The sequence below is a fragment of the Anthonomus grandis genome, chromosome 5, assembly GCF_022605725.1.
Source record: "Anthonomus grandis grandis chromosome 5, icAntGran1.3, whole genome shotgun sequence".
NCBI classification, from domain to species: domain Eukaryota; kingdom Metazoa; phylum Arthropoda; class Insecta; order Coleoptera; family Curculionidae; genus Anthonomus; species Anthonomus grandis.
The window spans coordinates 36,907,602-36,979,690 of NC_065550.1; the positions used below are offsets into that span (position 1 = coordinate 36,907,602).

Sequence of the window (72,089 nt, forward strand, 5' to 3'; positions counted from 1 at the left end):
GGCACGCCTTGAATCATCTTGAAATTTCACTTTTCTTAAGTAGTTGAACCCGCTAGAGACGTGAAGCATCATTTTATAGTGATTGTAAAAGTTTCATGGGTCTCAGATGGGTTTGAAGGTCAGAAAGTGGGTAAAAAGTGCATTATTTGGTTTCTACCGCATTTCATGGTCCAGGCACGCCTTGAATCATCTTGAAATTTCACTTTTCTTAAGTAGTTGAACTCACTAGAGACGTGAAGTACCATTTCATAGTGATTGTAAAAGTTTCATGGGTCTCAGATGGGTTTAAAGGTCAGAAAGTGGGTAAAAAGTGCATTATTTGGTTTCTACCGCATTTCATGGTCCAGGCACGCCTGGAATCATCTTGAAATTTCACTTTTCTTAAGTAGTTGGACCCACTAGAGACGTGAAGCATCATTTTATAGTGATCGTAAAAGTTTCATGGGTCTCAGATGGGTTTAAAGGTCAGAAAGTGGGTAAAAAGTGCACTATTTGGTTTCTACCGCATTTCATGGTCCAGGTACGCCTGGAATCATCTTGAAATTTCACTTTTCTTAAGTAGTTGGACCCACTAGAGACGTGAAGCATCATTTTATAGTGATCGTAAAAGTTTCATCGGTCTCAGATGGGTTTAAAGGTCAGAAAGTGGGTAAAAAGTGCATTATTTGGTTTCTACCGCATTTCATGGTCCAGGTACGCCTGGAATCATCTTGAAATTTCACTTTTCTTAAGTAGTTGGACCCACTAGAGACGTGAAGCATCATTTTATAGTGATCGTAAAAGTTTTATGGGTCTCAGATGGGTTTAAAGGTCAGAAAGTGGGTAAAAAGTGCATTATTTGGTTTCTACCGCATTTCATGGTCCAGGTACGCCTGGAATCATCTTAAAATTTCACTTTTCTTAAGTAGTTAAACTCACTAGAGACGTGAAGCACCATTTCATAGTGATCGTAAAAGTTTCATTGGTCTCAGATGGGTTCAAAGGTCAGAAAGTGGGTAAAAAGTGCATTATTTGGTTTCTACCGCATTTCATGGTCCAGGCACGCCTTGAATCATCTTAAAATTTCACTTTTCTTAAGTAGTTAAACTCACTAGAGACGTGAAGCACCATTTCATAGTGATCGTAAAAGTTTCATTGGTCTCAGATGGGTTCAAAGGTCAGAAAGTGGGTAAAAAGTGCATTATTTGGTTTCTACCGCATTTCATGGTCTAGACACGCCTGGAATCATCTTAAAATTTCACTTTTCTTAAGTAGTTAAACTTACTAGAGACGTAAAGCACCATTTCATAGTGATCGTAAAAGTTTCATGGGTCTCAGACGGGTTTAAAGAATAGAAAGTGGGTAAAAAGTGCATTATTTGGTTTCTACCGCATTTCACGGTCCAGGCATGCCTGGAATCATCTTGAAATTTCACTTTTCTTAAGTAGTTGGACCCACTAGAGACGTGAAGCATCATTTTATAGTGATCGTAAAAGTTTCATGGGTCTCAGATGGGTTCAAAGGTCAGAAAGTGGGTAAAAAGTGCATTATTTGGTTTCTACCGCATTTCATGGTCTAGACACGCCTGGAATCATCTTAAAATTTCACTTTTCTTAAGTAGTTAAACTTACTAGAGACGTAAAGCACCATTTCATAGTGATCGTAAAAGTTTCATGGGTCTCAGACGGGTTTAAAGAATAGAAAGTGGGTAAAAAGTGCATTATTTGGTTTCTACCGCATTTCACGGTCCAGGCATGCCTGGAATCATCTTGAAATTTCACTTTTCTTAAGTAGTTGGACCCACTAGAGACGTGAAGCATCATTTTATAGTGATCGTAAAAGTTTCATGGGTCTCAGATGGGTTCAAAGGTCAGAAAGTGGGTAAAAAGTGCATTATTTGGTTTCTACCGCATTTCATGGTCCAGGTACGCCTGGAATCATCTTGAAATTTCACTTTTCTTAAGTAGTTGGACCCACTAGAGACGTGAAGCATCATTTTATAGTGATCGTAAAAGTTTCATGGGTCTCAGATGGGTTTAAAGGTCAGAAAGTGGGTAAAAAGTGCATTATTTGGTTTCTACCGCATTTCATGGTCCAGGTACGCCTGGAATCATCTTAAAATTTCACTTTTCTTAAGTAGTTAAACTCACTAGAGACGTGAAGCACCATTTCATAGTGATCGTAAAAGTTTCATTGGTCTCAGATGGGTTCAAAGGTCAGAAAGTGGGTAAAAAGTGCATTATTTGGTTTCTACCGCATTTCATGGTCCAGGCACGCCTTGAATCATCTTAAAATTTCACTTTTCTTAAGTAGTTAAACTCACTAGAGACGTGAAGCACCATTTCATAGTGATCGTAAAAGTTTCATTGGTCTCAGATGGGTTCAAAGGTCAGAAAGTGGGTAAAAAGTGCATTATTTGGTTTCTACCGCATTTCATGGTCCAGGCACGCCTTGAATCATCTTAAAATTTCACTTTTCTTAAGTAGTTAAACTCACTAGAGACGTGAAGCACCATTTCATAGTGATCGTAAAAGTTTCATTGGTCTCAGATGGGTTCAAAGGTCAGAAAGTGGGTAAAAAGTGCATTATTTGGTTTCTACCGCATTTCATGGTCTAGACACGCCTGGAATCATCTTAAAATTTCACTTTTCTTAAGTAGTTAAACTTACTAGAGACGTAAAGCACCATTTCATAGTGATCGTAAAAGTTTCATGGGTCTCAGACGGGTTTAAAGAATAGAAAGTGGGTAAAAAGTGCATTATTTGGTTTCTACCGCATTTCACGGTCCAGGCATGCCTGGAATCATCTTGAAATTTCACTTTTCTTAAGTAGTTGGACCCACTAGAGACGTGAAGCATCATTTTATAGTGATCGTAAAAGTTTCATGGGTCTCAGATGGGTTTAAAGGTCAGAAAGTGGGTAAAAAGTGCATTATTTGGTTTCTACCGCATTTCATGGTCCAGGCACGCCTGGAATCATCTTGAAATTTCACTTTTCTTAAGTAGTTGGACCCACTAGAGACGTGAAGCATCATTTTATAGTGATCGTAAAAGTTTCATGGGTCTCAGATGGGTTTAAAGGTCAGAAAGTGGGTAAAAAGTGCATTATTTGGTTTCTACCGCATTTCATGGTCTAGACACGCCTGGAATCATCTTAAAATTTCACTTTTCTTAAGTAGTTAAACTTACTAGAGACGTAAAGCACCATTTCATAGTGATCGTAAAAGTTTCATGGGTCTCAGACGGGTTTAAAGAATAGAAAGTGGGTAAAAAGTGCATTATTTGGTTTCTACCGCATTTCACGGTCCAGGCATGCCTGGAATCATCTTGAAATTTCACTTTTCTTAAGTAGTTGGACCCACTAGAGACGTGAAGCATCATTTTATAGTGATCGTAAAAGTTTCATGGGTCTTAGATGGGTTTAAAGGTCAGAAAGTGGGTAAAAAGTGCATTATTTGGTTTCTACCGCATTTCACGGTCCAGGCACGCCTGGAATCATCTTGAAATTTCACTTTTCTTAAGTAGTTGGACCCACTAGAGACGTGAAGCATCATTTTATAGTGATCGTAAAAGTTTCATGGGTCTTAGATGGGTTTAAAGGTCAGAAAGTGGGTAAAAAGTGCATTATTTGGTTTCTACCGCATTTCATGGTCCAGGCACGCCTTAAATCATTTTGAAATGGCTTACGCTCTTCACGCTCCCGGGCGTATGTTCAAATCCTTGCCATAACAAAACTTTTTCCTTTCTTTTCTCAAGAAACATCATTTTAAGCCCAAATGAGTATATTTTAACTGATGCACTTACATACGAACATTTTCCACTGGATAATAATAATAATAATTAAATATTATTGTATGTACGTCACTGTCTACCATGAACACACACACACACACAGACATTCCTCCGGGAAGAGCCGAGACGTCCGACATTACCGCGTATCACTCCTATCGCCATCTCACTCGCGCAGCATCGCGGAATCGCCGTCGCCCTCTCGCTCGCACTCGTTTACTACGCATCGCATCCATCCCGAGGATCGTGACACTCAAAAACCTCACGATTTCGCTGTGGATCGCATCCATCCTCTCCAGTCGAGTTCGATAGACGCGACGCGACGTTACTGTGGAATTTTTTTCTTCTGTCCTTTTTTATCTCATAATTTTTTTTTTTTTAATTTATTTATCTCAATTTGAACGCGTTACCCACCATGTGGAGATGTGTCGGGTCAGGTACGTCATCGTTGCCAGACGGTTTAATTAGAATGTACAGTTTTATGGTTGTGGATCCAGATTTTATTATGGAGGTGCCTGGATGGGGTGATTATGGTGAGTGTAGGCATGTTCTTAATCTGTTCTTCAGGTTTCTGGATTAGTAATTCCTAAGATTATTTAGTTAAGATAGTCTAGGAATATCGAATATATAGGTTATGTTTTTTAATGACCGAATATTGGACCTCCAATAATATTTAATTAAAAAAAAGTGGTGCTTCATAACGCCTTTATTTTATTAACTATTTGCAATATGGCGGCGCTTTCCTTTATACTGGAAGTAGATGCTAACTTTGTTATTTTAAATAAGACACCCTATATATTATTGCATTTTTGGATTCTAGGTGAAATTCTAAGAAATTTGATGGGTGACATGATATACTTAAGTCAAATAGTTTCTGAGATATAAGCCATTGAAAAACGTGGTTTTGGATTTGTAGGTTATGGTGCAAAGGCTATTTAATATATTGGGAAATGGTTTTCACTTATTCGTATTATTTTTTTTAAATTTCTTTACTGAGGAAATTTTAATTTAGTTTTTATGAATTTTGTAATTTTTTTGACAGGTGAGCATTTTGATAATTCTAGTGAAAACTATAAAATTGATGTTAATAGACAGATATTGTCAAATTAAACAACTGTGTAAAAACCGTTTCTCTTTAAATCCAATGGTTTTCATTTTATAACCTCTCAAAGTCTTAAGCTGTCAATTTTTCATTTCTTGTATGTCAAAAACTGTTTCTCTGAACTATGACATGTGACCCATCAAATTTCTTAGAATTTCACGTAGAATCTAAAAATGCAATAATATATAAAGTTTTTTTGCAAAACTACACCTACTTCCAGGAGTGTAGCCATCTTAAAGTTGACAGGTGAGAATTTCAAAACTTTTAACAAAAATAAAAAAACCGATGTCAATAGATAAATATTGACAAAATTAACAAAACTGTGAAAACCATTTGCCTCTGAGTCTAATAGTATTAATTTTATAGCCTCTCAAAGTCTTTAATGGACAATATTTAACTTCTTATATCTCAAAAACCATTGAACAAAAGTATGGCATGTGACCCATCATATTTCTTGGATTTTTACGTAGAACCTAAAAATGAAATAATATATGGAGCGTTGCATTATAAATAACGAAGTTAGCACCTATTTCCGGTATAACTGGAAGTGCAATAATTTTAAAAATGTTTTAAAAGGCAAGGGCAACCTTGAAAATGCTTTTCAGTTACATTTGAAAATTGACGAGTGTTTTAAAAAATTTGAAATTTTTGACATTTTTTTGACAGGTGAGAATTTTCACACTTTTAGTAAAAGTAATGAAGCTAATGCTAGTTGATAGGTATTGACCAAACTAATGAAACCGAGAAAACCATTTTCCTGTAAGTGAAATAGTATTAGTTTTATAGCCTCTCAACGTCAAAAAAGTGTCAATGTTTAACCTTTTATAACTCAAAAACTGTTGGCATGTGATCCATCAACATTTTTAGAATTTTACGCAGAATCTGGAAACCAAAAAAAAAAAAATAAAAACGATTTTTTTAACCCGTTGTCGGACCTAAAAACTCTTGTTAGACCATAATCAGTGATAATAAAAAATAACACATATCAAAGGCATTAAGCACAAATCAAAATAAATTAAAGAAAAAATAGTTTCAAAACCATATACCGAAAGACTCCAGCTTACATATAACATAAACATAATCCTAAGTAAACATTTAATGATTTATGATGCTCGTTATACCCCCCCAAATGAATATTATATGGGGTGTAGTCGGGGCTATTCAATAGGGTTGGCAGAAAATCTGTTTTTAGCGGATAAAAGGATGATAAAGCCCCGGCTTTGTTCTCTCTCTCTCACGGGTTATATACGTTATTATAAAACTTTTTTTTTATATTGTTGATAAGATTTGAAATATGCAACAGTATGGAATAAAAACGAAAAATTAGGTTATCAAATTTAACCGTTATCTTTTGTAAACTGTTATGAGATACGCGTTTATGAGTGGCGGCGTGGTTCAAGAGTACGACGATGATTCACATGCGGCCATGTGTGGGCTTTTTGTCGAGGTTTCTGATAATACCATTTCGTATATTTAACGATGAAATCGAGCTAAGTTAACAGATGGAATTTTATTTATAATTTATGTGTGTGAAAGGCTTGAGTTTGATAAATTTTTTTATTTAGAAGGTGTTTCTAGGTTTATTTTAAAGGAGATGCTCTATATATTGTTTCATTTTTGGAATCTACGTGAAATTTTGAGCAATTTGATAGGCCACATGATATACTTTGGTTAAATGGTTTTTGAGATATAGGAAGTTAAAAATTGTCAGTTTTTTTGACTTCGAGAGGCTATAAAATTTACACTATTCGAGGCACATGGTTTTTAAAGTTTTGTTAATGAATAAACAATTAAAAAATTATGAAATTTTTTGTTTTTAGGGGTTATGAAAAAGGTGATTTTTTTCTTAAAAAATCTTGCAAATATGCCTATTTCTCAAAACCCAAAAAAAAACATACTTTTGAAAATTTGTAGAATTATTGCTCTTTAAATGACTAAATAGTACAAAGAGTGGAAAAAAAAATTTTTATAAACAAAACCCCAGAATATGGACATAACTCTACAAAATATCGATATTAAATCGCGATGATTATTTTTGATTCATTTCGCATGGAATTCGGGACATCCTGTACAGTCTCAACGTTCCTATTTTCCCAGTACGAGATAGTCTAGCGTGTAAACAAAACGAGCGCTTATTAAAATTTATGATAAATACTAATAAAATCAATTTAATTCTGTGGCTGGAGATAGATTAGGCGTACAACGAGCCACATCCGCTCCGACGAGGGGGAACCGAGATAAACGTCGATAAACCGAGAAAAAAAAATAAAATAACGGCGACGACCACGAGAAAAGTTTACGATAAAATTTTCAGTAAAAAAAAAATTGAAAAAATGTTTTTTTCAATTTTACTCATATTGAGATCACCGCGTTGACTCAATTAACCAAAACGAAGGTCCGTCGCTTTTTCCGGCGTCATTATTATTGCGGAAACCATCCACGGAAGTGGATGATAATCACAAATTAAATGCCATTAAGGAAAGTTGGCCAGAACAAGAGTTAGATTAGGCACGAATTCATTTACTCTTCGGGATAATGTGCCCGATGGCGTGCGTTTATACGACGGTTACGTCATTGTATCCATGTTAGTAAAAGCAGGGACGCATCCAGATCTTTATTTTATCATCAAAGGGGAAGAAAATAAAGTCAAAGTCTCAGAAATCAAGCGTCTATTCAGTGGCGCACCGAGGGGGGGGTTTTAGGGGTTAAAACCCCCCCCAGGACTGCAGGACCTCTAAAAGAAAAAAAAATTACAAATAATATTAATAGAAAATACCTATTTAAAAATATAATTTAAGAATTTTATTAGTTTTATTAGGATTAGATTTTGCATCAGAAAATGTCCGCAGTAATCCATTTTCTATAATAATTATTATAATAGTGAAGGGATAAATCAATTTTTAAATGCTCCCCGTAGCAAAGCAGCAAGTAAATCAAATTTAAGTTCTCCGGTACCCGTTTAGCTGGAGGCGGCGGCGCGCGCCGTAGCCTATCGAGACCGAGATTTTGCTTTCGGGGAATCACAGAATTCGTATTTACGTTTTTATAAAATTTTGTTGCGTCATTAGTGGAGTGGCAAGTGGCAATACTGGCATACTGGCAATGCTTTGTGTTTTGTGTTTGTTCATTAATTATTTATCATGGATAAATTTGTAATTAAAAGGCCAAGATTGGACCCAAAAGAAGCAAATAAGGTTTGTTTGCATAATATAATTATTTTATAATATAAGTAATTAAGTATGACTAGTATGACATACAGGATACAGGGTGATGGGTGATGTGATTGGTATTTCGATCTATCCCCTCAAAGTGGAAAGAGATTATTTGTGATAAATAAATCCCCATAAACTGGGAGTCACAAGTGAGGGGTTTGAAAAATATTAATTTGCACTTTAAGAATTATTGAAAAGTTGGTGCATACTAACGGACCAACCAAAAAAAACTAAAAGAAAAAGGATACCTACTATTTATCTTTTAGAACTTACTTGGCTTTTCTGAAAGCTGTCGAACTAAATTACTAAATAAGTAAATATTTTGGATAAAAATGTGATAGGAAATTTTTTAATCTAATAGAAATAAAATGCTGTTAGATGTAGATTTGGAGTATTAAAGAATTTTTAATTGCCGATATCTCAAAAATCGCTCATTTCCGATCCCGAGTTTATATGCATATTAATTTATAAGAACCATTATTTACCATTTTCAGCGAATAGGTCGAATTGCCATTACCAATAACCTAGTATAATTTGCCTAGAGTATTTGATTTGATTATTAGATAAAGTTTTTGCCACAGACCAAGGAACCTTATTGCGTTTTTCCGGTATTTTTTATAGGGCCGAAACCTCATACTGAGGATAACGAAATAGCTTCCACTTCATCTTGTGAAACAGTGCAAAGTCAAAGTCAGCAGTCGGTAGAATTTGATTTTGGTTTTTATTTTTCTAAAACGGTTAGTAAATACAGCCAAGTGAATATTTGTTGTTCAGTTGTTCGCCAAGATGGTTATTATTTCTCGGTGTGAGAAATAATAATTTTTAAATATTGGTAAATGCGGATTTCTTTCAGGTGGATGATGCTACTAAGAAAAGGCTTCTAGAAAAGCCTTGGACTCCCGATTCTTATAAATTCAAGTTTCCATCTTCTGGTCCGAGGAATTTGAAATTTCAAATTGGTTGGATGACTGACTGGAATTGGCTGGTATATTCTCCATCATTGGATGCAGCCTTTTGCAAGTTTTGTGTCTTATTTTCCACAGTTGTTGGGCAACAGGGGTCTAGTGCAGGAAAATTAGTTAAGACACCATTTCGAAATTGGAAAAATGCGAGGGAAGATTTTAAGAAACATTCAGAAAATCTGTATCATAAAAGTTGTTTAGAGAAAGCAGCTAACTTTTTAGCAACGTATACCGGCAAACAGGAAAATATTCAGTTAATGCTTGATAAAGGAAGAAAATTGCAAATACAAAAAAATAGAGAGTCTCTTAAACCTATTATTAAGACAGCTATTTTTCTTGCTAAAATGGGACTGTCTTTTAGAGGCCATCGCAATTTTGGATCCTTGGATTTCAATTCACCACCACATAAAGAAGAAGGAAATTTTCGGTCTCTTTTAAAATTCAGGGTTGAGGCAGGAGATCATATTTTGACCAATCACTTAAAATCTACCGGACAAAATGCTACTTACATCAGTTGGCGAATTCAAAATGAAATTATTTCTACATTCAATACCATTATTTTAGAAAAAATGGTAAAAAGAGTTAATGATGCCAAGTTTTTTAGTATTCTGTGTGATGAAACGACTGATATTAGCGGTACAATTCAATTATCATTTTGCACTAGATTCGTAGAAAATAATAAAGTTCATGAAAAATTTTTACAATTTATTCCTGTAACTGAAACCACTGGTGCTGCATTAGCTCATACTATTTGTTCCTTTATACGAGAGATAGGATTAAATGGGAAAAATATAGTAGGACAAGGATATGATGGAGCAAGTTCAATGAGTGGCTACATAAAGGGTGTTCAAACCATTATTCGGAAAGAATATCCCCGGGCTATGTATGTGCATTGTTGCTCCCATAGTTTTAATCTTGCGATATCTCAAGGATGTGCATTACCAGATATTCGAAATTGTATGGGAACCATAGAGTCTACCTACAATTTTTTTAATTTTCCCAAACGACAACACGTTTTAGCAAATGAAATAGAACAATTAGATGAGAAGCCAAGTGTCGAAAAATTAAAAAGACTGTGTGCTACAAGGTGGGTTGAAAGACATGATTCAGTTCGTGCATTTATTTCTTTACTTCCTGCCATAATTAAGGCATTGGAAATTATTACAAATTGGACAGACAAGAAAACTGCGACTGATGCTCAGTTGCTGTCATCCGCTATTTGCAAATCTAATTTTTTATTGAGTGTTTATGTTGTCAACTCGTTATTTGAATTCACGTTACCGCTTAGCAAATACCTTCAAACCGTAAATCTAGACCTACGTTTAGCTGTTGACTCTGCAGAAAAGACAAAAAAATCGCTACAATAGTTAAGACAACACGCAGATGATATTTTTGCTAATATTTTTCGACAAGTATCAGATTTTTGTAACGAATTTGATATAATTATATCTGTCCCAAGAACAGTAAGTTCTCAAACGAAAAGAAATAATGTGCCTGCATCATCTCCAGAAGAATACTACAAAAGGTCAGTTTTTATTCCTTTTTTTGACGAAACTATACAGTCTTTAAATGATAGATTTGTGACCCACAAAAATGTTTTAAATCCATTTCAGGACTTACTAAACTTAAAATCTGACGAGGAGGTAATTAAATCAATAAAAACTTTGGTAGATTTTTATGAACTTAATGACAGCAATAGTGACTCAAATATAAGAGGAGAAATTACACTTTGGAAACAGTTTTTATTAGGTACTGAACCAAAGCCACAAAATGCAATTGAAACTTTAGATATATGCAATAAGAATTTATTTCCAATTATTCATGATTTACTTTCGATTATGGCTACCTTACCTGTAACAACATGTACGTGTGAAAGGTCCTTTTCTTCATTAAAGTTGCTTAAAACGTATTTAAGAAATTCCACTCGTGAAGAAAGGCTTAATGGTTTAGCTTTGATGTTTGTTCACCCCGACACTCAAATAGAAGAAGAAGACATATTAAACCAATTGGCTCTAAAACAACGTCGTTTGGATATTTTACTTTAAATGCATATTTTGTAATTTGTATCTACATTTCCTTTTAAAAATAAAATATGTTTTATATTCAAAAAAATTCGTTAGGCTTTCCTTTCGCGGCCGGAGTTTTCTATATAGAGAAATATCTCCTATTAAGCTTAATGGCCGTCGTGCGTTGAAATTTTTTCCTGACGTTTCGCTAGCGCACGTGGCTAGCTTCCTCAGAGATGCTTCCATTGCCGTCGCCGATGTTGTCAGTCAGTCCGCTTCCAACATTCCAACATCGGCAATAGAAGCACCTCTGAGGAAGCCTTTCGAGGAAGCTAGCCAGTAACCACGCGCGCTAACGAAACGTCAGAAAGAAATTCCAATGCACGACGGCCATTGAGCCCGATAGAAGGTATGTTTTATATTAATTACGATCTTTTTATTTTAAATATACTGTTAATATTCGTATTTATAGGTACAGCTGGGCCCAAGAAATTTAGTTACGACTTAAGGCAGTTTTTACCTAAATTTGATTTGTATATTGTATTTCGTTTTTCTCTGAGGCAACTTCACAATGTCACTCAATTCTTAAATGTCTTGTCTAAATAAATTTAAAGAAAAATATAGCAACTAAATGGATTAAGTTGCTCAAAATAATCCAAAAACTTTCTGGAGTCGTAACTAAATTTATTGGGACTAGCTGTACCTCTAGCTTATAGGTACATATTAACTTTTGGCATTTTTAAACTTTAATTATTTTTACTTAAACTAAAAGTGAATGTCCGAAATGTGTTTGTTTTGGGCGTAGCACCCAAAAAAATTTCGTCTCCGTGGAGGTCTTGTTTCTTTTTCCCAAAACCCCTCCCAAGCACATTTTCTCGGTGCGCCACTGCGTCTATTAAAAGGTTACGCGTTTCGGCGCATTAGGAAGGCATCATCAGACCCATCTAAATACAAAAACTACACACTGACTTACACTAACATAAATAAAAATTTTATTTTTGGAAAAAAGTTCTTTTTTAATCTTAAAATGCGCATATCTTAAAAACCAATAAAGTTAGAATTTTGAAAATGTGTAAGCCAATTGCTCAATTAAAATGATTGGACACCTGTTTCAGCGTCTTTAAAAAAATGTACAGGAACTTGAACAAAATTTTTTTTTTTTTGAAAAAAAGTGTTTTTTTTTAGGAAAGCTCAGTTTGAATTGCTAATATCTCAAAAACCAATAAACTTAGAACTTTGAAAATTTCTAGGCAAATTGCTCAATTTAAATGATTGGACTTCTATTTTAGTATTTTTTGAAAAATGTACATACAGAAAGTTGTAAAAATTTTTTTTGTTTTTGGGAAAAAGTACTTTTTTTTAGGGAAATTCATCTTAAAACGCACATATCTTTACAACCAATGAACTTAGAATTTAGAAAATTTGTAAGCAAATTGCTCAATAAAAATGATTGGACACCTGTTTCAGCGTTTTTAAGAAAATGCACAGGAATTTGAATAAAAAATTTTTTTTTGGAAAAAAGTGTTTTTTTTAGGAAAGCTCAGTTCGAAATGCTAATATCTCAAAAACCAATAAACTTAGAATTTAGAAAATTTGTAAGCAAATTTCTCAAAAAAAATTATTGGACACCTGTTTCAGCGTTTTTAAGAAAATGCACAGGAATTTGAATAAAATTTTTTTTTTAGAAAAAAAGTGTTTTCTTTTTAGCGAAATTTATTTAAAAACGCCTATAACTCAAAAACCAATAAATTTCGGATTTTAAAAATTTGTAGACAAATTGCTCAATTAAAATTATTGTAATATAATAATAATATAATAATAATCTTTATTTAGCAAATTGCTACATATAAAATACAAAGAGGTTAAAACGACAAAAATTAAATATAAAAAACAAAACATGGGCCTAATAATACAATTTTAAAATATGTACTCTTAATAATCGTTTAAAACTATTTATATTATTACAGATTTTTAAGTCATTAGGCAATTTATTAAATTCGAGCAAACCTTTATAGAGCACGGAATTAAGCCTTTGAACGGTGTTACACTTATGAGCTAAAATAAAATCAGTACAATTCCTAGTATTATAATTATGGACATAACGAAATAGCACTAACTTATCACATTTATAATTAGGTAAAAGTTTAAATTTCTTTCTTCAGTTTAAATATAAATACATTAACATTAAACATAATTCGTTGATGGACGGTCAACATATTTAAGACATTTAACATTATTTTAATAGAAGTATAGCGGTTACATCTCAATATTGTTCTCATTGTCCTATTTTGAATTTTTTCCAATTGAGAGATTTTATATTGCGGTAAATTATATAAAAGAGTTGAACAAAATTGTAAATGCGGAAGAGCTATAGCATTAAATAACGTTATTTTTGTATTCATTGATAAGTTTTGTCCCACCCTATTAATGAACCCTACCTTTTTAGCAAACTTTCTCATGATATAATCCGCATGAGCCTGAAAAGTTAAGTTCGAGTCTAAAATTACTCCGAGATATTTAATTTGATCCTCGTAAACTAATTTCTGTCCATCCACACAAACACTTACACTTTCAATGTCAATAGAAGATGTCTTCGATCGTCTACCAAATATACAAAATTTTGATTTTGTGGTATTTAAGCTTAACTTCTTGTTACAAAGCCAGTCAAACAAATTGCCAAGTTCTATGTTCATGTCGCAAACCATTTGCTGTAGATTTTGACCAACTATATAGAGCATAGTATCATCAGCAAATAAAATAATATTTGATTTTTGAGCCACCCTAACCATATCATTAATGTAAAATAAAAGCAATAATGGACCCAGAACGGTACCTTGGGGCACACCAATATCGACATTTACAGTTTCAAACATAGCATTATAATTACAATTTCAGACATTACTCAAATAAGACTTTAACCACTTTAAGACACAGCCAACACATAATTACCTGAGTCAATTGCCTTTAAAAAATTATTACAGATATTCAGAAGTTCATATTCACATGAACGACGTTCACGAAAGACAGATTAGTTAGAAACTATAATTTGGTTGTTATCACAGAACTGCAGTAATTGCTCTTTTACACATACTTCTAAGACCTTTTCATATATAGGAACAGTATTGATAGAACGAAACTCATTAGACAACTTGGTATTCGGCACCTTTGGAACAGGAATAACTGTTGATATCTTCCAGGACTCCGGGAAGACGCCATTTGAAAGTGAGGTGTTTACGACGTCCAACAGCCTATTTCCAGTAACATGAAAGACATCACAAAGAATCTGTTTGGAGTTGCCATCTTTACCCCCGCCTACATTTTTTAGATTATTAACGACTTGTCTCAGTTTAGCCATTGATATTGGTTCAAAATTCTGGAGAATATTAGTTGCGAGGTTGGACTTCTTGGGGCATTGCTAACTATATTTTGTTGCGGTATATTTTGAATAATCACACTGATACTATCTATAAAAAAAATGATTTAATTGATGTGCTATTGCTGCCACGTCAGTCTCAATCTTTGTTCAAAAGAGAATTTCGCTCTGTATTGCTTCAGTTTTACCCGGCAGAAGGGTCTTCAGATTTTTCCACAGCTCCCTTGGATTTTTTCGATTTTCATCTATGGTTGCAGCAAAATAATTGTCTTTCTCATTCCTAATTTTACTCATGATAGCATTTCGTCTTGATTTATACTCTGCCCATATGTCTTCATTTTTATGTAAAATGGCTCTTTTATACAGACTATCCCTCTCACGCATTAGATTTTTAATTTCCGAGTTAATCCACTTCTTATCTTGATGTTTTTGTTCTGTGACAGCTGGTGGATGATCATATGACACATTTCGTTGAGGCTTGATGTAGTAGAGAAGATGAAGGCTTCTGCTTGTAAATTAACATCTGAAATGCTAGTGTTCCAAGTTGTACTAATAATATCATGTTGCAATTGATCTGAGTTATAATGTTTTGTAGATCTTTTCAAAGGAGTTATATTCGGAGTCACTATCTTTTGATGATCAACATTAATTAAGATAATGGAATAGTCACTGATTTTCGGTGTTAAATGAACTTCAAGAGGTAAATTTTTATCGTTAGTTACTACATAATCAATAAGCGTCTGGCTCGTAGGTACTATTCTTGTAGGCGATTTTACAATTTGTGTAAATCCACTGGAAAATATTACATCCTTTATTTTGTCAGCATAAAATGAGTTTTTAAGTAAATTCAGATTAAAATCTCCCAAAATAATAATAGTGCTATTAAAATCGCTTACCTCGTCTAGGTACTTTTCAAAAAACTCAATAAAGGCAGCATCCTGTCTTTGTGGAGTATGGTACAATACAGAACACAAATACTTTACACCAGATAAGGACAGTTCCAAGGACAACAACTGTATATCTAGGTATTTCAGCGTTTATTAGGAAAACGTACAAAAAATTATTTTTTTTTGGAAAAAATTGTTTTTTTATCAGGGAAATTCATCTAAAAATGCGTATATTTCAAAAACCAACCAAATTAGAATTTGGAAAATTTGTAGGAAAATTACTCAGTTAAAATAATTAGACACCTATTTCAGCGTTTCTTTGGAAAACGTACAGGAAGTTGTAAAAATAGTGTAGTGTTTTTTTAAGGGAAATTAGGTTCAAAATGCTCATATCTCAAAAACCAATAAATTTAGAATTTAGGAAATTTCTAGGCAAATCAGTCAATTAAATTGATTGCATACCTAATTTGGCATTTAAAAAAAATACAAGGACTTGTAAAAAAAAAATTCTCTAGAAACAAGTTATTTTTTTAGGAAAATTTATTTCAAAATGCTTATAACTCAGAAACCAATAAACTTAGCATTTTGAAAATTTCTAGGCAAATTGCTCAATTTAAATGATTGGATGCCTATTTTACTTTTTTTTGAAAAATGTACAGAAAAGGACATCTATTTCCAATCACTTGATTTGCGAGACTTTAAGTTTACTTTCTCCCCCTTTGGTCATATATTTATTTCTCTTTGAGAATAATGTATGATTATTTTGAATTTATTTTATCATATTGTTTTTTTTCTGTTATGTACGTATCCTTGGTATGTTTAATATGTGTGCCAATTTTTAACTCTGTATCCCGTCTGGTTCTTGAAATATGGATGTTTGGCCTCAGAGAATCTACTTATTTCTTCCAGGCTTTCAAGGTTAAATTCTACATTCTACAAGTACAAATTGATAATAAGTAAAGTCTGAATGCATAGGAATTGAAGATAGATTGTCTTGATTTCAGCAATTTTCCCTTAAAAAAAAATATCCCAAATTCGAGGGTGACCATTGACATCTCTCCGTAAGAGTTACGTGGAAACCGTAAGAGTTACGGGGTTCGTTAAATGGAGGCAAAGTTGAGCAATTTGGAGCTTAATGAAATGACGTTTAAAAAATGTTAAAATTCCGGATACTTTCGGAGATATCCAGAAAAAAACCGAAATTTGTCAAAATCGTTTTTTTACCTTCTACCGACTTAATTTAAAGAGATATCGGAAAACTAAAAACGGTTTTACATTGCCACTTTTTATGCTTTATAACTTGACGCAAAAAAAAAAATTTGTTTCATTTTTTTTTTTGATCATCATCAACTTTTTTTTTTCTTATGGGCGCCATACTGAATTTTCTAATTTCTAAAAAGCGTTTTTATTTGCTTTTAAAATGAGGTATCGTACTTGCATAAGCGATTACTCTTTCTAGTACTTCTCTTTGCGCTCTGGGTAACTTAGATGCACACGAAACCATACGACGTTGCCGCATCTTCAACTCGTTTAATACGAAATTGTTAAAACGCACCGTTAACACCGTGGAAAATAATTGGATTACTGACGAATGCGGTTCGATTGGCAACGTTGTCGACACTTTCACGTTTTACAGCAAAATAATTCTCGGCGATTCCTTAAACGGGGGTCCGAGCCAATTTGAAATATCTGAAATATGACTGTGAATTATTTCAAGTCGCGTCGCGATGCGTATTTGTTGTGTTGAAATATGTGCCTTCGCCAATCTATCAGCATTATTATTTCAAATTGCCCCGTACATAATATATTACAGGTTTCTTAGATTTTGTTGAACTGATCTCACCTGGAATGTATGTATATGCGATGTGATTTTAGTAGATAATCAGTTTGTGTTACATATTCGAGCGTTAAATGCGTATTTGGAAAGCGCTTTTGGCTGTCTTATCGGGGTGGATTGTAGATTTTTTAAGATGAACACTGTGTGGGTGTCTTTGTGCTCTATCTTCATTAATTGGTGTAAGTTAGGTTTAATTACAATTTACCTTAATTTGTAAATAGACTACCTATTTGTTATTTAAATGTAAATATTTCGAAAACAGTTGAGTTTTGAGATAAGGTGTGTTATACGAAACATGTCCGAGCGTTTTCTCAAAAAATCATGTCTCTAACTTTTATCGAATTTATGCGGAACTTTAGGCGGTCACTGTATATTATAAGTATGTAATATCTTAAATTAAAAATTTGTGAAGGTGCAGTAAACTATAGGGATTAACATTTACAAAAACCCATTTCAATTTTTGGCAACATTTGGCATTCTTTTTCTGTTTACATTAATGGTTTTATAGATTTTTTACAAACAAAACATGAAACGAAAAAAAAAGATTTTGTTCCGTTCTTTCTTATTTTTTTGTAATTTCTTTCATTTTTTGTATCTTTCTGGAAAAATTATCTTAATTCCCTATAGATAAATATGGATTTTTAGGAACCTAAAAAAATTGAAAATTAATTTTTATCTTCCAAGAACTTGACGTGCCCAGACAGCACCCAATGCCCGGAATAGGTATTCCACAAGCAATATTCCTGGCAGATATGCAGAGAATATTTAATTTTTTATATCTGTGAGTATATATTTAATTATTATAAGTTTGTTTTCAAAAGGGTAATGTCTGCATTTAATCGAGGGTGTCTTTAACACAAGCGAACCCTCAAATATAAACTGCTTTTATAATATAGATAAATTTAAAAAAAATACTCTCACAATATACATGGCTTAAGAACTTCGAATCCTTTGATATCATCAAAGTCTATATATTTCAACAAAAATTGAAATATAAACAAAACTAATATATATAAACGAAAGTTGAAATATATAGACTTTGATATTAAACTAGCCTGGAATCCGCATATCGAATACGCGATAAACAAAAGCAGAATGGCGCTGAGGGCCACCAAACGAGCAGTAGGAAAGACTTGGAGATTTTCATCTCAAGCAACACAATACTACTGTGGTAAAATCCAAATTAACCTAAGGCGCAACAATTTAGTGCCCAAAAGTTGAAGAAACTAGAGCAAGAACAGAACTATTCAAATTCCAAGACTTACCTGCCTATGTCACCACAAGAGCACGTCAACTGCTATCATGGAAACCCTGCTAAATCTCTAGAGACTACAATGGGGCATACAGACTTAAGTGTAATGGCACTTGTATAAAAAGTACTACAAATCGTACAAGAATAACAAACAAACTCAGTATATAATACAGTCCATATAACAATACAGTCCAGCCTAAAACAGTTTCAGTAATTTTTCGAGAAAAAATTGTACAATATAGAAATTGACCCTAAAAGCCTAAAAGAGAAAAATAAATTCTCTCGACATCCAGGAGAGATACAGGGTTGAAACTTCAAATATGGATTGTGCTAATAAAATAGTTGGATACATATTTTGAGCAATTGTTTCAAAAAAATTGTACAATGAAGGAATCAAACTTGAAAGCCTGCTAGAAAAATGTTAATTCTCTGAGACTAAACATCCATATCTCAGGAAACAGAGGGGATAAAGCTTGAACACAAATTGTCTTAATATAATTATCAGGCGACTATTTTAGCAATTTTTCGAAAAAAAAAATTGTACAATGGTTCAAACGGTTCTGAAATATTGGAAGAATTAATTCTCTGATATCAAACATTCATAACTCAAGAACTATATAGAAGGTTAAAACTTGAAGCATACATTCTCCTATTAATATGATTGGATACATATTTAATTTTTCCAAAAAAAAATTGTACACTATAGAAATTAACCCTGAATTTTTACAATAAATAAATCAACCCTAAAAACTTGGAAAAAAAATCAATTTTGTGAGGCCAAACATCCATAACTCAAGAACTGGCAAGAATACAGGGTCATAAATTGGAACGCGAATTGTCCTAATAAAATTATTAAATACATATTTCAGCATTTTTTTCAACTAAAATTGTACACTGAAGAAATTAACCCTGAAATCTTGCAAGAAAAATTTTAATTCCCTGAGTTTAAACATCCATATCTCAAGAATCAAAAGAGATACAGGGTTAAAACTTCGAACAGAGATTGTCCGTTAAATATTAATAAATATGTACTTCAGTATTTTTTTCCAAAAAAATTGTACAATATAGAAGTGAACCCTGAAATCCTGGAAGAAAAAAAATTAAATTTTCTGAAGCCAAACATCCATAACTCGAGAATAACAAGAGATACAAGGTTCATACTTGGAACATAGATTCTTCTAATAAAATAAGTCAACATCTAGTTTAGTATTTTTTTTCCAAAAAAAAATTATACATTTTAGAAACTAACCCTAGAAGCCTGGGAAAAAAATTGAGTTCTCTATGACCACATATCCATAACTCGAGGACCAGGAGGGATACAGATCTGAAAACTGGGACATAGATTGTACTAAGAAGGCATACAGGGTTGAAACTTGAAGCATACAATGTCCTATTAAAATGACTGGATACATATTTCACTTAATTGTACAATATAGAAATTAACCCTGAATTTTTACAATAAATAAATCAACCCTGAAGGCCTAGAAAAAAAATCAATTTTTTGAGGCCATACATCCATAACTCAAGAACCGGTAGGAATATATGGTCGAAAATTGGAACACGAATTGTCCTAATAAAGTTATTAAATACATATTTCAGCATTTTGTCCAAATAAAATTGTACAATGGAGAAATTGTCCCTGAAAGCCTAGAATAAAAAATTAAGTTCTTTAAAGCCAAACAGCGATAAGTCAGAAGGAATTAATACAGGGTTGACACTTGAAACACAGACTGTCCTAATAAAATTATCAAACAAATTATTCAGCATATTTTTAAAAGAAAATTGTAAAATGTAAAAATCGACCCTCAAAGCCTAGAAAAAAAATGTTAATTATCTGAGACCAAACATCCATATCTCAGGAAAGAGAGGAGATACAGGGTTGATACTTGGAACATAGATTCTTATCCATAACTTAAGAACCAGAAGGGATACAGATCTGAAACTTGGAACATAGATTGTACTAATAAAATAGTTGTACATACATTTCAGCTTTTTTTGCCAACAAAATTATACAAGGGAGAAATCAACCTTGAAAATCTAGAAGAAAAGCTAAATTCTTTGAAGCCAAACATCCATAACTCGAGGTCTAGAAGGAATACAGGGTTAAAACTTGAAACATAGATTGTCCTTATGAAATTATTAGATATATGTCTCAGCATATTTTTGAAAAAAAATTATAAAATGTAGAAATCAACCCTGAAAGCCTTGAAAAAAAAATTAAATTCTTTAAGATCTCTAAGATGAATTTTAAGTCATTGTAAATTATAGTTACCTTAGAATTTATACATAAACACTCAAACCTTTACTCAATAAGGGATCATAAGTATAAAACCAGAACTGCATGTAATTCGCATTACTGTATACCACAACCAAAATATACTACTTTCTTAAAATCACTAGATTATGTTGCCTTAAAGTTGTACAATTATTTTTCAAATATTAATTATTATCATACTCTAATTGAAAATTTTTAAATTAATAAAGAGCTTTTGAATTTCATTTTTCCAAAAAAAATTGTACAATATAGAAATTAACCCTGAAACCTTGCAAGAAAAATTTTAATTCTCTGAGTTTAAGCATCCATATCTCAAGAATCAAAAGGGATACGGGGTTGAAATTTGGAACACAAATTGTCCATAAAATATTAAAAGATATGTACTTAAGCATTTTTTCCCGAAAAAATAGTACAATGGAGAAATCAACCCCGAAAGCCTAGAAGAAAAAATTAAATTCTCTGAGGTCAAACATGCAAAACTCCAGAACTTGACGGAATAATAAGGTTGAAACTTGAAGCATACATTGACCTAATAAAACATTTGAATACATATTTCAGCATTTACAATATAGAATATAAAGAAAGTAAACGTCCTGTATCATATATAACTAAACTAAAACCGTTACCACACATAGACGCTCACACTCACTCATACATTTTATTATTATTAAAACATTTGTTTAGCATTCCAACAAGTGTTTATACGACACACAAAGAGAGAGATCTGGTCTGGTATTTGTCGTTTTTTAAGCAAGTGACTGAAATAAATTTAATGTTGCTAGGGCTGGATGGGGTGAGTCAGAAGTTGATTTTTTTTGTAAATATTTTTTTACGGTACTTTTGTTGTTCCAGAAATTGTTTCTTTTGTTTTCATGTTTCAAGATTCATGATTAAGTAAATCGAATTTTTTGTTTTAAAGTTGAGAAAAAATACCTTTGATAGAGATCGAATAAAAATTACTAAAAAACATTTATTTAAATTGAATTCCGGGCATTTCAGATATTATTTATGCTTTTTCTTAAAAAAACCTTTTTAGTGATTCCAAAAAGTGATGTTTTTCTAGTTCAATTAGATAAACCATGATAGAAAAACACTATTTTCAGAAGATCCAAACACTATTAAAAAATTGAAACGATGATATAGGAAAGTAAGTGAAAAAGCTGGGTCCTCATTTATATATCTCTATCTCAGTTTAATAATTAGAAAAATATTGGAACAAAGTGTTGTTTTTCTGGTTCAATTAGACAAACCATGATGGAAAAACACTATTTTCAGAAGATCCAAACACTATTAAAAAATTGAAACGATGATATAGGAAAGTAAGTGACAAAGCTGGGTTCTCATTTATATATCCTTATCTCAGTTTAATAATCAGAAAAATATTGGAACAAAGTGTTGTTTTTCTGGTTCAATTAGACAAACCATGATAGAAAAACACTATTTCCAGAAGATCCAAACACTATTAAAATATTGAAACGATGATATAGGAAAGTAAGTGAAAAAGCTGGGTTCTCATTTATATATCCTTATCTCAGTTTAATAATTAAAAAAATATTGGAACAAAGTGATGTTTTTCTGGTTCAATTAGACAAACCATGATAGAAAAACACTATTTCCAGAAGATCCAAACACTATTAAAAAATTGAAACGATGATATTTGAAAGTAAGTGAAAAAGCTGGGTTCTCATTTATATATCCTTATCTCAGTTTAATAATTTGAAAAATATTGGAACAAAGTGATGTTTTTCTGGTTCAATTAGACAAACCATGATATAAAAACACTATTTCCAGAAGATCCAAACACTATTAAAAAATTGAAACGATGATATAGGAAAGTAAGGGAAAAAGCTGGGTTCTCATTTATATATCCTTATCTCAGTTTAATAATTAGAAAAATATTGGAACAAAGTGATGTTTTCCTGGTTTAATTAAACAAACCATGATGGAAAAACACTATTTCCAGAAGATCCAAACACTATTAAAAAATTGAAACGATGATATAGGAAAGTAGGTGAAAAAGCTGGGTTCTCATTTATATATCCTTATCTCAGTTTAATAATTTGAAAAATATTGGAACAAAGTGATGTTTTTCTGGTTCAATTAGACAAACCATGATAGAAAAACACTATTTCCAGAAAATCCAAACACTATTAAAATATTGAAACGATGATATAGGAAAGTAAGGGAAAAAGCTGGGTTCTCATTTATATATCCTTATCTCAGTTTAATAATTAGAAAAATATTGGAACAAAGTGATGTTTTCCTGGTTTAATTAAACAAACCATGATGGAAAAACACTATTTCCAGAAGATCCAAACACTATTAAAAAATTGAAACGATGATATAGGAAAGTAAGTGAAAAAGCTGGGTTCTCATTTATATATCCTTATTTCAGTTTAATAATTAGAAAAACATTGGAACAAAGTGTTGTTTTTCTGGTTCAATTAGACAAACCATGGTAGAAAAACACTATTTCCAGAAGATCCAAACACTATTAAAAAATTGAAACGATGATATAGGAAAGTAAGTGAAAAAGCTGGGTTCTCATTTATATATCCTTATCTCAGTTTAATAATTAGAAAAATATTGGAACAAAGTGATGTTTTTCTGGTTCAATTAGACAAACCATGATAGAAAAACACTATTTCCAGAAAATCCAAACACTATTAAAATATTGAAACGATGATATAGGAAAGTAAGGGAAAAAGCTGGGTTCTCATTTATATATCCTTATCTCAGTTTAATAATTAGAAAAATATTGGAACAAAGTGATGTTTTCCTGGTTTAATTAAACAAACCATGATGGAAAAACACTATTTCCAGAAGATCCAAACACTATTAAAAAATTGAAACGATGATATAGGAAAGTAGGTGAAAAAGCTGGGTTCTCATTTATATATCCTTATCTCAGTTTAATAATTTGAAAAATATTGGAACAAAGTGATGTTTTTCTGGTTCAATTAGACAAACCATGATAGAAAAACACTATTTCCAGAAAATCCAAACACTATTAAAATATTGAAACGATGATATAGGAAAGTAAGGGAAAAAGCTGGGTTCTCATTTATATATCCTTATCTCAGTTTAATAATTAGAAAAATATTGGAACAAAGTGATGTTTTCCTGGTTTAATTAAACAAACCATGATGGAAAAACACTATTTCCAGAAGATCCAAACACTATTAAAAAATTGAAACGATGATATAGGAAAGTAGGTGAAAAAGCTGGGTTCTCATTTATATATCCTTATCTCAGTTTAATAATTTGAAAAATATTGGAACAAAGTGTTGTTTTTCTGGTTCAATTAGACAAACCATGGTAGAAAAACACTATTTCCAGAAGATCCAAACACTATTAAAAAATTGAAACGATGATATAGGAAAGTAGGTGAAAAAGCTGGGTTCTCATTTATATATCCTTATCTCAGTTTAATAATTAGAAAAATATTGGAACAAAGTGATGTTTTCCTGGTTTAATTAAACAAACCATGATGGAAAAACACTATTTCCAGAAGATCCAAACACTATTAAAAAATTGAAACGATGATATAGGAAAGTAAGTGAAAAAGCTGGGTTCTCATTTATATATCCTTATCTCAGTTTAATAATTTGAAAAATATTGGAACAAAGTGTTGTTTTTCTGGTTCAATTAGACAAACCATGGTAGAAAAACACTATTTCCAGAAGATCCAAACACTATTAAAAAATTGAAACGATGATATAGGAAAGTAGGTGAAAAAGCTGGGTTCTCATTTATATATCCTTATCTCAGTTTAATAATTAGAAAAATATTGGAACAAAGTGATGTTTTCCTGGTTTAATTAAACAAACCATGATGGAAAAACACTATTTCCAGAAGATCCAAACACTATTAAAAAATTGAAACGATGATATAGGAAAGTAAGTGAAAAAGCTGGGTTCTCATTTATATATCCTTATCTCAGTTTAATAATTTGAAAAATATTGGAACAAAGTGTTGTTTTTCTGGTTCAATTAGACAAACCATGGTAGAAAAACACTATTTCCAGAAGATCCAAACACTATTAAAAAATTGAAACGATGATATAGGAAAGTAGGTGAAAAAGCTGGGTTCTCATTTATATATCCTTATCTCAGTTTAATAATTAGAAAAATATTGGAACAAAGTGATGTTTTCCTGGTTTAATTAAACAAACCATGATGGAAAAACACTATTTCCAGAAGATCCAAACACTATTAAAAAATTGAAACGATGATATAGGAAAGTAAGTGAAAAAGCTGGGTTCTCATTTATATATCCTTATCTCAGTTTAATAATTTGAAAAATATTGGAACAAAGTGTTGTTTTTCTGGTTCAATTAGACAAACCATGGTAGAAAAACACTATTTCCAGAAGATCCAAACACTATTAAAAAATTGAAACGATGATATAGGAAAGTAAGTGAAAAAGCTGGGTTCTCATTTATATATCCTTATCTCAGTTTAATAATTAGAAAAATATTGGAACAAAGTGATGTTTTCCTGGTTTAATTAAACAAACCATGATGGAAAAACACTATTTCCAGAAGATCCAAACCAATTAAAAAATTGAAACGATGATATAGGAAAGTAAGTGAAAAAGCTGGGTTCTCATTTATATATCCTTATCTCAGTTTAATAATTTGAAAAATATTGGAACAAAGTGATGTTTTTCTGGTTCAATTAGACAAACCATGGTAGAAAAACACTATTTCCAGAAGATCCAAACACTATTAAAAAATTGAAACGATGATATAGGAAAGTAAGTGAAAAAGCTGGGTTCTCATTTATATATCCTTATCTCAGTTTAATAATTAGAAAAATATTGGAACAAAGTGATGTTTTCCTGGTTTAATTAAACAAACCATGATGGAAAAACACTATTTCCAGAAGATCCAAACACTATTAAAAAATTGAAACGATGATATAGGAAAGTAAGTGAAAAAGCTGGGTTCTCATTTATATATCCTTATCTCAGTTTAATAATTAGAAAAATATTGGAACAAAGTGTTGTTTTTCTGGTTCAATTAGACAAACCATGGTAGAAAAACACTATTCCCAGAAGATCCAAACACTATTAAAAAATTGAAACGATGATATAGGAAAGTAGGTGAAAAAGCTGGGTTCTCATTTATATATCCTTATCTCAGTTTAATAATTAGAAAAACATTGGAACAAAATGTTGTTTTTCTGGTTCAATTAGACAAACCATGGTAGAAAAACACTATTTCCAGAAGATCCAAACACTATTAAAAAATTGAAACGATGATATAGGAAAGTAAGTGAAAAAGCTGGGTTCTCATTTATATATCCTTATCTCAGTTTAATAATTAGAAAAATATTGGAACAAAGTGATGTTTTCCTGGTTTAATTAAACAAACCATGATGGAAAAACACTATTTCCAGAAGATCCAAACACTATTAAAAAATTGAAACGATGATATAGGAAAGTAAGTGAAAAAGCTGGGTTCTCATTTATATATCCTTATCTCAGTTTAATAATTTGAAAAATATTGGAACAAAGTGATGTTTTTCTGGTTCAATTAGACAAACCATGGTAGAAAAACACTATTTCCAGAAGATCCAAACACTATTAAAAAATTGAAACGATGATATAGGAAAGTAAGTGAAAAAGCTGGGTTCTCATTTATATATCCTTATCTCAGTTTAATAATTTGAAAAATATTGGAACAAAGTGATGTTTTTCTGGTTCAATTAGACAAACCATGGTAGAAAAACACTATTTCCAGAAGATCCAAACACTATTAAAAAATTGAAACGATGATATAGGAAAGTAAGTGAAAAAGCTGGGTTCTCATTTATATATCCTTATCTCAGTTTAATAATTAGAAAAATATTGGAACAAAGTGATGTTTTCCTGGTTTAATTAAACAAACCATGATGGAAAAACACTATTTCCAGAAGATCCAAACACTATTAAAAAATTGAAACGATGATATAGGAAAGTAAGTGAAAAAGCTGGGTTCTCATTTATATATCCTTATCTCAGTTTAATAATTTGAAAAATATTGGAACAAAGTGATGTTTTTCTGGTTCAATTAGACAAACCATGGTAGAAAAACACTATTTCCAGAAGATCCAAACACTATTAAAAAATTGAAACGATGATATAGGAAAGTAGGTGAAAAAGCTGGGTTCTCATTTATATATCCTTATCTCAGTTTAATAATTTGAAAAATATTGGAACAAAGTGATGTTTTTCTGGTTCAATTAGACAAACCATGGTAGAAAAACACTATTTCCAGAAGATCCAAACACTATTAAAAAATTGAAACGATGATATAGGAAAGTAAGTGAAAAAGCTGGGTTCTCATTTATATATCCTTATCTCAGTTTAATAATTAGAAAAATATTGGAACAAAGTGTTGTTTTTCTGGTTCAATTAGACAAACCATGGTAGAAAAACACTATTTCCAGAAGATCCAAACACTATTAAAAAATTGAAACGATGATATAGGAAAGTAGGTGAAAAAGCTGGGTTCTCATTTATATATCCTTATCTCAGTTTAATAATTAGAAAAACATTGGAACAAAGTGATGTTTTTCTGGTTCAATTAGACAAACCATGGTAGAAAAACACTATTCCCAGAAGATCCAAACACTATTAAAAAATTGAAACGATGATATAGGAAAGTAGGTGAAAAAGCTGGGTTCTCATTTATATATCCTTATCTCAGTTTAATAATTAGAAAAACATTGGAACAAAGTGATGTTTTTCTGGTTCAATTAGACAAACCATGGTAGAAAAACACTATTTCCAGAAGATCCAAACACTATTAAAAAATTGAAACGATGATATAGGAAAGTAAGTGAAAAAGCTGGGTTCTCATTTATATATCCTTATCTCAGTTTAATAATTTGAAAAATATTGGAACAAAGTGATGTTTTTCTGGTTCAATTAGACAAACCATGGTAGAAAAACACTATTTCCAGAAGATCCAAACACTATTAAAAAATTGAAACGATGATATAGGAAAGTAAGTGAAAAAGCTGGGTTCTCATTTATATATCCTTATCTCAGTTTAATAATTAGAAAAATATTGGAACAAAGTGTTGTTTTTCTGGTTCAATTAGACAAACCATGGTAGAAAAACACTATTTCCAGAAGATCCAAACACTATTAAAAAATTGAAACGATGATATAGGAAAGTAGGTGAAAAAGCTGGGTTCTCATTTATATATCCTTATCTCAGTTTAATAATTAGAAAAACATTGGAACAAAGTGATGTTTTTCTGGTTCAATTAGACAAACCATGGTAGAAAAACACTATTCCCAGAAGATCCAAACACTATTAAAAAATTGAAACGATGATATAGGAAAGTAGGTGAAAAAGCTGGGTTCTCATTTATATATCCTTATCTCAGTTTAATAATTAGAAAAACATTGGAACAAAGTGATGTTTTTCTGGTTCAATTAGACAAACCATGGTAGAAAAACACTATTTCCAGAAGATCCAAACACTATTAAAAAATTGAAACGATGATATAGGAAAGTAAGTGAAAAAGCTGGGTTCTCATTTATATATCCTTATCTCAGTTTAATAATTTGAAAAATATTGGAACAAAGTGATGTTTTTCTGGTTCAATTAGACAAACCATGGTAGAAAAACACTATTTCCAGAAGATCCAAACACTATTAAAAAATTGAAACGATGATATAGGAAAGTAAGTGGAAAAGCTGGGTTCTCATTTATATATCCTTATCTCAGTTTAATAATTAGAAAAATATTGGAACAAAGTGTTGTTTTTCTGGTTCAATTAGACAAACCATGGTAGAAAAACACTATTTCCAGAAGATCCAAACACTATTAAAAAATTGAAACGATGATATAGGAAAGTAAGTGGAAAAGCTGGGTTCTCATTTATATATCCTTATCTCAGTTTAATTATTAGAAAAACATTGGAACAAAGTGATGTTTTTCTGGTTCAATTAGACAAACCATGATAGAAAAACACTATTTCCAGAAGATCCAAACACTATTAAAAAATTGAAACGATGATATAGGAAAGTAAGTGAAAAAGCTGGGTTCTCATTTATATATCCTTATCTCAGTTTAATAATTAGAAAAATATTGGAACAAAGTGTTGTTTTTCTGGTTCAATTAGACAAACCATGGTAGAAAAACACTATTTCCAGAAGATCCAAACACTATTAAAAAATTGAAACGATGATATAGGAAAGTAAGTGAAAAAGCTGGGTTCTCATTTATATATCCTTATCTCAGTTTAATAATTAGAAAAATATTGGAACAAAGTGTTGTTTTTCTGGTTCAATTAGACAAACCATGGTAGAAAAACACTATTTCCAGAAGATCCAAACACTATTAAAAAATTGAAACGATGATATAGGAAAGTAGGTGAAAAAGCTGGGTTCTCATTTATATATCCTTATCTCAGTTTAATAATTAGAAAAATATTGGAACAAAGTGTTGTTTTTCTGGTTCAATTAGACAAACCATGGTAGAAAAACACTATTTCCAGAAGATCCAAACACTATTAAAAAATTGAAACGATGATATAGGAAAGTAAGTGAAAAAGCTGGGTTCTCATTTATATATCCTTATCTCAGTTTAATAATTAGAAAAATATTGGAACAAAGTGTTGTTTTTCTGGTTCAATTAGACAAACCATGGTAGAAAAACACTATTTCCAGAAGATCCAAACACTATTAAAAAATTGAAACGATGATATAGGAAAGTAGGTGAAAAAGCTGGGTTCTCATTTATATATCCTTATCTCAGTTTAATAATTAGAAAAACATTGGAACAAAATGTTGTTTTTCTGGTTCAATTAGACAAACCATGGTAGAAAAACACTATTTCCAGAAGATCCAAACACTATTAAAAAATTGAAACGATGATATAGGAAAGTAAGTGAAAAAGCTGGGTTCTCATTTATATATCCTTATCTCAGTTTAATTATTAGAAAAACATTGGAACAAAGTGATGTTTTTCTGGTTCAATTAGACAAACCATGATAGAAAAACACTATTTCCAGAAGATCCAAACACTATTAAAAAATTGAAACGATGATATAGGAAAGTAAGTGAAAAAGCTGGGTTCTCATTTATATATCCTTATCTCAGTTTAATAATTAGAAAAATATTGGAACAAAGTGTTGTTTTTCTGGTTCAATTAGACAAACCATGGTAGAAAAACACTATTTCCAGAAGATCCAAACACTATTAAAAAATTGAAACGATGATATAGGAAAGTAAGTGAAAAAGCTGGGTTCTCATTTATATATCCTTATCTCAGTTTAATAATTAGAAAAATATTGGAACAAAGTGTTGTTTTTCTGGTTCAATTAGACAAACCATGGTAGAAAAACACTATTTCCAGAAGATCCAAACACTATTAAAAAATTGAAACGATGATATAGGAAAGTAGGTGAAAAAGCTGGGTTCTCATTTATATATCCTTATCTCAGTTTAATAATTAGAAAAATATTGGAACAAAGTGATGTTTTCCTGGTTTAATTAAACAAACCATGATGGAAAAACACTATTTCCAGAAGATCCAAACACTATTAAAAAATTGAAACGATGATATAGGAAAGTAAGTGAAAAAGCTGGGTTCTCATTTATATATCCTTATCTCAGTTTAATAATTAGAAAAATATTGGAACAAAGTGTTGTTTTTCTGGTTCAATTAGACAAACCATGGTAGAAAAACACTATTCCCAGAAGATCCAAACACTATTAAAAAATTGAAACGATGATATAGGAAAGTAGGTGAAAAAGCTGGGTTCTCATTTATATATCCTTATCTCAGTTTAATAATTAGAAAAACATTGGAACAAAATGTTGTTTTTCTGGTTCAATTAGACAAACCATGGTAGAAAAACACTATTTCCAGAAGATCCAAACACTATTAAAAAATTGAAACGATGATATAGGAAAGTAAGTGAAAAAGCTGGGTTCTCATTTATATATCCTTATCTCAGTTTAATAATTAGAAAAATATTGGAACAAAGTGATGTTTTCCTGGTTTAATTAAACAAACCATGATGGAAAAACACTATTTCCAGAAGATCCAAACACTATTAAAAAATTGAAACGATGATATAGGAAAGTAAGTGAAAAAGCTGGGTTCTCATTTATATATCCTTATCTCAGTTTAATAATTTGAAAAATATTGGAACAAAGTGATGTTTTTCTGGTTCAATTAGACAAACCATGGTAGAAAAACACTATTTCCAGAAGATCCAAACACTATTAAAAAATTGAAACGATGATATAGGAAAGTAAGTGAAAAAGCTGGGTTCTCATTTATATATCCTTATCTCAGTTTAATAATTAGAAAAATATTGGAACAAAGTGATGTTTTCCTGGTTTAATTAAACAAACCATGATGGAAAAACACTATTTCCAGAAGATCCAAACACTATTAAAAAATTGAAACGATGATATAGGAAAGTAAGTGAAAAAGCTGGGTTCTCATTTATATATCCTTATCTCAGTTTAATAATTTGAAAAATATTGGAACAAAGTGATGTTTTTCTGGTTCAATTAGACAAACCATGGTAGAAAAACACTATTTCCAGAAGATCCAAACACTATTAAAAAATTGAAACGATGATATAGGAAAGTAGGTGAAAAAGCTGGGTTCTCATTTATATATCCTTATCTCAGTTTAATAATTTGAAAAATATTGGAACAAAGTGATGTTTTTCTGGTTCAATTAGACAAACCATGGTAGAAAAACACTATTTCCAGAAGATCCAAACACTATTAAAAAATTGAAACGATGATATAGGAAAGTAAGTGAAAAAGCTGGGTTCTCATTTATATATCCTTATCTCAGTTTAATTATTAGAAAAACATTGGAACAAAGTGATGTTTTTCTGGTTCAATTAGACAAACCATGATAGAAAAACACTATTTCCAGAAGATCCAAACACTATTAAAAAATTGAAACGATGATATAGGAAAGTAAGTGAAAAAGCTGGGTTCTCATTTATATATCCTTATCTCAGTTTAATAATTAGAAAAATATTGGAACAAAGTGTTGTTTTTCTGGTTCAATTAGACAAACCATGGTAGAAAAACACTATTTCCAGAAGATCCAAACACTATTAAAAAATTGAAACGATGATATAGGAAAGTAAGTGAAAAAGCTGGGTTCTCATTTATATATCCTTATCTCAGTTTAATAATTAGAAAAATATTGGAACAAAGTGTTGTTTTTCTGGTTCAATTAGACAAACCATGGTAGAAAAACACTATTTCCAGAAGATCCAAACACTATTAAAAAATTGAAACGATGATATAGGAAAGTAAGTGAAAAAGCTGGGTTCTCATTTATATATCCTTATCTCAGTTTAATAATTAGAAAAATATTGGAACAAAGTGTTGTTTTTCTGGTTCAATTAGACAAACCATGGTAGAAAAACACTATTTCCAGAAGATCCAAACACTATTAAAAAATTGAAACGATGATATAGGAAAGTAGGTGAAAAAGCTGGGTTCTCATTTATATATCCTTATCTCAGTTTAATAATTAGAAAAATATTGGAACAAAGTGATGTTTTCCTGGTTTAATTAGACAAACCATGGTAGAAAAACACTATTTCCAGAAGATCCAAACACTATTAAAAAATTGAAACGATGATATAGGAAAGTAAGTGAAAAAGCTGGGTTCTCATTTATATATCCTTATCTCAGTTTAATAATTAGAAAAATATTGGAACAAAGTGTTGTTTTTCTGGTTCAATTAGACAAACCATGGTAGAAAAACACTATTTCCAGAAGATCCAAACACTATTAAAAAATTGAAACGATGATATAGGAAAGTAGGTGAAAAAGCTGGGTTCTCATTTATATATCCTTATCTCAGTTTAATAATTAGAAAAATATTGGAACAAAGTGATGTTTTCCTGGTTTAATTAAACAAACCATGATGGAAAAACACTATTTCCAGAAGATCCAAACACTATTAAAAAATTGAAACGATGATATAGGAAAGTAAGTGAAAAAGCTGGGTTCTCATTTATATATCCTTATCTCAGTTTAATAATTAGAAAAATATTGGAACAAAGTGTTGTTTTTCTGGTTCAATTAGACAAACCATGGTAGAAAAACACTATTCCCAGAAGATCCAAACACTATTAAAAAATTGAAACGATGATATAGGAAAGTAGGTGAAAAAGCTGGGTTCTCATTTATATATCCTTATCTCAGTTTAATAATTAGAAAAACATTGGAACAAAATGTTGTTTTTCTGGTTCAATTAGACAAACCATGGTAGAAAAACACTATTTCCAGAAGATCCAAACACTATTAAAAAATTGAAACGATGATATAGGAAAGTAAGTGAAAAAGCTGGGTTCTCATTTATATATCCTTATCTCAGTTTAATAATTAGAAAAATATTGGAACAAAGTGATGTTTTCCTGGTTTAATTAAACAAACCATGATGGAAAAACACTATTTCCAGAAGATCCAAACACTATTAAAAAATTGAAACGATGATATAGGAAAGTAAGTGAAAAAGCTGGGTTCTCATTTATATATCCTTATCTCAGTTTAATAATTTGAAAAATATTGGAACAAAGTGATGTTTTTCTGGTTCAATTAGACAAACCATGGTAGAAAAACACTATTTCCAGAAGATCCAAACACTATTAAAAAATTGAAACGATGATATAGGAAAGTAAGTGAAAAAGCTGGGTTCTCATTTATATATCCTTATCTCAGTTTAATAATTAGAAAAATATTGGAACAAAGTGATGTTTTCCTGGTTTAATTAAACAAACCATGATGGAAAAACACTATTTCCAGAAGATCCAAACACTATTAAAAAATTGAAACGATGATATAGGAAAGTAAGTGAAAAAGCTGGGTTCTCATTTATATATCCTTATCTCAGTTTAATAATTTGAAAAATATTGGAACAAAGTGATGTTTTTCTGGTTCAATTAGACAAACCATGGTAGAAAAACACTATTTCCAGAAGATCCAAACACTATTAAAAAATTGAAACGATGATATAGGAAAGTAGGTGAAAAAGCTGGGTTCTCATTTATATATCCTTATCTCAGTTTAATAATTTGAAAAATATTGGAACAAAGTGATGTTTTTCTGGTTCAATTAGACAAACCATGGTAGAAAAACACTATTTCCAGAAGATCCAAACACTATTAAAAAATTGAAACGATGATATAGGAAAGTAAGTGAAAAAGCTGGGTTCTCATTTATATATCCTTATCTCAGTTTAATTATTAGAAAAACATTGGAACAAAGTGATGTTTTTCTGGTTCAATTAGACAAACCATGATAGAAAAACACTATTTCCAGAAGATCCAAACACTATTAAAAAATTGAAACGATGATATAGGAAAGTAAGTGAAAAAGCTGGGTTCTCATTTATATATCCTTATCTCAGTTTAATAATTAGAAAAATATTGGAACAAAGTGTTGTTTTTCTGGTTCAATTAGACAAACCATGGTAGAAAAACACTATTTCCAGAAGATCCAAACACTATTAAAAAATTGAAACGATGATATAGGAAAGTAAGTGAAAAAGCTGGGTTCTCATTTATATATCCTTATCTCAGTTTAATAATTAGAAAAATATTGGAACAAAGTGTTGTTTTTCTGGTTCAATTAGACAAACCATGGTAGAAAAACACTATTTCCAGAAGATCCAAACACTATTAAAAAATTGAAACGATGATATAGGAAAGTAAGTGAAAAAGCTGGGTTCTCATTTATATATCCTTATCTCAGTTTAATAATTAGAAAAATATTGGAACAAAGTGTTGTTTTTCTGGTTCAATTAGACAAACCATGGTAGAAAAACACTATTTCCAGAAGATCCAAACACTATTAAAAAATTGAAACGATGATATAGGAAAGTAGGTGAAAAAGCTGGGTTCTCATTTATATATCCTTATCTCAGTTTAATAATTAGAAAAATATTGGAACAAAGTGATGTTTTCCTGGTTTAATTAAACAAACCATGATGGAAAAACACTATTTCCAGAAGATCCAAACACTATTAAAAAATTGAAACGATGATATAGGAAAGTAAGTGAAAAAGCTGGGTTCTCATTTATATATCCTTATCTCAGTTTAATAATTTGAAAAATATTGGAACAAAGTGATGTTTTTCTGGTTCAATTAGACAAACCATGGTAGAAAAACACTATTTCCAGAAGATCCAAACACTATTAAAAAATTGAAACGATGATATAGGAAAGTAGGTGAAAAAGCTGGGTTCTCATTTATATATCCTTATCTCAGTTTAATAATTTGAAAAATATTGGAACAAAGTGATGTTTTTCTGGTTCAATTAGACAAACCATGGTAGAAAAACACTATTTCCAGAAGATCCAAACACTATTAAAAAATTGAAACGATGATATAGGAAAGTAAGTGAAAAAGCTGGGTTCTCATTTATATATCCTTATCTCAGTTTAATAATTAGAAAAATATTGGAACAAAGTGTTGTTTTTCTGGTTCAATTAGACAAACCATGGTAGAAAAACACTATTTCCAGAAGATCCAAACACTATTAAAAAATTGAAACGATGATATAGGAAAGTAGGTGAAAAAGCTGGGTTCTCATTTATATATCCTTATCTCAGTTTAATAATTAGAAAAACATTGGAACAAAGTGATGTTTTTCTGGTTCAATTAGACAAACCATGGTAGAAAAACACTATTCCCAGAAGATCCAAACACTATTAAAAAATTGAAACGATGATATAGGAAAGTAGGTGAAAAAGCTGGGTTCTCATTTATATATCCTTATCTCAGTTTAATAATTAGAAAAACATTGGAACAAAATGTTGTTTTTCTGGTTCAATTAGACAAACCATGGTAGAAAAACACTATTTCCAGAAGATCCAAACACTATTAAAAAATTGAAACGATGATATAGGAAAGTAAGTGAAAAAGCTGGGTTCTCATTTATATATCCTTATCTCAGTTTAATAATTTGAAAAATATTGGAACAAAGTGATGTTTTTCTGGTTCAATTAGACAAACCATGGTAGAAAAACACTATTTCCAGAAGATCCAAACACTATTAAAAAATTGAAACGATGATATAGGAAAGTAAGTGGAAAAGCTGGGTTCTCATTTATATATCCTTATCTCAGTTTAATAATTAGAAAAATATTGGAACAAAGTGTTGTTTTTCTGGTTCAATTAGACAAACCATGGTAGAAAAACACTATTTCCAGAAGATCCAAACACTATTAAAAAATTGAAACGATGATATAGGAAAGTAAGTGGAAAAGCTGGGTTCTCATTTATATATCCTTATCTCAGTTTAATTATTAGAAAAACATTGGAACAAAGTGATGTTTTTCTGGTTCAATTAGACAAACCATGATAGAAAAACACTATTTCCAGAAGATCCAAACACTATTAAAAAATTGAAACGATGATATAGGAAAGTAAGTGAAAAAGCTGGGTTCTCATTTATATATCCTTATCTCAGTTTAATAATTAGAAAAATATTGGAACAAAGTGTTGTTTTTCTGGTTCAATTAGACAAACCATGGTAGAAAAACACTATTTCCAGAAGATCCAAACACTATTAAAAAATTGAAACGATGATATAGGAAAGTAAGTGAAAAAGCTGGGTTCTCATTTATATATCCTTATCTCAGTTTAATAATTAGAAAAATATTGGAACAAAGTGTTGTTTTTCTGGTTCAATTAGACAAACCATGGTAGAAAAACACTATTTCCAGAAGATCCAAACACTATTAAAAAATTGAAACGATGATATAGGAAAGTAGGTGAAAAAGCTGGGTTCTCATTTATATATCCTTATCTCAGTTTAATAATTAGAAAAATATTGGAACAAAGTGTTGTTTTTCTGGTTCAATTAGACAAACCATGGTAGAAAAACACTATTTCCAGAAGATCCAAACACTATTAAAAAATTGAAACGATGATATAGGAAAGTAAGTGAAAAAGCTGGGTTCTCATTTATATATCCTTATCTCAGTTTAATAATTAGAAAAATATTGGAACAAAGTGTTGTTTTTCTGGTTCAATTAGACAAACCATGGTAGAAAAACACTATTTCCAGAAGATCCAAACACTATTAAAAAATTGAAACGATGATATAGGAAAGTAGGTGAAAAAGCTGGGTTCTCATTTATATATCCTTATCTCAGTTTAATAATTAGAAAAACATTGGAACAAAATGTTGTTTTTCTGGTTCAATTAGACAAACCATGGTAGAAAAACACTATTTCCAGAAGATCCAAACACTATTAAAAAATTGAAACGATGATATAGGAAAGTAAGTGAAAAAGCTGGGTTCTCATTTATATATCCTTATCTCAGTTTAATAATTTGAAAAATATTGGAACAAAGTGATGTTTTTCTGGTTCAATTAGACAAACCATGGTAGAAAAACACTATTTCCAGAAGATCCAAACACTATTAAAAAATTGAAACGATGATATAGGAAAGTAAGTGAAAAAGCTGGGTTCTCATTTATATATCCTTATCTCAGTTTAATTATTAGAAAAACATTGGAACAAAGTGATGTTTTTCTGGTTCAATTAGACAAACCATGATAGAAAAACACTATTTCCAGAAGATCCAAACACTATTAAAAAATTGAAACGATGATATAGGAAAGTAAGTGAAAAAGCTGGGTTCTCATTTATATATCCTTATCTCAGTTTAATAATTAGAAAAATATTGGAACAAAGTGTTGTTTTTCTGGTTCAATTAGACAAACCATGGTAGAAAAACACTATTTCCAGAAGATCCAAACACTATTAAAAAATTGAAACGATGATATAGGAAAGTAAGTGAAAAAGCTGGGTTCTCATTTATATATCCTTATCTCAGTTTAATAATTAGAAAAATATTGGAACAAAGTGTTGTTTTTCTGGTTCAATTAGACAAACCATGGTAGAAAAACACTATTTCCAGAAGATCCAAACACTATTAAAAAATTGAAACGATGATATAGGAAAGTAAGTGAAAAAGCTGGGTTCTCATTTATATATCCTTATCTCAGTTTAATAATTAGAAAAATATTGGAACAAAGTGTTGTTTTTCTGGTTCAATTAGACAAACCATGGTAGAAAAACACTATTTCCAGAAGATCCAAACACTATTAAAAAATTGAAACGATGATATAGGAAAGTAGGTGAAAAAGCTGGGTTCTCATTTATATATCCTTATCTCAGTTTAATAATTAGAAAAATATTGGAACAAAGTGTTGTTTTTCTGGTTCAATTAGACAAACCATGGTAGAAAAACACTATTTCCAGAAGATCCAAATACTATTAAAAAATTGAAACGATGATATAGGAAAGTAAGTGAAAAAGCTGGGTTCTCATTTATATATCCTTATCTCAGTTTAATAATTTGAAAAATATTGGAACAAAGTGATGTTTTTCTGGTTCAATTAGACAAACCATGGTAGAAAAACACTATTTCCAGAAGATCCAAACACTATTAAAAAATTGAAACGATGATATAGGAAAGTAGGTGAAAAAGCTGGGTTCTCATTTATATATCCTTATCTCAGTTTAATAATTAGAAAAATATTGGAACAAAGTGTTGTTTTTCTGGTTCAATTAGACAAACCATGGTAGAAAAACACTATTTCCAGAAGATCCAAACACTATTAAAAAATTGAAACGATGATATAGGAAAGTAGGTGAAAAAGCTGGGTTCTCATTTATATATCCTTATCTCAGTTTAATAATTAGAAAAATATTGGAACAAAGTGTTGTTTTTCTGGTTCAATTAGACAAACCATGGTAGAAAAACACTATTTCCAGAAGATCCAAACACTATTAAAAAATTGAAACGATGATATAGGAAAGTAGGTGAAAAAGCTGGGTTCTCATTTATATATCCTTATCTCAGTTTAATAATTAGAAAAACATTGGAACAAAATGTTGTTTTTCTGGTTCAATTAGACAAACCATGGTAGAAAAACACTATTTCCAGAAGATCCAAACACTATTAAAAAATTGAAACGATGATATAGGAAAGTAAGTGAAAAAGCTGGGTTCTCATTTATATATCCTTATCTCAGTTTAATAATTTGAAAAATATTGGAACAAAGTGATGTTTTTCTGGTTCAATTAGACAAACCATGGTAGAAAAACACTATTTCCAGAAGATCCAAACACTATTAAAAAATTGAAACGATGATATAGGAAAGTAGGTGAAAAAGCTGGGTTCTCATTTATATATCCTTATCTCAGTTTAATAATTAGAAAAATATTGGAACAAAGTGTTGTTTTTCTGGTTCAATTAGACAAACCATGGTAGAAAAACACTATTTCCAGAAGATCCAAACACTATTAAAAAATTGAAACGATGATATAGGAAAGTAAGTGAAAAAGCTGGGTTCTCATTTATATATCCTTATCTCAGTTTAATAATTAGAAAAATATTGGAACAAAGTGTTGTTTTTCTGGTTCAATTAGACAAACCATGGTAGAAAAACACTATTTCCAGAAGATCCAAACACTATTAAAAAATTGAAACGATGATATAGGAAAGTAGGTGAAAAAGCTGGGTTCTCATTTATATATCCTTATCTCAGTTTAATAATTAGAAAAACATTGGAACAAAATGTTGTTTTTCTGGTTCAATTAGACAAACCATGGTAGAAAAACACTATTTCCAGAAGATCCAAACACTATTAAAAAATTGAAACGATGATATAGGAAAGTAAGTGAAAAAGCTGGGTTCTCATTTATATATCCTTATCTCAGTTTAATAATTTGAAAAATATTGGAACAAAGTGATGTTTTTCTGGTTCAATTAGACAAACCATGGTAGAAAAACACTATTTCCAGAAGATCCAAACACTATTAAAAAATTGAAACGATGATATAGGAAAGTAAGTGAAAAAGCTGGGTTCTCATTTATATATCCTTATCTCAGTTTAATTATTAGAAAAACATTGGAACAAAGTGATGTTTTTCTGGTTCAATTAGACAAACCATGATAGAAAAACACTATTTCCAGAAGATCCAAACACTATTAAAAAATTGAAACGATGATATAGGAAAGTAAGTGAAAAAGCTGGGTTCTCATTTATATATCCTTATCTCAGTTTAATAATTAGAAAAATATTGGAACAAAGTGTTGTTTTTCTGGTTCAATTAGACAAACCATGGTAGAAAAACACTATTTCCAGAAGATCCAAACACTATTAAAAAATTGAAACGATGATATAGGAAAGTAAGTGAAAAAGCTGGGTTCTCATTTATATATCCTTATCTCAGTTTAATAATTAGAAAAATATTGGAACAAAGTGTTGTTTTTCTGGTTCAATTAGACAAACCATGGTAGAAAAACACTATTTCCAGAAGATCCAAACACTATTAAAAAATTGAAACGATGATATAGGAAAGTAAGTGAAAAAGCTGGGTTCTCATTTATATATCCTTATCTCAGTTTAATAATTAGAAAAATATTGGAACAAAGTGTTGTTTTTCTGGTTCAATTAGACAAACCATGGTAGAAAAACACTATTTCCAGAAGATCCAAACACTATTAAAAAATTGAAACGATGATATAGGAAAGTAGGTGAAAAAGCTGGGTTCTCATTTATATATCCTTATCTCAGTTTAATAATTAGAAAAACATTGGAACAAAATGTTGTTTTTCTGGTTCAATTAGACAAACCATGGTAGAAAAACACTATTTCCAGAAGATCCAAACACTATTAAAAAATTGAAACGATGATATAGGAAAGTAGGTGAAAAAGCTGGGTTCTCATTTATATATCCTTATCTCAGTTTAATAATTAGAAAAACATTGGAACAAAATGTTGTTTTTCTGGTTCAATTAGACAAACCATGGTAGAAAAACACTATTTCCAGAAGATCCAAACACTATTAAAAAATTGAAACGATGATATAGGAAAGTAAGTGAAAAAGCTGGGTTCTCATTTATATATCCTTATCTCAGTTTAATAATTTGAAAAATATTGGAACAAAGTGATGTTTTTCTGGTTCAATTAGACAAACCATGGTAGAAAAACACTATTTCCAGAAGATCCAAACACTATTAAAAAATTGAAACGATGATATAGGAAAGTAAGTGAAAAAGCTGGGTTCTCATTTATATATCCTTATCTCAGTTTAATTATTAGAAAAACATTGGAACAAAGTGATGTTTTTCTGGTTCAATTAGACAAACCATGATAGAAAAACACTATTTCCAGAAGATCCAAACACTATTAAAAAATTGAAACGATGATATAGGAAAGTAAGTGAAAAAGCTGGGTTCTCATTTATATATCCTTATCTCAGTTTAATAATTAGAAAAATATTGGAACAAAGTGTTGTTTTTCTGGTTCAATTAGACAAACCATGGTAGAAAAACACTATTTCCAGAAGATCCAAACACTATTAAAAAATTGAAACGATGATATAGGAAAGTAAGTGAAAAAGCTGGGTTCTCATTTATATATCCTTATCTCAGTTTAATAATTAGAAAAATATTGGAACAAAGTGTTGTTTTTCTGGTTCAATTAGACAAACCATGGTAGAAAAACACTATTTCCAGAAGATCCAAACACTATTAAAAAATTGAAACGATGATATAGGAAAGTAAGTGAAAAAGCTGGGTTCTCATTTATATATCCTTATCTCAGTTTAATAATTAGAAAAATATTGGAACAAAGTGTTGTTTTTCTGGTTCAATTAGACAAACCATGGTAGAAAAACACTATTTCCAGAAGATCCAAACACTATTAAAAAATTGAAACGATGATATAGGAAAGTAGGTGAAAAAGCTGGGTTCTCATTTATATATCCTTATCTCAGTTTAATAATTAGAAAAATATTGGAACAAAGTGTTGTTTTTCTGGTTCAATTAGACAAACCATGGTAGAAAAACACTATTTCCAGAAGATCCAAACACTATTAAAAAATTGAAACGATGATATAGGAAAGTAAGTGAAAAAGCTGGGTTCTCATTTATATATCCTTATCTCAGTTTAATAATTAGAAAAATATTGGAACAAAGTGTTGTTTTTCTGGTTCAATTAGACAAACCATGGTAGAAAAACACTATTTCCAGAAGATCCAAACACTATTAAAAAATTGAAACGATGATATAGGAAAGTAGGTGAAAAAGCTGGGTTCTCATTTATATATCCTTATCTCAGTTTAATAATTAGAAAAACATTGGAACAAAATGTTGTTTTTCTGGTTCAATTAGACAAACCATGGTAGAAAAACACTATTTCCAGAAGATCCAAACACTATTAAAAAATTGAAACGATGATATAGGAAAGTAAGTGAAAAAGCTGGGTTCTCATTTATATATCCTTATCTCAGTTTAATAATTTGAAAAATATTGGAACAAAGTGATGTTTTTCTGGTTCAATTAGACAAACCATGGTAGAAAAACACTATTTCCAGAAGATCCAAACACTATTAAAAAATTGAAACGATGATATAGGAAAGTAAGTGAAAAAGCTGGGTTCTCATTTATATATCCTTATCTCAGTTTAATTATTAGAAAAACATTGGAACAAAGTGATGTTTTTCTGGTTCAATTAGACAAACCATGATAGAAAAACACTATTTCCAGAAGATCCAAACACTATTAAAAAATTGAAACGATGATATAGGAAAGTAAGTGAAAAAGCTGGGTTCTCATTTATATATCCTTATCTCAGTTTAATAATTAGAAAAATATTGGAACAAAGTGTTGTTTTTCTGGTTCAATTAGACAAACCATGGTAGAAAAACACTATTTCCAGAAGATCCAAACACTATTAAAAAATTGAAACGAAGATATAGGAAAGTAGGTGAAAAAGCTGGGTTCTCATTTATATATCCTTATCTCAGTTTAATAATTAGAAAAACATTGGAACAAAGTGATGTTTTTCTGGTTCAATTAGACAAACCATGATAGAAAAACACTATTTCCAGAAGATCCAAACACTATTAAAAAATTGAAACGATGATATAGGAAAGTAAGTGAAAAAGCTGGGTTCTCATTTATATATCCTTATCTCAGTTTAATAATTAGAAAAATATTGGAACAAAGTGTTGTTTTCCTGGTTTAATTAAACAAACCATGATGGAAAAACACTATTTCCAGAAGATCCAAACACTATTAAAAAATTGAAACGATGATATAGGAAAGTAAGTGAAAAAGCTGGGTTCTCATTTATATATCCTTATCTCAGTTTAATAATTTGAAAAATATTGGAACAAAGTGATGTTTTTCTGGTTCAATTAGACAAACCATGGTAGAAAAACACTATTTCCAGAAGATCCAAACACTATTAAAAAATTGAAACGATGATATAGGAAAGTAGGTGAAAAAGCTGGGTTCTCATTTATATATCCTTATCTCAGTTTAATAATTAGAAAAATATTGGAACAAAGTGTTGTTTTTCTGGTTCAATTAGACAAACCATGGTAGAAAAACACTATTTCCAGAAGATCCAAACACTATTAAAAAATTGAAACGATGATATAGGAAAGTAAGTGAAAAAGCTGGGTTCTCATTTATATATCCTTATCTCAGTTTAATAATTAGAAAAACATTGGAACAAAGTGATGTTTTTCTGGTTCAATTAGACAAACCATGGTAGAAAAACACTATTTCCAGAAGATCCAAACACTATTAAAAAATTGAAACGATGATATAGGAAAGTAAGTGAAAAAGCTGGGTTCTCATTTATATATCCTTATCTCAGTTTAATAATTAGAAAAATATTGGAACAAAGTGTTGTTTTTCTGGTTCAATTAGACAAACCATGGTAGAAAAACACTATTTCCAGAAGATCCAAACACTATTAAAAAATTGAAACGATGATATAGGAAAGTAAGTGAAAAAGCTGGGTTCTCATTTATATATCCTTATCTCAGTTTAATAATTAGAAAAACATTGGAACAAAGTGTTGTTTTTCTGGTTCAATTAGACAAACCATGGTAGAAAAACACTATTTCCAGAAGATCCAAACACTATTAAAAAATTGAAACGATGATATAGGAAAGTAAGTGAAAAAGCTGGGTTCTCATTTATATATCCTTATCTCAGTTTAATAATTAGAAAAACATTGGAACAAAGTGTTGTTTTTCTGGTTCAATTAGACAAACCATGGTAGAAAAACACTATTTCCAGAAGATCCAAACACTATTAAAAAATTGAAACGATGATATAGGAAAGTAAGTGAAAAAGCTGGGTTCTCATTTATATATCCTTATCTCAGTTTAATAATTAGAAAAACATTGGAACAAAGTGTTGTTTTTCTGGTTCAATTAGACAAACCATGGTAGAAAAACACTATTTCCACAAGATCCAAACACTATTAAAAAATTGAAACGATGATATAGGAAAGTAAGTGAAAAAGCTGGGTTCTCATTTATATATCCTTATCTCAGTTTAATAATTAGAAAAACATTGGAACAAAGTGATGTTTTTCTGGTTCAATTAGACAAACCATGATAGAAAAACACTATTTCCAGAAGATCCAAACACTATTAAAAAATTGAAACGATGATATAGGAAAGTAGGTGAAAAAGCTGGGTTCTCATTTATATATCCTTATCTCAGTTTAATAATTAGAAAAACATTGGAACAAAGTGATGTTTTTCTGGTTCAATTAGACAAACCATGATAGAAAAACACTATTTCCAGAAGATCCAAACACTATTAAAAAATTGAAACGATGATATAGGAAAGTAGGTGAAAAAGCTGGGTTCTCATTTATATATCCTTATCTCAGTTTAATTATTAGAAAAACATTGGAACAAAGTGATGTTTTTCTGGTTCAATTAGACAAACCATGATAGAAAAACACTATTTCCAGAAGATCCAAACACTATTAAAAAATTGAAACGATGATATAGGAAAGTAGGTGAAAAAGCTGGGTTCTCATTTATATATCCATATCTCAGTTTAATTATTAGAAAAACATTGAAACAAAGTGATGTTTTTCTGGTTCAATTAGACAAACCATGATAGAAAAACACTATTTCCAGAAGATCCAAACACTATTAAAAAATTGAAACGATGATATAGGAAAGTAGGTGAAAAAGCTGGGTTCTCATTTATATATCCTTATCTCAGTTTAATTATTAGAAAAACATTGGAACAAAGTGATGTTTTTCTGGTTCAATTAGACAAACCATGATAGAAAAACACTATTTCCAGAAGATCCAAACACTATTAAAAAATTGAAACGATGATATAGGAAAGTAGGTGAAAAAGCTGGGTTCTCATTTATATATCCTTATCTCAGTTTAATTATTAGAAAAACATTGGAACAAAGTGATGTTTTTCTGGTTCAATTAGACAAACCATGATAGAAAAACACTATTTCCAGAAGATCCAAACACTATTAAAAAATTGAAACGATGATATAGGAAAGTAGGTGAAAAAGCTGGGTTCTCATTTATATATCCTTATCTCAGTTTAATTATTAGAAAAACATTGGAACAAAGTGATGTTTTTCTGGTTCAATTAGACAAACCATGATAGAAAAACACTATTTCCAGAAGATCCAAACACTATTAAAAAATTGAAACGATGATATAGGAAAGTAAGTGAAAAAGCTGGGTTCTCATTTATATATCCTTATCTCAGTTTAATAATTAGAAAAACATTGGAACAAAGTGATGTTTTTCTGGTTCAATTAGACAAACCATGATAGAAAAACACTATTTCCAGAAGATCCAAACACTATTAAAAAATTGAAACGATGATATAGGAAAGTAGGTGAAAAAGCTGGGTTCTCATTTATATATCCTTATCTCAGTTTAATTATTAGAAAAACATTGGAACAAAGTGATGTTTTTCTGGTTCAATTAGACAAACCATGATAGAAAAACACTATTTCCAGAAGATCCAAACACTATTAAAAAATTGAAACGATGATATAGGAAAGTAGGTGAAAAAGCTGGGTTCTCATTTATATATCCTTATCTCAGTTTAATTATTAGAAAAACATTGGAACAAAGTGATGTTTTTCTGGTTCAATTAGACAAACCATGATAGAAAAACACTATTTCCAGAAGATCCAAACACTATTAAAAAATTGAAACGATGATATAGGAAAGTAGGTGAAAAAGCTGGGTTCTCATTTATATATCCTTATCTCAGTTTAATTATTAGAAAAACATTGGAACAAAGTGATGTTTTTCTGGTTCAATTAGACAAACCATGATAGAAAAACACTATTTCCAGAAGATCCAAACACTATTAAAAAATTGAAACGATGATATAGGAAAGTAGGTGAAAAAGCTGGGTTCTCATTTATATATCCTTATCTCAGTTTAATTATTAGAAAAACATTGGAACAAAGTGATGTTTTTCTGGTTCAATTAGACAAACCATGATAGAAAAACACTATTTCCAGAAGATCCAAACACTATTAAAAAATTGAAACGATGATATAGGAAAGTAAGTGAAAAAGCTGGGTTCTCATTTATATATCCTTATCTCAGTTTAATAATTAGAAAAACATTGGAACAAAGTGATGTTTTTCTGGTTCAATTAGACAAACCATGATAGAAAAACACTATTTCCAGAAGATCCAAACACTATTAAAAAATTGAAACGATGATATAGGAAAGTAGGTGAAAAAGCTGGGTTCTCATTTATATATCCTTATCTCAGTTTAATTATTAGAAAAACATTGGAACAAAGTGATGTTTTTCTGGTTCAATTAGACAAACCATGATAGAAAAACACTATTTCCAGAAGATCCAAACACTATTAAAAAATTGAAACGATGATATAGGAAAGTAAGTGAAAAAGCTGGGTTCTCATTTATATATCCTTATCTCAGTTTAATAATTAGAAAAATATTGGAACAAAGTGTTGTTTTTCTGGTTCAATTAGACAAACCATGGTAGAAAAACACTATTTCCAGAAGATCCAAACACTATTAAAAAATTGAAACGATGATATAGGAAAGTAAGTGAAAAAGCTGGGTTCTCATTTATATATCTCTATCTCAGTTTAATAATTAGAAAAATATTGGAACAAAGTGATGTTTTTCTGGTTCAATTAGACAAACCATGATAGAAAAACACTATTTCTAGAAGATCCAAACACTATTAAAAAATTGAAACGATGATATAGGAAAGTAAGTGAAAAAGCTGGGTTCTCATTTATATATCTCTATCTCAGTTTAATAATTAGAAAAATATTGGAACAAAGTGTTGTTTTTCTGGTTCAATTAGACAAACCATGGTAGAAAAACACTATTTCCAGAAGATCCAAACACTATTAAAAAATTGAAACAATGATATAGGAAAGTAGGTGAAAAAGCTGGGTTCTCATTTATATATCTCTATCTCAGTTTAATAATTAGAAAAATATTGGAACAAAGTGTTGTTTTTCTGGTTCAATTAGACAAACCATGGTAGAAAAACACTATTTCCAGAAGATCCAAACACTATTAAAAAATTGAAACAATGATATAGGAAAGTAGGTGAAAAAGCTGGGTTCTCATTTATATATCTCTATCTCAGTTTAATAATTAGAAAAATATTGGAACAAAGTGATGTTTTTCTGGTTCAATTAGACAAACCATGATAGAAAAACACTATTTCCAGAAGATCCAAACACTATTAAAATATTGAAACAATGATATAGGAAAGTAGGTGAAAAAGCTGGGTTCTCATTTATATATCCTTATCTCAGTTTAATAATTAGAAAAATATTGGAACAAAGTGTTGTTTTTCTGGTTCAATTAGACAAACCATGGTAGAAAAACACTATTTCCAGAAGATCCAAACACTATTAAAAAATTGAAACAATGATATAGGAAAGTAGGTGAAAAAGCTGGGTTCTCATTTATATATCTCTATCTCAGTTTAATAATTAGAAAAATATTGGAACAAAGTGATGTTTTTCTGGTTCAATTAGACAAACCATGATAGAAAAACACTATTTCCAGAAGATCCAAACACTATTAAAATATTGAAACAATGATATAGGAAAGTAGGTGAAAAAGCTGGGTTCTCATTTATATATCTCTATCTCAGTTTAATAATTAGAAAAATATTGGAACAAAGTGATGTTTTTCTGTTTCAATTAGACAAACCATGATAGAAAAACACTATTTCTAGAAGATCCAAACACTATTAAAAAATTGAAACGATGATATAGGAAAGTAAGTGAAAAAGCTGGGTTCTCATTTATATATCCTTATCTCAGTTTAATAATTAGAAAAACATTGGAACAAAGTGATGTTTTTCTGGTTCAATTAGACAAACCATGGTAGAAAAACGCTATTTCCAGAAGATCCAAACACTATTAAAAAATTGAAACGATGATATAGGAAAGTAAGTGAAAAAGCTGGGTTCTCATTTATATATCTATATCTCAGTTTAATAATTAGAAAAATATTGGAACAAAGTGATGTTTTTTTGGTTCAATTGGACAAACCATGATAGAAAAACACTATTTCCAGAAGATCCAAACACTATTAAAAAATTGAAACGATGATATAGGAAAGTAAGTGAAAAAGCTGGGTTCTCATTTATATATCTCTATCTCAGTTTAATAATTAGAAAAATATTGGAACAAAGTGATGTTTTTTTGGTTCAATTGGACAAACTATGATAGAAAAACACTATTTTCAGAAGATCCAAACACTATTAAAAAATTGAAACGATGATATAGGAAAGTAAGTGAAAAAGCTGGGTTCTCATTTATATATCTATATCTCAGTTTAATAATTAGAAAAATATTGGAACAAAGTGATGTTTTTTTGGTTCAATTGGACAAACCATGATAGAAAAACACTATTTCCAGAAGATCCAAACACTATTAAAAAATTGAAACGATGATATAGGAAAGTAAGTGAAAAAGCTGGGTTCTCATTTATATATCTCTATCTCAGTTTAATAATTAGAAAAATATTGGAACAAAGTGATGTTTTTTTGGTTCAATTGGACAAACCATGATAGAAAAACACTATTTCCAGAAGATCCAAACACTATTAAAAAATTGAAACAATGATATAGGAAAGTAGGTGAAAAAGCTGGGTTCTCATTTATATATCTCTATCTCAGTTTAATAATTAGAAAAATATTGGAACAAAGTGATGTTTTTTTGGTTCAATTGGACAAACCATGATAGAAAAACACTATTTCCAGAAGATCCAAACACTATTAAAAAATTGAAACAATGATATAGGAAAGTAGGTGAAAAAGCTGGGTTCTCATTTATATATCTCTATCTCAGTTTAATAATTAGAAAAATATTGGAACAAAGTGATGTTTTTTTGGTTCAATTGGACAAACCATGATAGAAAAACACTATTTCCAGAAGATCCAAACACTATTAAAAAATTGAAACAATGATATAGGAAAGTAGGTGAAAAAGCTGGGTTCTCATTTATATATCTCTATCTCAGTTTAATAATTAGAAAAATATTGGAACAAAGTGATGTTTTTCTGTTTCAATTAGACAAACCATGATAGAAAAACACTATTTCTAGAAGATCCAAACACTATTAAAAAATTGAAACGATGATATAGGAAAGTAAGTGAAAAAGCTGGGTTCTCATTTATATATCTCTATCTCAGTTTAATAATTAGAAAAATATTGGAACAAAGTGATGTTTTTTTGGTTCAATTGGACAAACTATGATAGAAAAACACTATTTTCAGAAGATCCAAACACTATTAAAAAATTGAAACGATGATATAGGAAAGTAAGTGAAAAAGCTGGGTTCTCATTTATATATCTCTATCTCAGTTTAATAATTAGAAAAATATTGGAACAAAGTAATGTTTTTCTGTTTCAATTAGACAAACCATGATAGAAAAACACTATTTCTAGAAGATCCAAACACTATTAAAAAATTGAAACGATGATATAGGAAAGTAAGTGAAAAAGCTGGGTTCTCATTTATATATCTCTATCTCAGTTTAATAATTAGAAAAATATTGGAACAAAGTGATGTTTTTTTGGTTCAATTGGACAAACTATGATAGAAAAACACTATTTTCAGAAGATCCAAACACTATTAAAAAATTGAAACGATGATATAGGAAAGTAAGTGAAAAAGCTGGGTTCTCATTTATATATCCTTATCTCAGTTTAATAATTAGAAAAATATTGGAACAAAGTGATGTTTTTCTGGTTCAATTAGACAAACCATGATAGAAAAACACTATTTCCAGAAGATCCAAACACTATTAAAAAATTGAAACGATGATATAGGAAAGTAAGTGAAAAAGCTGGGTTCTCATTTATATATCCTTATCTCAGTTTAATAATTAGAAAAATATTGGAACAAAGTGATGTTTTTCTGGTTCAATTAGACAAACCATGATAGAAAAACACTATTTCTAGAAGATCCAAACACTATTAAAAAATTGAAACGATGATATAGGAAAGTAAGTGAAAAAGCTGGGTTCTCATTTATATATCTCTATCTCAGTTTAATAATTAGAAAAATATTGGAACAAAGTGATGTTTTTTTGGTTCAATTGGACAAACCATGATAGAAAAACACTATTTCTAGAAGATCCAAACACTATTAAAAAATTGAAACGATGATATAGGAAAGTAAGTGAAAAAGCTGGGTTCTCATTTATATATCTCTATCTCAGTTTAATAATTAGAAAAATATTGGAACAAAGTGATGTTTTTTTGGTTCAATTGGACAAACTATGATAGAAAAACACTATTTTCAGAAGATCCAAACACTATTAAAAAATTGAAACGATGATATAGGAAAGTAAGTGAAAAAGCTGGGTTCTCATTTATATATCTCTATCTCAGTTTAATAATTAGAAAAATATTGGAACAAAGTGATGTTTTTCTGGTTCAATTAGACAAACCATGATAGAAAAACACTATTTCCAGAAGATCCAAACACTATTAAAAAATTGAAACGATGATATAGGAAAGTAAGTGAAAAAGCTGGGTTCTCATTTATATATCTCTATCTCAGTTTAATAATTAGAAAAATATTGGAACAAAGTGATGTTTTTTTGGTTCAATTGGACAAACTATGATAGAAAAACACTATTTTCAGAAGATCCAAACACTATTAAAAAATTGAAACGATGATATAGGAAAGTAAGTGAAAAAGCTGGGTTCTCATTTATATATCTCTATCTCAGTTTAATAATTAGAAAAATATTGGAACAAAGTGATGTTTTTTTGGTTCAATTGGACAAACTATGATAGAAAAACACTATTTTCAGAAGATCCAAACACTATTAAAAAATTGAAACGATGATATAGGAAAGTAAGTGAAAAAGCTGGGTTCTCATTTATATATCTCTATCTCAGTTTTATAATTAAAAAAATATTGGAAGAAAGTGATGTTTTTCTGGTTCAATTAGACAAACCATGATAGAAAAACACTATTTCTAGAAGATCCAAACACTATTAAAAAATTGAAACGATGATATAGGAAAGTAAGTGAAAAAGCTGGGTTCTCATTTATATATCTCTATCTCAGTTTAATAATTAGAAAAATATTGGAACAAAGTGATGTTTTTTTGGTTCAATTGGACAAACCATGATAGAAAAACACTATTTCTAGAAGATCCAAACACTATTAAAAAATTGAAACGATGATATAGGAAAGTAAGTGAAAAAGCTGGGTTCTCATTTATATATCTCTATCTCAGTTTAATAATTAGAAAAATATTGGAACAAAGTGATGTTTTTTTGGTTCAATTGGACAAACCATGATAGAAAAACACTATTTCTAGAAGATCCAAACACTATTAAAAAATTGAAACGATGATATAGGAAAGTAAGTGAAAAAGCTGGGTTCTCATTTATATATCTCTATCTCAGTTTAATAATTAGAAAAATATTGGAACAAAGTGATGTTTTTTTGGTTCAATTGGACAAACTATGATAGAAAAACACTATTTTCAGAAGATCCAAACACTATTAAAAAATTGAAACGATGATATAGGAAAGTAAGTGAAAAAGCTGGGTTCTCATTTATATATCTCTATCTCAGTTTTATAATTAAAAAAATATTGGAAGAAAGTGATGTTTTTCTGGTTCAATTAGACAAACCATGATTGAAAAACACTATTTCCAGAAGATCCAAACACTATTAAAGAATTGAAACGATGATATAGGAAAGTAAGTGAAAAAGCTGGGTTCTCATTTATATATCTCTATCTCAGTTTAATAATTAGAAAAATATTGGAACAAAGTGATGTTTTTTTGGTTCAATTGGACAAACCATGATAGAAAAACACTATTTCTAGAAGATCCAAACACTATTAAAAAATTGAAACGATGATATAGGAAAGTAAGTGAAAAAGCTGGGTTCTCATTTATATATCTCTATCTCAGTTTAATAATTAGAAAAATATTGGAACAAAGTGATGTTTTTTTGGTTCAATTGGACAAACCATGATAGAAAAACACTATTTCCAGAAGATCCAAACACTATTAAAAAATTGAAACGATGATATAGGAAAGTAAGTGAAAAAGCTGGGTTCTCATTTATATATCTCTATCTCAGTTTAATAATTAGAAAAATATTGGAACAAAGTGATGTTTTTTTGGTTCAATTGGACAAACTATGATAGAAAAACACTATTTTCAGAAGATCCAAACACTATTAAAAAATTGAAACGATGATATAGGAAAGTAAGTGAAAAAGCTGGGTTCTCATTTATATATCTCTATCTCAGTTTAATAATTAGAAAAATATTGGAACAAAGTGATGTTTTTTTGGTTCAATTGGACAAACTATGATAGCAAAAAAAACACTATTTTCAGAAGATCCAAACACTATTAAAAAATTGAAACGATGATATAGGAAAGTAAGTGAAAAAGCTGGGTTCTCATTTATATATCCTTATCTCAGTTTAATAATTAGAAAAATATTGGAACAAAGTGATGTTTTTCTGTTTCAATTAGACAAACCATGATAGAAAAACACTATTTCTAGAAGATCCAAACACTATTAAAAAATTGAAACGATGATATAGGAAAGTAAGTGAAAAAGCTGGGTTCTCATTTATATATCTCTATCTCAGTTTAATAATTAGAAAAATATTGGAACAAAGTGATGTTTTTTTGGTTCAATTGGACAAACCATGATAGAAAAACACTATTTCTAGAAGATCCAAACACTATTAAAAAATTGAAACGATGATATAGGAAAGTAAGTGAAAAAGCTGGGTTCTCATTTATATATCTCTATCTCAGTTTAATAATTAGAAAAATATTGGAACAAAGTGATGTTTTTTTGGTTCAATTGGACAAACTATGATAGAAAAACACTATTTTCAGAAGATCCAAACACTATTAAAAAATTGAAACGATGATATAGGAAAGTAAGTGAAAAAGCTGGGTTCTCATTTATATATCTCTATCTCAGTTTTATAATTAAAATAATATTGGAAGAAAGTGATGTTTTTCTGGTTCAATTAGACAAACCATGATTGAAAAACACTATTTCCAGAAGATCCAAACACTATTAAAGAATTGAAACGATGATATAGGAAAGTAAGTGAAAAAGCTGGGTTCTCATTTATATATCCTTATCTCAGTTTAATAATTAGAAAAATATTGGAACAAAGTGATGTTTTTCTGTTTCAATTAGACAAACCATGATAGAAAAACACTATTTCTAGAAGATCCAAACACTATTAAAAAATTGAAACGATGATATAGGAAAGTAAGTGAAAAAGCTGGGTTCTCATTTATATATCTCTATCTCAGTTTAATAATTAGAAAAATATTGGAACAAAGTGATGTTTTTTTGGTTCAATTGGACAAACCATGATAGAAAAACACTATTTCCAGAAGATCCAAACACTATTAAAAAATTGAAACGATGATATAGGAAAGTAAGTGAAAAAGCTGGGTTCTCATTTATATATCTCTATCTCAGTTTAATAATTAGAAAAATATTGGAACAAAGTGATGTTTTTTTGGTTCAATTGGACAAACTATGATAGAAAAACACTATTTTCAGAAGATCCAAACACTATTAAAAAATTGAAACGATGATATAGGAAAGTAAGTGAAAAAGCTGGGTTCTCATTTATATATCTCTATCTCAGTTTAATAATTAGAAAAATATTGGAACAAAGTGATGTTTTTTTGGTTCAATTGGACAAACTATGATAGCAAAAAAAACACTATTTTCAGAAGATCCAAACACTATTAAAAAATTGAAACGATGATATAGGAAAGTAAGTGAAAAAGCTGGGTTCTCATTTATATATCCTTATCTCAGTTTAATAATTAGAAAAATATTGGAACAAAGTGATGTTTTTCTGTTTCAATTAGACAAACCATGATAGAAAAACACTATTTCTAGAAGATCCAAACACTATTAAAAAATTGAAACGATGATATAGGAAAGTAAGTGAAAAAGCTGGGTTCTCATTTATATATCTCTATCTCAGTTTAATAATTAGAAAAATATTGGAACAAAGTGATGTTTTTTTGGTTCAATTGGACAAACCATGATAGAAAAACACTATTTCTAGAAGATCCAAACACTATTAAAAAATTGAAACGATGATATAGGAAAGTAAGTGAAAAAGCTGGGTTCTCATTTATATATCTCTATCTCAGTTTAATAATTAGAAAAATATTGGAACAAAGTGATGTTTTTTTGGTTCAATTGGACAAACTATGATAGAAAAACACTATTTTCAGAAGATCCAAACACTATTAAAAAATTGAAACGATGATATAGGAAAGTAAGTGAAAAAGCTGGGTTCTCATTTATATATCTCTATCTCAGTTTTATAATTAAAATAATATTGGAAGAAAGTGATGTTTTTCTGGTTCAATTAGACAAACCATGATTGAAAAACACTATTTCCAGAAGATCCAAACACTATTAAAGAATTGAAACGATGATATAGGAAAGTAAGTGAAAAAGCTGGGTTCTCATTTATATATCCTTATCTCAGTTTAATAATTAGAAAAATATTGGAACAAAGTGATGTTTTTCTGTTTCAATTAGACAAACCATGATAGAAAAACACTATTTCTAGAAGATCCAAACACTATTAAAAAATTGAAACGATGATATAGGAAAGTAAGTGAAAAAGCTGGGTTCTCATTTATATATCTCTATCTCAGTTTAATAATTAGAAAAATATTGGAACAAAGTGATGTTTTTTTGGTTCAATTGGACAAACCATGATAGAAAAACACTATTTTCAGAAGATCCAAACACTATTAAAAAATTGAAACAATGATATAGGAAAGTAGGTGAAAAAGCTGGGTTCTCATTTATATATCTCTATCTCAGTTTAATAATTAGAAAAATATTGGAAGAAAGTGATGTTTTTCTGGTTCAATTAGACAAACCATGATAGAAAAACACTATTTCCAGAAGATCCAAACACTATTAAAAAATTGAAACGATGATATAGGAAAGTAAGTGAAAAAGCTGGGTTCTCATTTATATATCTCTATCTCAGTTTAATAATTAGAAAAATATTGGAACAAAGTGATGTTTTTCTGTTTCAATTAGACAAACCATGATAGAAAAACACTATTTCTAGAAGATCCAAACACTATTAAAAAATTGAAACGATGATATAGGAAAGTAAGTGAAAAAGCTGGGTTCTCATTTATATATCCTTATCTCAGTTTAATAATTAGAAAAATATTGGAACAAAGTGATGTTTTTTTGGTTCAATTGGACAAACCATGATAGAAAAACACTATTTTCAGAAGATCCAAACACTATTAAAAAATTGAAACAATGATATAGGAAAGTAGGTGAAAAAGCTGGGTTCTCATTTATATATCTCTATCTCAGTTTTATAATTAAAAAAATATTGGAAGAAAGTGATGTTTTTCTGGTTCAATTAGACAAACCATGATTGAAAAACACTATTTCCAGAAGATCCAAACACTATTAAAAAATTGAAACGATGATATAGGAAAGTAAGTGAAAAAGCTGGGTTCTCATTTATATATCTCTATCTCAGTTTAATAATTAGAAAAATATTGGAAGAAAGTGATGTTTTTCTGGTTCAATTAGACAAACCATGGTAGAAAAACACTATTTCCAGAAGATCCAAACACTATTAAAAAATTGAAACGATGATATAGGAAAGTAAGTGAAAAAGCTGGGTTCTCATTTATATATCTCTATCTCAGTTTAATAATTAGAAAAATATTGGAACAAAGTGATGTTTTTCTGTTTCAATTAGACAAACCATGATAGAAAAACACTATTTCTAGAAGATCCAAACACTATTAAAAAATTGAAACGATGATATAGGAAAGTAAGTGAAAAAGCTGGGTTCTCATTTATATATCTCTATCTCAGTTTAATAATTAGAAAAATATTGGAACAAAGTGATGTTTTTTTGGTTCAATTGGACAAACTATGATAGAAAAACACTATTTTCAGAAGATCCAAACACTATTAAAAAATTGAAACGATGATATAGGAAAGTAAGTGAAAAAGCTGGGTTCTCATTTATATATCTCTATCTCAGTTTTATAATTAAAAAAATATTGGAAGAAAGTGATGTTTTTCTGGTTCAATTAGACAAACCATGATTGAAAAACACTATTTCCAGAAGATCCAAACACTATTAAAGAATTGAAACGATGATATAGGAAAGTAAGTGAAAAAGCTGGGTTCTCATTTATATATCCTTATCTCAGTTTAATAATTAGAAAAATATTGGAACAAAGTGATGTTTTTCTGTTTCAATTAGACAAACCATGATAGAAAAACACTATTTCTAGAAGATCCAAACACTATTAAAAAATTGAAACGATGATATAGGAAAGTAAGTGAAAAAGCTGGGTTCTCATTTATATATCTCTATCTCAGTTTAATAATTAGAAAAATATTGGAACAAAGTGATGTTTTTTTGGTTCAATTGGACAAACCATGATAGAAAAACACTATTTTCAGAAGATCCAAACACTATTAAAAAATTGAAACAATGATATAGGAAAGTAGGTGAAAAAGCTGGGTTCTCATTTATATATCTCTATCTCAGTTTTATAATTAAAAAAATATTGGAAGAAAGTGATGTTTTTCTGGTTCAATTAGACAAACCATGATTGAAAAACACTATTTCCAGAAGATCCAAACACTATTAAAGAATTGAAACGATGATATAGAAAAGTAAGTGAAAAAGCTGGGTTCTCATTTATATATCTCTATCTCAGTTTAATAATTAGAAAAATATTGGAACAAAGTGATGTTTTTCTGGTTCAATTAGACAAACCATGATAGAAAAACACTATTTCCAGAAGATCCAAACACTATTAAAAAATTGAAACTATGATATAAGAAATGAGTGGAATATCGGGGTTCTCGTGTATATATTATTATCCTTATCCCAGTTTAATAATTAGAAAAGGTGCATATGGGTGCATTTAAATAGTTGAATATCTCCGCCCTTCTTCTCAAACACAAAAACAATGTATGAAAAAAAGACAAAAAAACCTTCAGAAAAAAGGCGGATCGTAAATGAGCGACTCTAACCCGAAATTCCCTACATCCTCGGTGGTTTCATCACACTCTCGACTCGTTTATTTCAAAGGCTCCTAATTGGTTTCCCATGCTTCCTGAAAACTTTTTTTTTCCGCAAAATCCGTTTTTTACTTTATCGGCGGTTACAGAAACCCTCCGAAAAAAAAAACCGGAGACCATTTGTGCGACATTAAAAGGACTTGGCTGTATCGTTAATTCACAAAAGAAAATTAAATATCAACTTAGGTAGGGATAGAGCAAGGGTGACCTTTCAGGTTGACATTTTGCATGACCTGTAATAATAGTTTCCTGGATAAATCCGTGTTTTATATGAGGAAACGTACTTATAAGGACACAAAAGGACCTTTTAGGGTCAAGAGGTCGCATAGAGATCGGTCGAGGATCATCCATAAAATGCTTGTACAGTTTTTATCGATCTAGAGCGAGAACTCCCTTAAGGTCTTAAGTGAGATGCTATTGAGAGGTTGCCCTTATGAATGGCTTTTGTAATTTCTTTTTTTTAAGGTGTATATCATGTTTCCTATGTTCGAAATTTGTCGCAAATGAGTGAGTTTTTCAATCACAAACATCCCAATCGATTTTTCCATTCTTCTAATCTAATTTAACACCCCCAAAATATAATACTGAAACTGTGGTATATGTGCCCAAATTGCAAATTATATGAAAGAAAGTGGAACGAGAGAATGTGGAACAGTGCGAAATCCGGATAAAAGCTTTCCAGAATTAAATTAGTTTTCCGGAGTAACGCCTCCCCGCTTATTATATTATGCATGTAATGATTTTTTAATTCCTCTTGCGAAATGCACACCCGGAGGTCGAGTGGGAACGTATTCTGTGGCCATGGAACATCTTTTTTTTTATTCGTTCTGAGGCAAGAAATTTAATTTAATTATATGGTTCTGAGGATGCCCGCATATAATCCGAAACAATGTCGATACCAAGAAGGTTGATTAATATGAACGAACCAAACGCAGAAAGTGATGAATCTGACCACTTGCTAAAGAAAATGGCGTGGAAAATCGACAATTTATTAAGCAGTTAATTGGGTTTAATTGCCTGGAAATGCGAACGTTTTTCTTTACTTTTCCAGGTAAATGAAAGATTTTTTAAATTTTCTTTCAGGCAGTTGAATTTAATACTTGTGGACTAACGGATGAATGATTAAAGTCATGCGGAATAAAGATCTCAACTGCCTGAAGAAGGCTTAAAATATTCATTTCATTGCCTGAAACTACCGAAGAATGTTGAAAAGAATTTTTAATTTTTCTTAGGCAGTTGAACTTATCAAGGTTGGGATCTTCAACTGTCTGGAAAGATTCTTAATTTTTCGGCAAGTACAAGCGTTTCTCCAGGCCGTTAAATTCTTGTGTGATAATGAATGACTGTCTGTAATTAAATAAAGAAATCATTTAAATCAAATGGCTTTAACAACGTGAAAATAAGAGAAGAATATGCTCTAACTGCCTGAAATTTGGATTTAACTGTCTAATTTAAATTAAAAACTTACCTCCGATTCATAAAAATTAACTGAAAATGGTATTTAACTGTCTGGAATTAATTGAAAAGGTGCCTGGAAAAAATATTAAAAAAATAGTCCTACTGAAAAATTTATTTGAACTTTGTGGAAAAAAAATTAAAAATGCTTGGAAATTAATTTTAAAAAAATATACTTTAACTGCCTGGAGCTATTGTAAAATTAATTTAAACTGCTTAGAATTATTGAAACCTAACCTCATTTACTTGGAAACTAAATGCAATATAGTCTTTTACTGCCTGGATTTGTTTTTTTTTTCTACACAGTTCAAAGTAATTTTTCAATAATTCCAAACAGTTAAAATAATTTATCCAGGCAGTTGAAATAAATGTTCTCATTAATTTTCTGCCTTGAAATAATAGAAAAAATAGACTTTAACTGTCTGGAACTAATCAAAAATTAATTTAAACTGCCTAGAATTAGTGAAAACTAACCTCATTTACTTGAAAACTAAATGCAATATAGTCTTTAACTGCTTGGATTTGTTTCTTTTTCTACACAGTTCAAAGCAATTTTTCAATAATTCCAAGCAGTTAAAATTATTTTTTTAATGAATTCCAGGCAGTTGAAAGTATTTTTTTATTACTTCCAGTAAGTTTAAGTCAATTTTTCAATTAATTTCAGGCAGTTAATCACCATTTTGTCTTTATCTTTATGAATGGGAGGTTTTTTTAATATATTTTCAAGCGCAATTTTTAACGTCTTTCCAGGCACTTAATATGAATTTTTCAATAATTTCAGGCAATTGAAAACTAAGATTTTTTTATCACTTTCAAACACCTTAAATTAAAGGTCAGTTTTCAATAGTTTTAGGCAGTTGAGGTAAATTTTTCAACAGGTCTAGGCAGTTAGAAATGTTTTTTTTAATTAATTCCAGGCAGTTGAAGACCATTTTGTATTAATTTGATTGAATGTAATTCCTTGAAATTGTTCCTTAATTTAGTACCAAGCAGTTAAAGTCGATTAATGCCAGGTATTTCAAGTTAATTCTATATTAATTTGTAAAGTGTTGAACCGAGTTTTTAATTCTATTCCAGGCACTTAAAGGTATATATTTTTAGTATTTTTTAGGCACTTGATACTTGGGCACTTCAACTGCCTGGAAGAAATTTAACATTTATTTAAGTGAAAAAAAATGCATTTTACTTGCTTTGAGACAGTTAAAGCCACCATCATCCTATAATAATTTAATTGACTGGAAAAATTAAAATTACTGTGACAAATCACGGCTGTTTTTCCAGACATTTTAAGCAAATTTTGTTTTTTTTTCCAGAGAGTTAAAATAGCTTTTTCAATAATTTCTGTTGAGTATTTAAAGTCAATTTTTAAAGAATTTCAGGCACTTGAATACTATTTCATTACTTATTTTCATGCAGTTTAAATAACTATGTCAATTAAATGTTTCAAAAATTCCAGGCAGTTGAAATACATTTTTTGATTATTTTACTGCCTTGAAACAATAAAAAATGGACTTTAACTGCCTGGAATTATTCAAAAATTAACTTCAACTGCCTAGAATTATTGAAAATTGACCTTAACTTTAAATTAAATGCAATATGGTCTTCAATTGCTTGGAAGTAATTAAAAAATAGTCTTAAACTGCCTTGAATTATCGTTAAATTTACAAATACTATATAGAATTAAACTTAAATTAATTAAAAATCTCAGAATTAACTTGAATCTATATGTTTCTTATTTCAGGCATTTTGCACTATTTTTTAAAGGTGGTTACAATCAAGTTTTTAATTATTCTAGGCAGTTAAAGACTATTTTCTTATATTTTAAAGAACAGGTTGTACACAGTAGAAAAAAGACAACGTTTTATTTTAATATGCAATTAAAAAATAATACTGATTAATAAAATAAATCCAATAAGGTTTTTTACTGCCTAAAATTAATTAAAAGAATTACTTCAACTGCCTGGAATTACTTTTAGTAATTTTTTTTCCACATAGTACAAATCAACTTTTCAGTAATTATAGGCAGTTGAGTATCATATTGCGTTTATTTGTAGTGAGATGAGGCCAGTTTTCAATAGTTTTAGGCAGTTGAAATCATTTTTTTTTTAATTAATTCCAGGCAGTTGAAGACTATTTTGTATTTATTTGATTGAGTGTAATTTTGTGAAATTGTTCTTTAATTTAGTATCAAGCGGTTTAAGTCGATTAATTCCAGGTATTTCAGGCTAATTTTGTATTAATTTGCACAGTGTTGAACCGAGTTTTGAATTATATTCCAGGCACTTAAAGTTAAATGTTTTCATTATTTTTCAGGCACTTGACGCTTGATTACTTCAACTGCCTGGAAGAAATTTGACATTTATTTGAAGCCACCAATAACCCATAATAATTTAATTGACTGAAAAAAATTAAAAAAAAAATTACTGTGACAAATCACGGCTATTTTTCCAGACATTTTAGGTCAATTTCCTATTTTTTTTCCAGAGAGTTAAAATGACTTTTTGAGTCATCGCATCCAGTTGAGATTTAAAGTAAAATCAATTTTCAAAGAATTCCAGGTAGTTGAATACTATTCTATTATTTATTTTCATGCAGTTTAAGTAATTTATTTTTTTTTCCTTATAGTTTAAGTAACAATGTCAATTAAATGTTTCAAAAATTCTCGGCAGTTGAAATAAATTTTTTGATTAATTTACTGCTTTGAAATAATAAAAAAAAGGAACATTGCTGCAACATAACTGCCTGAAATTTGACTTCATTTCTGAAAATAAATTAAAAAATACCTACTATTCATGAAAAGAAAGTCAAAATGGTGTTAAAATGGTGCCTGGAATTATTCAAAAAATGACTAAAACTGCCTAGACTTATTAAATTATGATCTCACCTTAAAAATTAATTAATGATTGAAAAATTGATTTAAACTGTGTTAAAAAATTAAAAAAAAAACTTTAATAGCCTGGAAATAATAAAAAAATTGTCTTCAACTGCCTTGAATTATCAAAAAATTTACAATTACCTAGAATTAATTTTAAAATTGCCTTTTACTGCCTGGAAAAATAAAAATAAAAAAAAGAAATATTTAATTTAATTGTCTGCAATCCCAAGCAACGCATCCTATGTTATTATCATTAAATATAGATTTATTCAACGATTTTTGATAAATTTTTGATTTTGGAATATTTATCAACAGTATATGGTCCAGGTATATTTGTTAAACTGTAGAATATACGTATATCATATACAATTCTATCTACAAAAGGAAGAAAATTTCGGCATTTAAAAAATTGATACAGAATTTAATTATCTAGGCTTTAAACTCGATTATTGCACCTCAAATATTTGATAAAATTCTTCTGAAAAATCGCCTGTTTTTCGCCTATATTATCCAATTAAATAACGCTGTTTTTATATTAAATATTTATATATAAAATTATGTATAATTTAAATAAACAATGTTATTAAATTAAATATTAAATATATATTTTCTTTAAAAACATTGTTTTTCAATAAAACAATCCTTACTCCCCCCACCCACCCCAAACATTTTCCCAGTAAGAAATTCGTTTAAAAAATCACTGATTTTGGTCAATAATATTCAATGAAGTAGCACTGTTTTTGTATTAAATATTTATTAATATACCCAATATATACCTAACAAATATACCTAATATATATATATATATATATATAATTTAAATAAACAAACTGTGTTAATCGATTAGATATTAACGACGAAACCTGCTGTTATTCATGTGTATTATTTTCAAAAATAATGATTTTTCAAAACAATTTTTTGCGTAAGTAGTGTGGGGTGGGTGGGGAAGGGTAAGGGTTAGGGTTAATAAAAAATGTTTTTTTGCAGAAAATACTTGTCTGATAAAAAAAATGCATTTTAAGAAAGTTATAGGTGATAAAAAAATCTATAGTTTTTGTATTTATACTTTTCTCACATAACCTTTAGGTTTTCAAGTAAAATGTAAAAAAACCATATTTTATTTCTCGAAATTAAGGCGACAATTACTACAATTTTCATAGCGAGGAAAACTGTTGTAGTTATGCTATTTTATAACGCAAATAAGTAGAAATTCATTTTTTTAAAGATCATTAGTCAATAAATTTTGAAAAAAATTAGTTTTTTGTTCTAACAACTTTTCATTATCTAGGTTTAAAAATACAGCTTTTTAAATTAAGACTATTGGTATATTTATGAACTATATATGGTCATGGTATATTTATTAAACTGTACAATATACGTATATCAGATACGATTCTGCTTACACAGGAGAGAAAATTTTAAACGTCAACTAATGATTTACGTAGCTAGTCTTTACACTCTATAGTAAATGCATAGGTTTTTCTCCCTTTAAATGTTAGGAAAATAAGACAACATCGTTACGTTTCTGTATATATATATATTTGTATATTTTTGTATATTTCTTCACAAATAAGTAATTTTATTATTGTTTTTATATTTGGTTAACAGAACGAAAGGCTTTAGCTGAAATTACGTACTACTTACCTAAATTACCTAGAACTATTGAAAAACTGACTTTTACTTTCTGGAAAAATAAAAATAGCCTTCAACTGACATTATTGGAAAATTTATATTAAGTGCCTGAAATTATTGCAAAATCGATTTAAACTCTTTGAAAAAATAAATAAAAAAATTATCTCAAAATAAATATTAAGTAAATATGTAATAAAAAAATCTTCACCTGGCTGGAATTCTTTAAAAATTCACTTTAACTACGTGGAATTATTGAAAAAGTATTAACTGAAGTTATCAGACAATAGTTAGAAAATGACCGTTGGTTGTCTCAAATTAATTAAAACTATCTGAAAAAAAAATTAAAAATGATTTAACCTACATTGAAATAGTAAAAAAAGGATTCTTTAATTGCCTGCAAAATTTCACTTCTACTGCCTAGAATGATTGAAAACTGACCTTATATCCTTAAAAATAAATGGAAAATGGTCTTCAACTGCCTGTAAGTAATTAAAAAATTGATTTCAACTGCTTGGGGTTATTAAAGAAATAATTTGAAAAATTTTTAAAAAATGTTTCCGTGGAAAAAATTACTTAAGTCTTGAACTATTTAGAATTATTGCAAAATTGATTTTAATTGTTTGGAAAAACAACTGCCTAGAATTATTATAAATTGACTTTGTCTAATATATAAATTGTACAATTGACTGAAGTTATCACACAACAGTTAGAAAACGGCTGTTAATTATCTGAAATTTATTAAAACTATCTGAAAAAAAATGGTTTAACCTACCTTGAAAAAGTAAAAAAAGTAGTCTTTAATTGCCTGGAAAATTCCAGTTCAACTGCCTAGAATGATTGAAAACTGACCTTATATCCTTGAAAACAGATCCAAACTGCCTGTAAGTAATTAGAAAATTGATTTCAACTGCTTGGAGTTATTAAAGAATTAATTTGAACTGCGTGGAAAAAAATAAAAAATGACCTAAACCTTGAACTATATATGTATTATTGCAAAACTGACATTAATCGTTTAGAAAAATAATTTTAAAAAATGTCTCAGAAAAAGTAATATGTAATAAAATAGCCTTCATTTGCCTGAAATTCTTTAAAAATTCACTTTAATTGCCTGAAATTATTGAAAAATTAGTTTCAACTGCCTGGAATTATTATAAATTGACTTTGTCTTCGTAGAATTAACTGAAGTTATCACACAACAGTTAAAAAATGGCTGTTAATTAATTATCTGAAATTAATTTAAAAAAAAAATTTTAATGGTTCAACCTATGTTGAAATTGTAAAAAAAATAGTCTTTAATTGCCTGCAAAATTTCACTTCCACTGCCTAGAATGATTGAAAACTGATCTTATATCCTTGAAAACAGATCCAAACTGCCTGTAAGTAATTAGAAAATTGATTTCAACTGCTTGGAGTTATTAAAGAATTAATTTGAACTGCGCGGAAAAAATTAAAAAATTACCTAAATCTTGAACTATTTAGAATTATTGCAAAATTGATTTTAATTGTTTAGAAAAATAATTTTAAAAAAAGTCTCAAAAAAAATGTAATAATAGCCTTTATTTGCCTGAAATTTTTTAAAAATTCACTTTAATTGTCTGAAATTATTGAAAAATTAAATTCAACTGTCTGGAATTATTATAAATTGACTTTGTCTTCCTAGAATTAACTGAAGTTATAGCACAACAGTTAAAAAATGGCTGTTAATTATCTGAAATTAATTAAAACTATCTGAAAAAAAATGGTTTAAGCTACCCTGAAAAATTTAAAAAAGTAGTCTTTAGTTGCCTGGAAAATTTCACTTCCACTGTCTAGAATGATTGAAAACTGACCTTATATCCTTGAAAATAAATCCAGTAAGGTCTTCAACTGCCTGTAAGTAATTAAAAAATTGATTTCAACTGCTTGGGGTTTTTAAAGAATTAATTTAAACTGTGTGAAAAAAAAATAAAAAATGACTTAAATCTTGAACTACCCAGAATTATTGCAAAATTGATTTTAATTGTTTGGAAAAATAATAAAAAAAAAATATTAAAAAAAAAAATATATTAAATAGCGCCTGGAATTCTTTAAAAAATAATTTCAACTGCCTGGAATTATTATAAATTGACTTTGTTTTCCAAGTATTAACTGAAATTATCACACAATATTTAGCAAATATGGCTTTCAACTGCCTGAAATTACTTAAAAAATTAACTTAAAATTGACTCAACTACCTTAAAAATTAACTTCATCTCTTTTCACGTTAAAGGCCCTCATAACAAAACAATTTTATTATTTAATACGACCCGGTGAGAGGGAGGAGGAGGAGGAGGAGGAGGGCGTTCGTTAAAGCCGCTTTGTCTCATATCCAGATATCAACAAGTAGCAAAAACCATAATCCAGGAACTGGAGAGAGGCTGATAATATAAAAGCATATTGAGGTTAGAACGCCGAGACCGGCAACGGATTATGACTTTCAAAAGCTTTAAATAGTTGACGTTAGCATGGGTGGTATGGCATATAGCCAGGGACGTAGTTCATTAATTAAAAAAAAAATCTTTAGAAAGTTCCATAATTTTCGGGATCATTACCATAGTATGTACAAAAAAATATCTATTAACCTAAATAATACCCACTTCAGTACTTTTTAAAAAAATGTTTGCCTCTCAGTCCCACCTTATCGTCATCACGTTCAAGTTTATTCAGCGGTCGGTTATCTTATCACCACCATTGAACCCTGAATATTTTATTGCGACGATGTCCCATATTATGTATCCAATACCATGATGCGCGCATATTTCCCGAAATATTAATAATAAACAATTTTCTTTTTAAATAAATATATATTTTTTTTAATTTGCAGATATGGTGAGAGTCGTTGTAGGGCTATCAAATGGTAAGAGAAAAATCACATTTTAATGCATTATGTTCACTGAAATAACGTGAAATTATTTTTTGTTTTTAAATATTTAACTTACAATTATGATTTTTTAATTAATTTTGGGCAATTAAAAACTATTTTGCATTTATTTTAAACGAAGTGAGGTCTGTTAATTCTAAGCGGTTAAAGTCAATAATTTGAGGTAATTGAAGCCTACATTTGAATTATTCCCATTACAGTTTAAGTCAATTATGTATTATTTGTAGTTTTGTAGTAGTATCTTATGAGTTAATTATTTATGTAAATTTTTTTAGTATATAGTATTTTTTTGTTTAAATTACTTTATATATTAACACCACTGAATTGAAAAAATTTACACATTTTGTAGAAAAAGCTAATAAAATTATAAAAAACTATAAAAAAAATATAAAAGATCACTATACAGAAAATATAAATACTCATAAATACATACTATATAACTCTGGAAAAAAGAATACGTGGTCACGATATAATAAAGCCATAGTACAAAATATTAAAAAAAAAATAGGAAAAATGCAAATAAATGAATATTTATAACATAATAATATTTAATAAATTCCAAGTAGTAAAGGTCAATTTTTTTTATTATTTCAAGGTAAACTAAACCATTTTTAATGTTTTTCTCAGAGAGTTACAGTAAAACTTACAAGTTTTTATTAATTCCAGGCATAAAGAGTTAAGATTTTTTCTTTACTTATTTTGCGTCACTTAAAAATCAATTTAGAAAATACTATCTCTCACAGGTATTATGATACCCTTTGTTTTATTTAATTTAATTTAAGTTTAAATAAAAATAAAAAAGAGAAACCCTACTTTTTTAATAAAAATACCTAATTTGAACCAAACTTTGGTGTAGTAAGTGACTTATTATAGATTTTACTTAGTAAAAATAAACTTTTTAAAAATTCCAGGTTTTTTAATAATGTCGGATATATTATATATTTCTTTTTCCAGAGTGTTAAAATCAGTTTCCCCATAACTCCAGACAGTTAAAGACTAGACTAGAATTATTTATCTAGGCAGCTAAAGCCTATTTTTCTATTATTGTCAAGCAGTTAAAGTCATTTTTCTTTAGGTACTTAATTAAGGCAGTTGAGGTTGGTTTTTCTTTTTATTTTAGTAGTGATGATCCACCTCAATTATCTTGAATAATTAAAATTTTTGTTAAAGTTAAAGGTAAATTTTGGTATTTATTCCAGGCAATTAATAGTAAGTTTCTAGTCATATTTTTATAGAAAATATATCTCAGTTACGTGGAATAGTAAGTGAAAGAGGCTAAAATTTGTAGGAAAAAATTCATTAAATTGGTATACAGTTTAAGATAATTTTATATGAATTTCAGGCACTTAATTAAGTTTTATTGCCTCATGCTTTTGATTCGTGGACTTTGGATATTTAGTCATTCGTTTTAGTATAGAAATAATGAAGATTAATTTTTTTATAAATAATAGGCACTTGAAAATTATTTTTCTTTAATTTCAGGTAATTGAAGTTAATTTTTAGTGATTTATTTAATAACAAATAGACCTTAATTGCATAGAATAAGTTTTATTGCCTTTTGGTTTTGACCCTTGGGCTTTGGACATTTAGTCATTTCTTTCAGTATAGAAATAATTAAAGTTAATTTTATATGAATTATAGGCACTTAAAAATAATTTTTCTTTAATTTCAGGCAATTAAAGTTAATTTTTGATGATTTTTTTAAAGCAAATTAACCTGAATTGCCTAGAATAAGTTTTATTGCCTCTTGCTTTTGGTTCGTGGACTTTGGACATTAAGTCATTCGTTTCAGTATAGAAATAATTAAAATTAATTTTGTATAAATTAGAGGCACTTGAAAATAGCTTTTCTTTAATTTCAGGCAATTGAAGTTAATTTTTGATGATTGTTTTAATAGAAAATCGACCTTAACTGCCTAGAATAAGTTTTATTGCCTTTTGCTTTTGACCCTTGGGCTTTAATCAGTATAGAAATAGTTAAAGTTAATTTTGTATAAATTAGAGGCACTTGAAAATAGTTTTTCTTTAATTTCAGGTAGTTGACGTTAATTTTTGATGATTGTTCTAATAGAAAATTGACTATAACTGCCTAGAATAAGTTTTATTGCCTCTTGCTTTTAAATCGTGGACTTTGGATATTTAGTCATTCGTTTTAGTATAGAAATAATTAAAATTAATTTTGTATTAATTATAGGCACTTGAAAATAGTTTTTCTTTAATTTCAGGCAATTAAAGTTAATTTTTGATGATTGTTTTAATAGAAAATCGACCTTAACTGCCTAGAATAAGTTTTATTGCCTTTTGCTTTTGACCCTTGGGCTTTGATCAGTATAGAAATAATTAAAGTTAATTTTATATGAATTATAGGCACTTGAAAATAATTTTTCTTTAATTTCAGGCAATAGAAGTTCATTTTTTCAATAGAAAATTAACCTCAAATGCTTGAAATAAGTCAAAACCGAACTGGAAATAATAGAATCATATAATTTAATTTCTTTGAAAGTTAATTTTATTAAATTTCAGGCTGTTAACACTCGATCCTTTATTTTAAAGAGTTGAAATGGAATATAGTGAAAGTCAATTTGGTATATGTAAAATGCAATTATTTTTTTTTATTTGAGGCAGACTAAATAGATTTTTGATGATTTTTTTCAATAGGAAGCCTCAATTGCCTTGAATACCTTAAAAATTACTTAATTTTTTTTTTAATATTTTATTTCTAGTTAAGTTGAGGTTAATTTTTTTTTTTATTTCAAGAACTTTAAGTCGCTTATTTCAATAATTGCAGGCAGTTGATGAAAACATTTTTTTGCAGGCAGCTAGGTTGATTTTTGATGCTTTCTTCATATTTATTCATTAACACATATGTGAAGAAAATTTTTTTAAAAATAAGTACAAACTTTACCGGCCTCTACGTCAAAATCCATACATTTCTTATAAAAAAAACAGCTCGTTTATAAGCTATCAGCGATCTTTTTAAGGGCCAACTAAAACCCTAAAATTTAAATAAATAAACATTTATGGTATAACAATATTTCTATAATAAATTGCAGGTAGTAAAGATCTATTTTTTTATTATATCAAGGTAAACTAACCCATAAAGAGTTACAGTAAAAGTTGTAGTTTTTTTTCTATACTTATTTTATTGGGTATTACGTCATTACGCCACTTATAAAATCAAATTATTTACTTGAGGTATAATAGATGCTCTTATTATGAATCCGTCACAATAATACAGATTTTACTTAGTAGACATAAACTTTTTAAAAAAATTCAGGTATTTAAAGTAAATTTCTTAATAATAATGTGAGTTAGTTGAGGTTTATATTTATTTCTTTTTCCAGAGTGTTAAAATCAGTTTTTTTCATACTTCAGACAATTAAAGACTAGACTAGAATTATGTATCCAGTCAGCTAAAGCCTATTTTTCGCAATTAAGGCAGTTGAGGTATTTTGGGTAGCCAAAGTTGATTTTTGATGATTTACCTCAATTATCTCAAATAATTTAAAAAAATTATTAAATTTAGGGTAAATTTTTGTATTTATTCCAGGCAGTTGAAAGTCAGTTTCTAGTCATATTCTTATAAAAAATAAATCTGTTACCTGAAATAATAAGTGAAAGAGGCTAAAATTTGTAAGAAAAAATTCATTAATTTGGTATACAGTTTAAGATAATTTTTTATGAATTTCAGGCACTTTAAAATGTTTATTTTTTAATAGTCTTAGTAGTTGATTTTTGAATATTTTTTCAATAGGAAGTTGCCTGAAATAACTCAAAAATGACCTAATTTTTTTTTTTTAATTGAATTCCCCTGAAATATAAATAAAGTTTATTTTGTATAAGCTTCAGGCACTTTTTTTTTAAATTAATTTCGTACAGTTCAAGTTGATTTTTGATGATTTTTTTTATTAGCAAATTGACCTTAACTGCCTAGAATAAGTTTTATTAACTTTTACTTTTGACCCTTGGGCTTTGGACATTTAGTCATTTGCTTTAGTATAAAAATAAGTAAAGTTAATTTTGTATGAATTATAGGCACTTGAATATGATTTTTCTTTAATTTCAGGCAGATGAGGTTAATTTTTGATGATTTTTTTAATAGAAAATTAACCTCAAATGGCTGTAATAAGTCAAAATCGAATTGAAAATAATAGAATAAAATAAGTTAATTTTATGTAAATTTGAGGCAGTTAACAGTTAATCCTTCTTATTTATTTTTATTAATTTCAGGCAGTAGAAATAAAGAGTTAAGAAGTTTATAGTTTTTTTTCTATACTTATTTTATTGGGTATTACGTCACTTATAGCAAAAATCAAATAATTTACTTGAGGTATAATAGATTTTCTTATTATGAATTCGTCACAATAATACAGATTTTACTTAGTAGACATAAACTTTTCAAAAATTTCAGGTATTTAAAGTAAAGTTTTTAATAATAATGTCAGATATAGAAATTCCAGTTTTCGGGATCGGGATCCCGTTTTGAAATCCCGGGATAAAAATCCAAATCCCGGGATCCCGGGACCGATCCTAATTATATTTTGAATAAAATATTTAACAGTAATAACAGTATCCCGAGCAAATAAAAATGCAGTTAACTGAAAACAAATTATTTAAAAATTGAAAACTAAAAACATTTTCAGTACATTTGTACATTATACGTATTACATATTACATACCTAAGTACCTAAAATAATAACTAAAGTCTAAAAACAAACTTGAGACAGAAACACATCCTTCAAAAGAAAAAAAATAAGTACAAAATAACTTTGAAATTAAGCAGTTAGTTTTGTTTATAAAAAATAAAATATGCTCTTAAAAACACCAAGATATCTAAAGATAAATCACTTAAACGAGATCTAAGTTTAGTCACAAATGTGACCACCGAAGAAAAGGCTCTTTCAGCTTCGACACTTGTTGGCGGTACTGTCAGTAAATATACATAACTATATGTTACAAAAAATCGGGATTTTCGGGAATACAGCATCCCGGAATTTTCGGGATTAAAAATGTCCCGGGATCTCTGGACCCCGGGATCCCGGTCTGGAAACCCTAGTCAGATAGTTGAGGTTTATATTTATTTCCTTTTCCAGAGTGTTAAAACTAGATTTTCCATAACTCCAGACAGTTAAAGAGTAGACTAAAATTATTTATCTAGTCAGCTAAAGCCTATTTTTCTATTATTGTCAAGCAGTTAGAGTCATTTTTCTTTAGGCACTTAATTAAGGCAGTTGAGGTTGGTTTTTCTTTTTATTTTAGTAGTGATGATCCACCTCAATTATCTCGAATAATTAAAAATTTTGTTAAAGTTAAAGGTAAATTTTTGTATTTATTCCAGGCAATTAATAGTAAGTTTCTAGTCATATTTTTATAGAAAATATATCTCAGTTACGTGGAATAGTAAGTGAAAGAGGCTAAAATTTGTAGGAAAAAATTCATTAAATTGGTATACAGTTTAAGATAATTTTATATGAATTTCAGGCACTTAATTAAGTTTTATTGCCTTATGCTTTTGATTCGTGGACTTTGGATATTTAGTCATTCGTTTTAGTATAGAAATAATGAAGATTAATTTTTTTATAAATAATAGGCACTTGAAAATTATTTTTCTTTAATTTCAGGTAATTGAAGTTAATTTTTAGTGATTTATTTAATAACAAATAGACCTTAATTGCACAGAATACGTTTTATTGCCTCTTGTTTTTGATTCGTGGACTTTGGATATTTAGTCATTCGTTTTAGTATAGAAATAATGAAGATTAATTTTGTATAAATTATAAGAACTGGAAAATAATTTTTCTTTAATTTCAGGCAATTGAAGTTAATTTTTGATGATTTTTTTAATAGCAAATCGACTTTAACTGCCTAGAATAAGTTTTATTGCCTTTTGGTTTTGACCCTTGGGCTTTGGACATTTAGTCATTTCTTTCAGTATAGAAATAATTAAAGTTAATTTTATATGAATTATAGGCACTTAAAAATAATTTTTCTTTAATTTCAGGCAATTAAAGTTAATTTTTGATGATTTTTTTAAAGCAAATTAACCTGAATTGCCTAGAATAAGTTTTATTGCCT

The 72,089-nt window shown here is 29.3% G+C and overlaps 1 long non-coding RNA gene across 9 annotated transcripts; it reads left to right on the plus strand.

The window, feature by feature from the left end:
- The first annotated feature begins 22,753 nt into the window (after positions 1-22,753).
- Positions 22,754-35,843, plus strand: LOC126736654 (uncharacterized). Of its 9 annotated transcripts, XR_007660719.1 has the most exons (8): positions 22,754-23,028; positions 24,061-24,232; positions 24,405-24,576; positions 24,749-24,920; positions 30,080-30,251; positions 32,488-33,175; positions 34,552-34,723; positions 34,896-35,843. It is a non-coding gene; the product is annotated as an uncharacterized LOC126736654 (long non-coding RNA). The 9 variants fall into 9 exon arrangements; XR_007660712.1 differs by lacking the exon at positions 34,896-35,843 and having other exon boundaries at positions 34,552-34,865; XR_007660715.1 differs by lacking the exons at positions 30,080-30,251; positions 34,896-35,843 and having other exon boundaries at positions 34,552-34,865.
- Positions 35,844-72,089: the final 36,246 nt, after the last annotated feature.